Source organism: Camellia sinensis, chromosome 4, assembly GCF_055761805.1.
Source record: "Camellia sinensis isolate YWXY chromosome 4, ASM5576180v1, whole genome shotgun sequence".
Taxonomy (NCBI): domain Eukaryota; kingdom Viridiplantae; phylum Streptophyta; class Magnoliopsida; order Ericales; family Theaceae; genus Camellia; species Camellia sinensis.
In genome coordinates this window covers 97,240,913-97,313,001 of record NC_138964.1, presented here as the reverse complement: position 1 = coordinate 97,313,001, position 72,089 = coordinate 97,240,913, and the positions used below count along the sequence as shown (strand labels likewise).

General features: G+C 38.7%; 1 protein-coding gene across 1 annotated transcript; it reads left to right on the top strand.

Annotated features, from left to right (window-relative positions):
- Window positions 1–28,981: 28,981 nt before the first annotated feature.
- Window positions 28,982–36,008, top strand: LOC114318889 (casein kinase 1-like protein 2). Its single transcript, XM_028265862.2, has 15 exons — window positions 28,982–29,172; window positions 29,255–29,357; window positions 29,449–29,489; window positions 30,004–30,073; window positions 30,172–30,320; window positions 30,406–30,501; window positions 30,590–30,660; window positions 30,889–30,950; window positions 31,074–31,137; window positions 31,228–31,312; window positions 31,401–31,527; window positions 31,666–31,748; window positions 31,910–31,967; window positions 32,337–32,479; window positions 35,184–36,008. The coding sequence occupies exons 2-15, from the start codon at window positions 29,282–29,284 to the stop codon at window positions 35,463–35,465; spliced, it is 1,407 nt and encodes a 468-aa protein (XP_028121663.2). The 5' UTR covers window positions 28,982–29,172; window positions 29,255–29,281; the 3' UTR covers window positions 35,466–36,008.
- Window positions 36,009–72,089: the final 36,081 nt, after the last annotated feature.

Sequence of the window (72,089 nt, the reverse complement as noted above, 5' to 3'; positions counted from 1 at the left end):
GCTATATAGGTTCCAGACTGCAAAGCAAAAGAAAAGAGGGAAAATTGGGAGCATATGAGTTTGTTTCAACTTTAGAAAGTTCTGAGATTGCATTCCGGGTGTACCTCTTCAGGCCTTGTCAATGCTCCGAAGTATGAGTGTGCCTCTACCTCAAGTGCAAGCTCAAGCCTGCTTCAAAGCCAAAATGGCAATCAGAAGTGCTCTCCCTGAGTACCATTCCCCGCCAGAGTTATCTTGGCTGTGTTTGCAATGAGTTCCTAGGAGACCAACTACGACAATGGAAACTAGAGTTCCAATGGCTGATGCCTAGAACACAAAGGTTTGGAATTTCCGAGACCAAAGTCTGGTTTAAATACCTAGAGGTGTATTCTCGGTTTGAAATCTGTATGGCAGCCCCATTGATTGAGATAGCATGTGTATGCGCCTCAATTCTGGATACTGAACCAACCTAGTCTGTCACCCTGTTGGAGAATAGGGAAAGTTGTGAATATGATCAGGAAGGAAAACGGCATTTGTGGTTTGTACATGCAGAAGTTACCCCTTGTCAGCATTTCAGGACCTTTGTACTGTGAGTTGAAGGTAAGAGTTCGAAGAACATAAGGGGAGATCCCCATCCGAGTAGAGCGGTTCAGCGCCACTCGCCCCATAAGGTGCTTGCTAAAGCGCCGCTTTGTTTGATTATTGCGTTCCCTACGCATCATGCACTGCATTGCTTGTATCATATCATCACACTTATTGCATTTATTTGCATCTTGTGTTATCTCGAATCATTTATCCTTTTACGCTGAGCAGTGTTTAGGATCGTTGTCCCCCGGGGCTTTCTCAGGTTGTGTGCAACACGCTTCTGATTGTTTGTTTTCGGACCTCTTCTCACGATTTCAACGTGGTTAGAGTGTTCTTTTCTCACACGATTTCAGCATGTTTGGAATTTATCTCAAGACGCGTGAAGCGCGGCCCTAGGCGTGTTTTATCTCGGGATGCATAAAGCGCGAGCCCGAGCTTCTCACGATTTCAGTGTGGTTAGAGTGTTCTTTTCCTCACACGATTTTAGCGTGTTTGGAATTTATCTCAGGACGCGTGAAGCGCGGCCCTGGGCGTGTTTTATCTCAAGACGGGTGAAGCGCGAGCCCGAGCGGTTGTTTTCGGACCTCTTCTCACGATTTCCGTGTGGTTAGAGTGTTCATCCCTCACACGATTTCAGCATGTTTGGAATTTATTTCAGGACGTGTGAAGTGCAACCCTAGGTGTGTTTTATCTCGGGACGCGTGAAGCGCGAGCCCGAGCGGTTGTTTTCGGACCTCTTCTCACAATTTTAGCGTGGTTAGAGTGTTCTTTTGTGATAACCCCTATTTTGTATTATGCTAATTTATCCTCCTTATGCATATGATTATGTGTTTGATATGATTTTGAGTGCCATTTATACGAATAGATGTGGTTTTGAATTTCTATCTGTTCACCGTAGGAATATCTGTTTGATTATCTGCTTTGGAATTTAAATTGAAGGCCTTATCAGTCACGAAACTCGAAATCGATTACGCCATTGTGATTAGCGTAATTTTTAGAGCCTACGGTGAAATTTAATTGGAAATTGATTCGGATCAGATTAATTAGATTAATTTAATGGGTTAGTGCTCAACTATTTTAATACTAATGAAATTTGATCAAAGGAGCCTATTAATAGGTCAACTTGCGCTCACCCTCATTTGTTTGAGTTCCAAAATCTGAGCTTATACTCTAGTGAGAGAGAGAGAGAGAGAGAGAGAGAGAGAGACCGGCTATAGAGAGAGAAAGGGGGAGAATTGTGCAATTTTGGCTCAAGGCTTGGAGATTTGAAGTTTAACTCCAAAGAACTTGAGTGTTTGAAGCTCCTAGGTGAGTGATCAACCCCTAATTCATGAGTTGAACTTGTGATTTTGTGAATTCTAGTGATTTGGGAGCTCATGGCAATGATTTAGTCGAAAATGAAGCTAGAATATACATGTATGCATAGAATTATCATAAATGAGCAAGGATTATGTAATCTATCATGTAGTTTGTTAATCATGAAGAATTGAGTTGTAGGGCCATACATGCAAGCATGATTTGAATGAATTTCATGTGTTTAAGCATCATTTGACCCAATTGAAATGGAATTGGAGTTAAAAGATTGCATGCATGTTTGATTGTTGAAGATATGAAGCTCATATGGGATTTGAAAGCATAAGCCATGATTGTACAAGAATGTTGATTTATTTTTAAAAATTGAACCATGATTTTGAGTAATTAGCTTTATATTATTTGTGTACCCTTGAAATAGAATGTGTTTGCATGTTTTGAACCAAAATCATGAGCTTTTGAACCTTTGAATGTTGAAATTTCGGATCAAGAACATTTCTGGAAAACCTAGAATTTTTGGTGTCCGCTCGAGCATGGGAACCACCGCTCGAGCGGGAAATACGTGCTCCCAGAACTCTTTGCAGACATGGTGTCCGCTCGAGCGGGGAAGTTCACGCTCGAGCGGGCAGCTATGTAGACAGACCTTTAGCTCAAGTGCCCGAGTTCATGCTCGAGCGTGAATTTGATGCAACCAGTACTTTTGCAGACCTATTGGGCCCGCTCGAGCGGGTACCTTGTTTCTGAAAATTTTGTGTGATCGTTCTGTGTTTCGTTTTCCATTCTCTTTCACTTGCAAGCACTCTTAGGCATGCATTAAGCATTGTAATTGAGTTAAAGAGATAAGAATGAAGCCTAAAGAGGAATATGTGAATTAAAGAACGGATTGAATCGTTTGTGACCCATATGTGTTATATGATGTGTAGGGTCAAGCTTCAGGGCAAATCCACAAGCCGATCACTGTGAGTAATATCGATATTTTGAAGTTTGTCGATTGTCCAATTGCTTGTTTCTTTACAAGTTCGCCAGTTTGAATTATGGACAAATGTTTTGATATGAATGAATGGATGGGCAGAAGGCCGTTTTGACATGAATGGATGGGCGAAGGCCGTTTTGACATGAATGGATGGGCGAAGGCTGTTTTGACATGAATGAATGGGGCGAAGGCCGTTTTGACAGGAATGGATGGGCCGAAGGCCGTTTTGACAGGAATGGATGGGCCGAAGGCCGTTTTGACATGGATAAACGGGCCAGAGGCCAGTTTGACATGAATGAATGGGCCAAAGGCCAGTTCGACATGAATAACAGTTTGACACGAACGATAGTTTGACACGAATAACAGTTTGACATGAATAATAGTTTGACATGAATGATAGTTTGACATGAGTAATAGTTTAACCTGAAAGTATGAATGGGCCAAAGGCCAGTTTGATATGAATGATACGAATGGATTGAGCCCGAGGCTGTATGATGTGTTTGGAACCGCAGTTGCTTAACTTACATATATCTATGTATGTATGTATTAGTTAGAAATATAAATTGGGCCCAAGGTCGTTTGATGTATATTGTTCCAATGTATATTCCTTATTTGATATTATTCACTGGGCTTTCACTCACGCTCATTCATGTGTTTATAGGTGAGCCAAGAGGAGTCCAAACCCAACCCCAGTGAAGTCTGTATGGAACTAAGGTTTTGAAGAGTCAGCCCTTGCGTCTCACGCACGAGACACGTCTTCGCCCTTTTGCCATTCTATGTTATTTTGTCATTGTTGGTGAGGACTTTAGTGTATGTCTGTATATAGCTTTGTTTTGGCTGAATTAGATTTGAATGATCCTGTCTGTATAGAACTTTATGTTACTATACCTTATGTTGTGAGTTATTAACATATGCATGTGTGGAAAGTTATGATATGCATATAAGCACGGCTCTATGGACAAAGTTTTAAAATTGCTTCCATTTGGCCCCCGTTAACTCTGTTAAAATACGTTTGGTTTGGTTTGAGGTCGTAGGTAATCTCGTGATTACTGGCCGGTTATGTCCTTAACCCATGGGAGCGGGTTCGGGTCATGACATCTTTTCCTCACACGATTTCAGCGTGTTTGGAATTTATCTCAAGACGCGTGAAGCGCGGCCCTGGGCGTGTTTTATCTTGGGATGTATGAAGCGCGAGCCCGAGTGGTTGTTTTCGCACCTCTTCTCATGATTTCAGCATGGTTAGAGTGTTCCTTTCCTCTCACAATTTCAGCGTGTTTGGAGTTTTTCTCAAGATGCATGCGCACTCTTGAGCGGTTTGACCTCATCTCACAATTGCAACGTGGTTTGAGTGTTCCTTTCCTCATACAATTTCGGCATGTTTGGGATTTGTTTTTCCTCCTCTCACAATTCCAGCGTGGTTGGAGTATGTCACCCTTTTGCATCTATTGTACTATCTGTTAGATCTATTGCATTATATAATTGTATCGCTTGCATCCTTTCTATGTTAATCTTGGTTTGGCATGTGCTCATACATTTCCTTCGTTGAAGCATGGTTTTGAGATAATGTGTACGCGCCTATTCCACTAAGAGAATTATGGTCTGAGGGTGTCGGCACCTTTTTTGTGTTAGACGTGGTCTGTTTTATGTCCCTGCCTTTGTTAGGCAAAATGTGGTTTGGCCGTGTGCCTTATTTACTTCATCTATTGCATCCATTGCATCATATTTTGTTTTGTTGCATTCAGTATGTAGGATTATGATCTTTCCTCAGTAGATCATTCCTCACTCATATCATGCCACTCAATTACCTGCTACTTGTTTTCTTGCTGCGAAACACATAGTTCTGTCTGTGCACACACCTATCCCACCAGGAAAGTTGTGGTTTGAGGGTTTCGGCACCGTTTCTATGTTAAACGTGGTTTGGTTGTGCATCTCCATCCCTTTATGATATTTGTGTGGTTTTGTACTGCTAGGGGTTTGATTTTTCAAATTACATTGTATATCATGTGCATTGTTTCATTGCATTGCATATCGTTTGTATTGTTTTGTTGCATTGTGTATCATTTTACATTCTGCCCCTGAACTACGCTGGTTTGATTCCTTGCAAAGGGATACGTAGGCAGCCTGCGGGTTCAACCAACTGCATCTGTATTTTGTTTGTTTGTCCAAGTCTTCGGCCTTGTCAAAAATGGATCGTCTTTGGGCTTTGACATTCACTCACATCATTTCATAACTTCGAGCTTTTGCCAAAAGGGGGCAACTGTAGACACCCCATTTTTGACCGTCCGTAAGACTTAGGCGTTATTGATGGTTTACTTGGTGGTGAAAGGTGTGCAAGGTAAAGGTTCAATTTCTTCGGCAAAGAGAGAGTCAAATCCCAACTCCATACCCTTTTTGGACCAAAACAATCTTGATTAAAATATTTTAGACCTTGAAATGCTCTCTTTCAAAATGTTTTGGAAATAAAGTTCCTACGATGTTCCGACGCTCGTATTTCGTTAAATGTTATGCTTTTCGGTAAACCGAACAAGGACAAAGTGGAAATGAATGAAAGAGAGATGAAATCTTTGAAAAATCTTTCAAAACACCTTGTTTAGGGGTTTGGAGTTGAAGAAAAGAGGAAATGAGAGAAGAAAACTAGTTTGGGAGAAGTTCGGCATGAATTCGGATATGACCAAAATTGAGCAGCTTCACCAAAATAGGCATAACTTTTTGCACAATTGGAATTTTGATGCAAGGCTGCCACCATTTTAAAGCTTACTTCTGAGGCTTCAATTTGGACACTTGCTAGCCATTTTTTGGCCTTGCCAGCCACTTTTCTTCCCGACTAGCCACTTTTTTTGGTCTACCAGCCACATTTTTTGGTCTGCAGACCAAAAAAGTAGTCTGCAGCCATGCCACAACCTTCCTCTCTCTGTGCAGACCACCTTTCCCCCTTTGCTGACCACTTTTTGTCCCTGTAGACCACTTTTTGTGGTTGGCCAACCAGTGCAAGTAGCTGGCCGACCACTTCAATTGGTCGGCAGCTTTCCTGCACATTCTACAGATATTTTCCATGCCAGTTGTGCCAGCTGTTGGGCAAAGAAAGCATCCTCCATAGTGTATGGAGGGATTGATTCAAGCTTCAAGCTTGTTGAACAAGCTTGATGCATGTTTTTCTATAAAAGGGAGCCTCCTCCCTCTTGCTTTGGGTTGAGAAAAATTGCTTGGAGCTATACATATATCATCTATCTCTATATTGCTCTTGTCTCTTCATATTTTTGCTTGAAAGTGCCTTCTCTTCACACTTTTGCACACAAACAAATAGTGAAACACCTTCAATCTTGGACTGAGGTTCTTAGAGTGGAGGTTTGTTTGGAGCTCAAGGCTTGGTTTTTGCCTCCGAAGTTGCTGTCTCGCTTTGATTCTTCAAGGGTGAGTCACTAATCCTTTTAAAGCCTTGTTGTAGTTGCTTGCTAGGCCACCTTTGCATGCTTATTTTGGCTTAACTTTAAATGGAAAAAATTTCTGATTTTAAGTGCTTGAAATGTTTGTTTAAGGTCTCTTTGGTGTTGGGGGTGGTCTACCCCCTTTTGTGCCTTGTTTTGCCTTGTTTTGGGCCATCACTTTAGGCCTTTGTAATCACCTTTGTTTGGCCTTCCTACCACTAAAACTTAGAGGAATTTTAGTGGTGGAAACTTGGTTTTAAGGCCCCAAATAGGAGGGGGTTGTCCCCCCTTTTCTTCTCTTGTGTGCTTGTGTTGATGGCCCTCCAAAAGAGCATGTGTTTCTACTCCTTGGAGGCTTTGTTTAGGCTCATTTTTGTGACTTTCCAAACCTTCCATAACTCTGTTTTAGGCTGGTTTGGTTGTTGCTTGCATGCTTCTTATACTTGTAGTGTAAACCTACTTGTAGCCTTGCAAAGTAGCATGTCTTTCTAGCATGTATTAGCTCCATTTCAGCAGGTTTTTGGCCATCATTTGACATGTCATAACTCTAATTTGGGTTGGTTTGGTTGCCTCTTGCATGCTCCTTGCACTTGTAGTGCAATTTTAGTTCACTTGCCTAGCATATCTGTTGTTTTAGCCTTTTGATCTAACATGCGTATGCTCTACTCCAGCACATTTTTTGGCTTTGATTTAACATGCTTGAGGTCTGATTTAAGTGGTTTTGGTCATGTATGTTTGGTTTTGCATAGCTATAGTGTATTTGGCTTTGCTAGCCTTGCACTATGGGACCCCTAGCATGTCATATTTGAGCCTTTTGCATGGCATGGCATCATTTGGTAGGTAATTTTAGACCATAAACTTCTGCCATGCTCTCATGTTTATCACTCTTTCATTGTGTTTAAGAGTTATGCCCTTATGCCTTGTTTGTGAGCTAATTCGAGAGCCTATCTTTCTTGTCATCTTTGTTGCGAGTCTAGCATGTTTTTGCTACCATTTTGACCCACCTTAGGTCTGTTTTGAGTGTTTTAGGTCATTTGAGCATTTCATGGTATGGTTGTAGTGTAAAGCCCTTGACTAGCTTTGTATTTCAAGTCACTAGCATGCATTGCTTGAGCTATTTGCATGATTTAGCATCATTTGGTACATGATTTTAGTGCATGTAGTGTGGTCATGCCCTCACATTTTTCACTTTTTCAATACTTTGGAGGGTTGGTGCTTTATGCCTTAAATATGAGCCTATATGTATGCCATCTTGCTTAAGCTTTTGGGCGGCCATATCAGTGCATTTTTTGTGTTATTTTGACATGCCATAACTCTAATTTTTATTGGCAAAGTCATCTCATGCTTGGTTTTGGTAGGTGTAGTGTATTCCTCTTTATTGGCCTTGCCTACTCCATGCTTCAGGCCCTTCATGCTAGCATGTGTTAGCTCTAGTCCATGCATGTTTTAGCAACATTTTGGCATGCTCTAGGATTGTTTTGGGTTTTCTTGGCCATAAGCTTCATGTATTGCATAGCTATAGTGCAATCGACATTGCTAGCCTTGAGTTTTAAGGTATCTTGCATGCTTCATTTGTGACATGTGCATGATTTGGCATCATTTAACATGTTATTTCAGAGCATATAGCATGGCTATATTCTCACTTCTTTCATTCTTTGAATGCTTTTAAGGGTTATGCATTATTGCCTTGTTTGTGGCCTAACTTGTATGTATGCATGCCTAGGCTTTTGAGCTCCCATCTCAACATGCTTTGGTCTTTGTTTTGACCTAATTGAGCTTTGTCCTTGGCTGGTTCAGTCATTTGTGCCATGTATTACATGCCTCTTGTGTAGTCCCTCTTGGTGGCCTTGTGCCTTAGGCCTTCTTGCATGCTATACTTGTGTTGTTTGAATGGTTTGGCATCTTTTCATACATGATTTCAGTGCATATAGTGTTGTCACACTTTCATATTTGTCACTTCTTAATCATGTTTGAGGGTTGTGCTCGTATGCTTAGTTGATGAGCCATTGCATGTGCATGCATTTTCTTGCATTTCATGCCATCATTTCAGCATTTTGGCCATTGTTTTGGGCATGATTGAGGTCTGTCCATATTCGGTTTAAGTCCATTAAGCATGTTGTTTGAATGTTGTTGTTGGCATTGTGTTGCATGCTTGTTACATTGCATTATGTTTGCATGCTTGTTGCATTGCATGTATTTGGATTGGACGTCAATCCAAACATGAGGAACGAGGGGTGTTTCATACTTGAAGTGATGAAACGTGCCTCATTTCTCGGTCATCGACCCTCTTGATCATGCATGATAGAGGTTAAGGCCATTATGTGTTATCTGTGCATTCATTGACATTGATTTGTGCAAACTTGGCTTCTTGGTCATCGTGCATTACGATGCATGGTTGGTGGCCCGAGAGTCGAGAACTACACTCCCTTGAGCCTAAGAAATGATAGGGAGGGTGGTTGTGCACACATACCTTGCAAATACACTGTCGTGCCCTTTCTTGTTCTCTGTTGCAGCAAAATGGAGTTGTGCAGAATTTTCTGGTCGGCAGACCAGAAAAAGTAGTTGGCCGACCACTTTTTCTGGTATGCAGCATACTTGAGTGGTCTAAGGTGGTCTACAACACCAATAAGTGGTCGGCAGCCTTCCTGGAGGTCTCCATGATGGAGTAGAAGCTATCTGGAGCTTTGTGCAGTGTCCTGAGAACAATTGCAAACAGAGGCAAGTTGGGGGCATAGCGATGGATTTCCGAATGAGGCGATCGAACATGCATACACTTCTCGCCCCGAGGCTCCTCTTTCACTGCTTTCTTAGCTTCTTTGCTTAGTTAGCAAATGCTTTGGTTTTGTACTTAATTAGTTGATGCGCTTAGCTATTCAATTTGTGTTGTAATAACTAATTAGTTAACTAGGATTAGTTAATTAGTTTCGTTTTATAATAATTAGTTTAATTAGCTTAGATTAGCTAGTTAGCTTATTATTCGGACCCTCCATCGAGAGGGCACAACTGTTGTAATAAGCATGCGTGTGTGTGATGCATATCTTCCAACCCCCATTTCTTTCTCCCTTTTACTTATCAGCTTTTGATGGTTAGTTTTAGGGCATGTTTCAATTAGCATCCTTATGCTAGCATGTTTGCATTCATTCAATCGTCTTGCATGAATCGGGCTCGTCGCATCATACAAGCTGCATTGTATTTCAATACCAATTTGAATACATGTTATCAAGTTGCATTCACATGACATCTTAGAATAACCGAGCCTATCTTAGTTGCATTTTGTATGTGCTGCATTAGGCACTTAACATAGTTAGGATCATGCATTGATTTCTAACATAGCTTTTGTTTTGGCTTGGAGTACTAGGTAAGCTTTTATGCTTTAGCATACTTCATGAGATGTGTATGTTACCATGTTGGCATGCTTGCCATGAGGCTATTTGCTTAACTGATATAATTGCATGAATGCTTGTGGATGAAGGCTTCATTGCTTGAATTGGAACAATTCATCAAATGTACGTTTTAAGCCCACTTGAGAGTGGCAAATCATGTTTTCTAAGGCCACCCGAGGTGGCAAAACCGTGACTTAGCCTACTTGCAAGTAGCACCTTCAAACCATTTTCAAACAAACAAACATATGTGATGTTTTGTTCCAACTCGAGTGATTTAGTTTATACTTGTGTGTTGTGCGCATCACGTAGTAAGTTTGATTAATAACCGGAATAAGAACACATATGTTTTCAAAAACAACATATCATGTTAGTAGAGGCCGATCCTTTGATCGGGCGAGCGGGGGTGCTCATTTCAGGACCTTCCCCTCTCGTACCCAAGTTCCCGAGTCGAGGCAACTTTGGTGATGACGGACACGTGGCCTTAGGCACGAGTCAGGGTTTCCTAAATTTTTCCAAAATAAAATATTTATGTGGCGACTCTGAAATCTGGCAAAGCAGTCTATGTTTGGCGCTTTTTGATTCAAATCGATTTTCCAAAACGATTTGCCAGATTTGGACTCTTTGGTGATTTATCAGTCTCACATTGCACTTTGTGAGATTAGATTCAGAACCGTGACATGAGTCCGAACTGTGGTAGCTAGAACTACAATTCACGCCTTCGCGCGTAGAGCGGAGTTCGGGCGGTCTACAGAACCATAGTGTCTTAATCTATATTCTAGAATTCATGTGAGCCTTCACATTCGTATGTTCTAGTGTGAACATTCACATCATGTTTGTATTCAAAATAAAAGCTGAGGTTTGTGTTGTGTGATTTGATATGTCACAGTGGTAATGAATAAGGTGAAGATTCACAACACAATGATGAATTTCCATTTCAAATGAATGTGAATATTAACTCTGATTAATGATATGAACATTTGCATCATTTTTATACTAGGCACGTTACTAATTTCAAAAAATCAATGCTAAATTGAAATCCAACAATAGAAAACCAAAACCAATGGAAAAAACAAAATCAGAATTAGAAATCTAAAAACTCTCAATCTTTTCAAAAACAAAAAATCATCACCTACATCCTCCTATTCATCACCATCTTCACCATCTTTATCATCTTTATAGTCATCTTCATCGTTATCACTATTATCGACAACTTATACCAATCCAAAACATACCAAACCCATCTTCACATCATTTGTATACTGGACACATTACTAATAAAACAAGAAAAAAAGAAAAAATCATTGATAAATTAAAATCCAACAACAAAAAACCAAAACCAATGGCAGCAACATAATCAGAATCAAAAATCCAAAAAATCTAGTCTCACTAAAAAGAAAAAAATCACCACTCACATCCTCCTCTTCATCATCATCTTCATCATTATCACTATTATCAATAATCCTTGCAATTCCACCATTATACCAATTTAAATCAAACCAAACCCACGTCCCCTCTTTACAAAGAAAGCCCCATTATTGTATTAAAGACCTCACTCATCACAATCCCAACATTCATCACTCAGACTTTCAAAGAAAATCGTTCATACAGAGTAGAACCAGAACTAGAAACAAAACAACCTCGCCGAAGCTTGTCATAGCCTCCATCTCTACAAATTGCAACTGTCACACCACCATCGACTTCAACTAAATCAAACCTGATTCAACATCTAATGAATAAGAGAATAGGATCTCATAATCGTATCACATTCAATCCCCAGCAAACGGTGATCACACAAACTTACCTAAACCAAAAGAGCAAAATATGAAAAACGTGTATATTCTATTTTGTATGTAATACATACGAACAAAGTAAAATAAGGGAATAATAGTCTAAAAAATTAAAAATAAGGAAAAAAGGATTTCTTGTAATAGAATTCCTAGGGGTGTTCACAGGTCGATTTGACTCGATTTTCCCGGCCATCCGTCAATTGAGGTTTAGAAAATATGTCAACCGATATTGACCACTGTTGCTTCGAAACCATTGACTTCGGGTTGCATAAAAATCACTTGGGCTTTCAGTCGATAGTGTTTTCCATCATATTCTTCAACTGGATCAAAGATTAGGATTTCAGGAGAGGGATATCAAAGGCAGAATGAAAGGGGATGAAAAAGAGAAAAAGCAAAGGATGAGAAAGGAACACAACGATAATGCCACCATCTCACCACCATTGTCTTAGACAACATGTCAACACCAACATCACTACAATATTAGTGCATCCACGATCTCATCGACTCATGCTCAACTACTATGAATATGAGAAGAGATATTATAAATAGTAAGATGAAGAAAAGAGAGAGAGAGTCTGTTAGAATGAAGTAATGAGAGAGAAAAAGGGAAATAAGATATTTAATATTTGACGGAAGTAATCAGAGAGTTATCGATGCACAAAAGAGGAAAAGGCTTTATGTTGGTAATGATGTAGTTTATTTGGTGAATTCACATTTGTATGATCAAAGTAAATTAATGAGAAAAAATTATTCTTAACTAAGAGAAGAGCAAAGGACTTTTGTGTATGTAATAATACAATGTATTGGTGAAGTGAATCTCTCTGATCAAGAGAGTGGATTGATGGTAAGGCATTTCATATCAAAATAAATTGATGAGAAAGATTTATTAATTAAGAGAAGAGGAAAGGGTTTTTGTCTGTGTAATGTTGTAGTGTGTTGGTGAAGTAAATCTCTCTATTTGAGAGAGTGGACTGATGACAAAGCATTAATTATGATGTAAGTGATAAGTCATTAATAAATAAAATTATCAATAAAGCTTGGTAGCTCGAAAAGTTCAAGGCTCGATTTGCCTGAAATTCAAAATGATGTCAATTTGATTTTTTTTTCCCTTTCTTTAAATAGGGAGAAGAGAAAAGAGAGAAAATGGAGGAAGAGAGAAGAGGCAGGAGAGCAATGGTATGATGGCAATGGTGTGATGGTGTGATGGTGACGACGGGCTGTGTGTATGTATACACACAGAGCAATGGTGATGGCGATGGGCGACGGAGAGCAACAGTGATGGCGACGGCTCCCTCCTCTCCTTCTTCCTCTGCTCTTCTCTCTTCTCTTCTTTTTTTTTTTTTTTTGATTTTGATTTTGATTTTTGTAGATTTGGTGATTTGTGACATTTTTTTGAGTTTTTTATTTTGATTTTCATGTGGGTTTGTCAGTTGCTGTGGGTTTGATTTTTGATTTTTTTTTTTTTTTTTTGAGTTTGTCCGTTGAGTTTTGATTTTCAAGTGAGATTTTGAGTTGTTGAGTTTGCTGTGGGCTTGTCTCTTTGATTTTGATTTCATTTGCTAACTAAAAACATCATTGGTTGGTGCCAATCACCTTTTTGTTTTTGTTGATTTAGATTTAGGTTTTCATTTTCATTTCTTTGAAGAGCAGAGCAGAAAGGGGGAAGGAAGAAGAGGGGAAAAAAAAAATTCAAACGATGTCGTTTTGAAATTCGGGGCAGTCGAGCCCCAGTAAATTCGGGCTACATAGTGGGACTGTAAAATTATACCATGTGTAGAGTAGAGTGGAAATATATCTTCAGTTGGTTAGATTGTATTCGGGTGGAACATTCTGAATCTGACGACTAAACTATAGCTCAATTTTTTCATTGTTTAGCACCCGTTTCTGATAGTGAAAGGCAGCAAAACCGACCGTAGAGTGGTGGGTCAAACTGGGTTAGACTGTTTTGGCGGGTCGGATGGTTTTATGAACTGTCCTAACAAGTCTAAATGAATGAGATTAGATAGGTTACAAGAAAACTTCATGGACTTATTGGGCTACAAGTCCTCTAAAAGGGATTTATAAATAAATTCCCCAATCTAAATACATTTAAAAAATTTAATATTTGTGAAAAAAAAACTATATAAAATTCACCAAATACAAAAAAAGAAAAGAAAAGAAAAAAAAGCAACACATTTTCGTATTTTGTTGTATTTAGTAAATGTTTTAAAGATTTTTCTACAAATAATATATTTTTTAAGTATATCAAGATTAAGTGAATCTTAAAAAAAAAAAACAAAAAAGAAAAAATGATTAAAAATTAAAAAAAAAAATCACTAAAAATACTAGGGGTGTTCACGGGTTTGTTCGGTTCAGGTTTATCTGTAGCCCGCCAATCGAACCAACACTTTCGGGTTGAAATATCAAGCATCTGTTGACGACCGAACTGTGGATCGAAATCGATCGAATCAAAGACTTCAGATTGATGGTCGGATCAGTCGATTTTGAATATTTGGTAAGGTGGAGAAAAAATTGTGAAAAAATAAATTAAATCCAACCATAGATATATATATATATATATATATATATATATAAACCTATGACAGAAAGTAGATGAAAAAAATGCGAAAAATGGAAGAAGATAGACACATTCAACATGTCACAATCATCACCATTGTCATCACTAATCGCCATCGCCGTTCATTTACCCCACCGCCATCGCTCATTATAGCTGCAATCATCGCTATCACTCATCGTTGCTATTGTTAACTGTCTCGTCCGCCACAGCCACCATCACTTACGAAATAAATAGAGGAAAAAGAAATAGAAAGAGAAACAGATGAGGGAGAGAGAAGCAATGGAGAGGGGAGCTCATCTTCAAAACAAAAGAAGAAAAATATAGAAAAAAAGAAAGACCAGAGACGAAAGCGAAGATAGAGAAACATATTTCGTTTTTTTGTCATCCTAGGGTTTATGATAGAGACAATAAGAGGCATTGAATGTATAAAAAGTAGGAATAGTCTATGACAGAATGTGATAAGACTCTTTGTACTTCCAAGACAATATAGAAATATTATAGTAGTTAAATATTGAAATAGAGAGAGATAAACATTGGTTAGAGAAAAAATCTTTCTTGGGATAGAAAGAGACAGACATTGGTTAGTGGGAAAGACATACATCAATTAATGACAAAGAGATACATTTCAAATGCCTTATGACTTTTGAAGCTATTCTTTTAATAAAAGGTTAGTTGGTTCGGCTTAGGTGGTTCTATTTTTCTCAAACCCATTTCCAACTGTTAAAAAAATATTTAGGATTTTTTCAACCGCAGCCGACCATTCTCTGTGATGAAGTCGACCGTTTTGGCTCAGTTCGGCTCGGGCTGGGTGGTTTAGCTGAGTCAGTCAATAATTTGAACAGCCCTAAAAAATACAAATTGAAAACTCAGAAAACTGTTTTTGAAAATTCCAAACCAAATAGAGTGACCATAATATTGGAATTCATTTTTTGACAATAAGATAAGCCTAATAATATTCAACAATCCATCTACATGTTGAAATGATTTCATTTTCTTAGAGATAATATTCACAATTTTCATATCGTGTAGTGTATTCATTTTTAAAATTGAATCCTCATTCTAAAGTCAAAATTAGAGATTAAGTTATCAAATGATATGGTAGGGTTATTGGCTATTTTGACACTTCGAAGGTTAAAAATGTTATTTGAGCGGACCAGCAAGGATCTGAAAAATCCTTATAGATAATAAATGAGCCAAACTTATCAAAAGATTGTGTTAAATTTCTCTTAGCCTCAAGACTTTACTGTGTTGTGTTGAAAAGATGAACTAATGTTTGTAACTTGAATTCATAACAGAATGTGAGGGAGTGACTCAGCATAAATTGTAATTGATTAGTTGAATAAAAAATTACAAAATGTTACTTTTATCAAGGGCAACTTCAAAGCTTTAAACCGACCAAGTTTTGGAATTACAGAGTTAATCTACTCCTTTGAAATGCAAGTGTAGTGCATAAAAGTAAAGTGCTAAAATTTAAAGATAAATGAAATTGACAAAGACGTAGAGTCTGGATTTGGTCAAGGGCCTTCTAAGTGTTTGCTTTCATCTATTTATAGCCTTCTTATGGACCTTCGAAGCAATTGGGCTAATATCTTTCATCATGATCTCCTTTCTTTACGCTACTTCTTAGGGCCACTATCTTCTCTTTGTGTATGTGTAACTACTAGCAATTACTCTTTTGAAAACTTCTTACTCATGTGTTTCCCGCAGGTAGTTCAAGCACTTTATCAGTTGAAATCTTGTATTCGCAGCTCACGTGAGCAACTTCGAAAGTAAAGTTCTTCAATGACTTGTATTTTGCAAAATGCCTTTTGTCTGCCACATATCACCTTCGAATTGGATGGTTTGAATATGGAACCAACAATACCTCTACACCAGTGTAAGCATAATGGTTACACTAGTGGATTTGGCTCTTGGCGCTTCACTTCCTCCAAGATCACCAAGTCCTTAAAGGTAGCCTTCATTATCAATGATCTCTCTCTCCACAATCTTTCAGCTTACACTCTTGGATTTTTGTATTTAATGGAGCTTGAACTGAGAAATAAAACCATCAGCTTTCCATTGTTGAATTTCTTTCAAATCATCCTCATTCTAGAGTTCGAAGATTTGGCTAGTTTGGGCATGGAGCGTTCTGACCAATATGATGGGGTTGAAAATGATGTGAGGCCTACTAATGCTCATGCTACCATCAAATTCAAATATCGCCCTCTATGGATTTGAGTTCCTATCTTGAAGTTGTTAATCTAACAGTGGCCTTTGCTATGGCTCTTGTCTTGGAAGATTCTGTTGCTATGACACTTTATGTTTCTGGGCCTCCTTCTAATGCTTCGAAGCCAAAATCCTTGGCTTCTCATTGGGAGATTCCTTCTCCTCTCCTACCTACAATGATTTATGGTTGGGCTAGCTGGCTGTCTCATCTTCAAATACGAGTTTGTTCTCAACCACCACCTCGACAATGGAGCATATATTCATACAAACCTCAGCCTAACAATCGTAGTCTTGAAGATCTCTTTTTGTATTATTGGCATTTGGCCGCAAAGCCAGTTTCAGCTTTCATAGAATGGGTTCCTTACTTAGAGGTTACCAATGTGTTAAGTCCAACCTTGCTAGTTAAAAAAGTCGGTCTCAAGCCTTAAGAATGATGTGATTGTGTGAATGATAAGCAATACCTTGCGGGCTTTGAAATAGATGCATCTCTATTCCCTTTACCTTGTTATCCACAATGGTCTTTAGACCTTCGAAAAGTTGTTGAGAATTGTGAGGTGACAATTTATAACTTAGCTTGCCCAACTTGTGGTTATAATATTCTTAAGGCCAAAATTCTTTTGGCTGCTTTTAGCCAACTTTCCTTTGAAATTCTCTACGAGGAAATTCCTCACAATAATTTTCTCTAGGCATGTGACATTCGCACAAGGAGTTTTGCATTGCATTCTTCAACTCTTCCTGAAGTTGAAATATTTTTACATTTCTTGCCCTTGCACTTAAACTAGCACTTGATTGCCAAAGTTGAAGCTCAAGCTCTGGGAGAGTCTCATATTGCTTTCCTCTTTATGAAAGTTGAAGCTCAAAAGGTTCTTTATGAATTTGATGAATTCATGCAACATTCTTTACCAGACTTTGCCGATGACGGCCCCCTTCAAGAATACTTAGAATTCAAGGGGAAGGAACATGCGACATTTGAAAATAAAGCTCGCAAGTCAATTGTGAAGCTTCGAGCCTTTCAATATTGCCAAGTCAAAAAGTTAAGGCTACAAAAAGATGAGAAAAAGAAAGGAATCATATAAATTACTTTTGGATAAGATTTCATAACCGTGTAACCTTCCCCCTCCCTATTATCATGAAATTGAGCCGATTTCTATGTAATCCTTTGACTTTTAAATGAAATGAAGGTTATGATTTATTTATTTTGTTTTGGATTGTTTGTACTTTGAATTCATTGATTTTTAATTAAATCTTACACCAAACTATAATTCGAAGGTGCAAACAACTCAAATTCACTTATTTTCATAAGTTTTATGTTCAAATCAATGTTCTAGCAAGCTAATCTGGTGATTTTTTTACATAAAATCTTTATTCGAATATACCTTACACACTTTGGTCACAACTTATCTATGATTCAAAGCAATTCGAAACAAATCACAACTTTGAAAAATACTTTTTAATAGAGTTTCAAAGATTCCAATAGGCCAGCGATCTAAGGAAATCTATGCTTAACTCTTGGTGTTTCAAGATATTAGTGTTTGACAACAGATTTCCTTGAACATCGATGGGCCTTGATTTAAACACTTGGCATTTTTTTTAGAAGACTTATATTATTCTATTATGGACCTTGTTTGGGTTGATTTGACCCGTCTAGGGGAGAGAAACGTATAAATAGACACTCATTTTTTCTAAACATCACTTTCACTCTTCAACTCTTAGAGCATAAATTTTCTCTTCCCACTCTTACATTTAAACCCTAACTTCCATTTCAGCAATGGCATCTGGTTCTCATGTCATTCATGCCATTCTCCTTAGGGAAATAGTTCCTCTATCTCTTACGCTCCAAAGCATGGTTTTCGACTAGACCACTGAGGCGAGCTCACATGATAATTCCCTTGTTGCTTGCCTCTTTATCCTTCAAGGCGCTGATGGGGACCTCGTTTTGGGTCTTGCTTTCAAGGGAGCTCTTCCAGTTGGAATAGAGAATTTATACCCTCGCCTTAAAGATCACCAACTACTTTATGAACGCTGTCTCCCATGGAGTTCTTGGATAGGGGCCAAACCCCTTTGAATGTGGCTGTTTGTCAATGATAAGTAGGTTGCTTGGTATGACAGATTTGTTGCAACCTGTGAGGAGCCCAAGTTGGAATCCTAGTGTCACGACCCAAATCTGCCCCTATGGGTTAAGGCCATAACCGGCCAGTAATCATGAGATTACCTACGGCCTCAAACCAAATAAGACAAGACTCATCAGAGTAAAAGGGGCTAAACGGAAGCAAATTTAAAACTTTGTCCATAGAGCCGTGCTTATATGCACACCATAACATTCCATATGTACATATGTTAATAACTCACAATAGAAAGTGTAATGACATAAGATTCTATACAGACAGGATCATCCAAACTAAGTCAACCCATGAAAGCCATATACAGACGTATTCAAAACTTCGCCAACCTGATAAAATGTAAATACATAACAAAAGGGCGAAGATGGGTCTCGTGCATGAGACACAAGGGCTGACTCTCTCAAAACCTTAGTTATTCCATACAGACTTCACTGAGGCTAGGTCTGGACTTCTCTTGGCTCACCCACAAACACATGAATGAGCGTGAGCGAAAGCCCAGTGAATAATATCAAATCAAATACAGAAGTTACATAACAATGTAGAACATGTTCCAAACGGCCTTGGGCCCAATTCATATTTCTATTTAACAGATATATAACTATACGAAATTCAAATCAAGTGACTGTAGTTCCAAACATTCTGGCCTTTGGCCCATTCAGATTTCCATTCATGTCAAAACGGCCTTCGGCCCATTCATTTATGTCAAAACAGCCTTCGACCCATTCATTTCTATCAAAATGGCTTTCGGCCCATTCGCTTACATCAAAACGACTTTCGGCCCATACATTCGTGTCAAAACGGCCTTCGGCCCACTCATTCATGTCAAAACGACCTTAGGTCCATTCATACATGTCCAAACGACCTTCGGTCCACTCATTTCTATCAAAACGACCTTCGGTCCACTCATTTTTGTCAAAACGACCTTCGGTCCATTCGTTTATGTCAAAACGGCCTTCGGCCCATATATTTGTGTCAAAACGGCCTTCGGACCACTCATTTATGTCAAAATGACCTTAGGTCCATTTATTTCTATCAAAACGACCTTAGGTTCATTTATTCATATCGAAACAACCTTCGGTCCATTCATTCGTTCAAGTCAGACTTTTGTCCACAATCCCAATTAGCAACTCATAAAGCTTATAAGGAATAAACAGTTGAACATTGCTAAGCTTTCAAATATCGGTATTACTCAGAGTGATCGGCTTGTGGATTTGCCCTGGAGCTTGACCCTACACATTTAATGAACACAAAAGGGTCACTTACAGTTCAATCCGTTCTTTAGTTCACATATTCCTTTTTAGGCTTTATTCTTATCTCGTTAACTCATTTACAATGCTCAATGCATGCCTAAGAGTGCTTACAAGTGAAAGAGGACAGAAAACAGAACACAAAATGCAATTTCAGAATTTCACAAAATAAGGTCCCAGCTCGAGCGTGGACTTCCCCACTCGAGCGGACCCTTAAGGCCTGCAAAAATACTGGTTACATCAAAATCACGCTCGAGCGTGAACTCTGCCGCTCGAGCGGATGGCCTATCTACATAGCTTCTCGCTCGAACGTCAACTTCCCTGCTCGAGCGGGAACCATGTCTACAAAAAGTGCTGGGAGCACGATTTTCCCGCTCAAGCGGCACTTCACCCGCTCGAGCGGACATCAAAAATCTGGGTTTTCCAGATTGAGTTCTTGAGCTCCAATTCGACATTCCAATCTCATTTCCTGCATAATATGGCTCCAACTTCACATATATTTGCACTAACATGATATAAACACCAAAACACAACATCATGGAGCCCAATTTCATGAATTAACCACATGCATGTCCCAAATTGGCACTAAACTCAACTCCAACACACATTCATGCATTCAAAGCTCCCATCTTCATAAATTGTACATGCATGTGATGAATTAGCCACATTCTCAACTTAGATAACACAAATGGTGATCATTCTCATGGAACACAACAAAAACATGCTTGATTATGCAAAATCATGGTGATCCTACACATGCATGTGCACATTAGCTTCAAATTCATCAATTATAGCACAACTCTTGTTCTTGATCACCAATTAATCTTTAATTCACAAAATCACAAGTTAAGTCTCATGAATTCAAAGATCAGAGCTTACCTAGAGGCTCAATTCTTCTAATTATGGCAATTTCTTGAGTTTAATCCCTCTATTCTTCACAATTTGAGCCAAACACCCAACTCTCCTCTTTCCCTCTCTCTAGCTGACCCCCTCCTCCTTCTCTCGAGTTAGATTCAGTCAAAATAAACTAAAGAGGGAAGTTTGAGTGTATAAAGCCTTTACAACAAAACCCACTAAGGCCAATATGATAGTAATAAAGTAGTTGGGTTCTAATTCATCAATTTAATCAATTTAATCTGGCCCGAATAAATTTTCAATTAAATTTCACCGTAGATGCTAAAAATTATGCCAATCACAATGGCGTAATCAATTTCGGGTTCTATGGTCGATAAGGCCTCCAATTTAATTTCCAAAGCAGGTTATTCAAACAGATATTCCTACGGTGAACATATAGAACTTCGAAATCACATATATTCACAAAATGGCACATAAAATCATATTAAACACATCATCATACTCATATTAAGGACCAATTAGTATGCTACAGAACAGGGGTATTACACCTGGACTTTCTTCGTCAATTAAAGTATTCCATTCCTGAAAACCCTTATCTCATTACTACTGCCTTGTGCTTTTGGAACATTGCCTTAAATTATTTTCAACTTAGATGTGGCATGATGGCTTGCACTGCCTTTGAAATGTGCCACCTATATAGCCTATACCTTGCTAGGGAATTTTTTGCCTCTGATTTTGTTGGGGAGACCATACCGAGTCTGTAGACACCCCATTTTTGACCGACCTTAAGGCTCAGACATCACCGATTGAGCGCTCGGTGACGTTGCATATCGTGCTCGTTCAGAAGTCTCAGAGTCGCGGCCGTGAGCCCTGCCTCCGGATTTCCGAACCCTCTTCTGTGCCTTGTCTCGGTTTGCGAACCAGACTCAGTTTTCTCTGTTTCTTTTCCTGAGGGGAGGGAGAGGTCCCGCAGACCATCTCTCAGTGGCCGTGGGCTACATTTGGTGGCCGTAGGCCATTTTGCCCATTTCGGAGCCCGGTTTCTGATTTTTCGGGACCGTTGGCCGTGTGCCTCGGTTCGGGACCGCTTAACCATCTCCGTTTGCTCTAAATTTTGGCATGCATCTTATTTTCTCCCTTTTGAGGGACACTGGGGTCTGAGAAACCCACTTCGTGGCCGAATGCCATTTTCGGTGCTTAACAGCCCATTTTCGGGACCCCGAACTGCGTGTTTTGGCCCCCGAGCATTCATTTTGCATTGGTTTTCGTTCATTTTTGGCAGGTGCCTCTGTTTTGTCACCAGGAAGGTCACTGGAGGGTGGGAGGCCAGCAATTATCTTGGCAACCAGTTATATTCCATTTTCGCCCTCCGACACCCGTTTTTCTCACTTCCGAGCCAATGTTGAACACCTTGGGGCCACTTTCTTCAACCACAAACCACGTATTTGTGTTTTACACACATGGGAGGACCCTAAAAGTTTATGGCCGGCCAGAAATTCCATTTGACCCCTTTGAACCCCTCCTTCCGAGCCAATGTTGAACACCCTTGGGCCACTTTCTTGAACTTTGAACCACATATTTGTGATGTACACACTTGGGAGGATCCTAAAAGTTGGTGGCCGGCCACTAATGTCACCTGACCCTTTTGACCCCCCCTAGAAGTGGCTTGTTCTCTCTCCTGTTTTAGAATTTCCAAATTCGAACCACAGGGTTGTGATGAGGGGACCTGGGAGGCCACCTTTTTGTGGTGGCCGGCCACTAAATGAATTTGACCTTTTTGACCCCTAGCCGGCCGGCTAGGGGGGGTGGCCGGCCGGCCACCTGCAAGCCCAAAAGGTGGCCGGCCATGATCCTCTCAAATCACACTTTACAGCTGTATAGCTGTTTCCCCCAGAAAATATCCCAATCCGGGGGATATTTTGTGGGGGAAAACTTGCCTAATTTTCCCCCACCTTTGCCCCTCCTCTACTCCCCCTTTTTTGTCCATATAATCAGCAGGCAACATAGAGTTAAGGGGTTAGAAAATTTGCTCTTCAAGCTTGAATACAAGAATCCCTCTTCATCTCTCTCATTTCCTTGAAAAACTTCCAAGTCCTACACCACCATTCCTTCTACACCACCGCCCCCCACCCTTCCATCCTCCATTCCAGAAGATTGAAGGTGTTCTCCAAGGCCTAAGGAGCCACAAACTCAAGCCAAGAGGCAACCAAAGTCAAGTCTTCAAGGGTAAGTTCACTTTCCCTCTTTTCTAGCTCATTTTTGCAACATTTCTTAGCCTCTCTTTCTTGTATATTTGAGCTCCGACCAAAACTGAAAAGGGCATTTTTTTGAGCCCTTTTTCACTTTTTCTTAAGGGCTCAACCCTGTTTGAGCCCCCCATCTTGCACTTGCTTCAATGTCTTCCTTAAATGCTATTTTCTTGCATGCTTTGGCAGCCTATTGTGCTTCGGTTTTTGGCCTTTTTACAGTACTAAAAATAGTCTTATTTTGGCCCATTCTTCATATTTAATTAAGGGTCTTTGGCCGTTTGTGGAATATTTTGTAGACTTTGTGTTATAGCCACCTTTGAGCCTCATTTTGCATTGCATTTCTAGCATGTTTGTATACTGTTTTGGGGTTTTTACAGTTCTGTAAATATGCATATTTTTGGTCCCTCTTCAATGTTGTAGAAGGGAATTTTTCAGTTTGGGCTGTGCATATACCACTTGCCTCTTTGGCCACCTTTTGGCCTATTTTCTTGCATAAGAGCTTAGCCATATCTATATTTGTTTTTAGGGTTTTTACAGTTCTGTAAATATGCATATTTTTGGTCCCTCTTCAATGTTGTAGAAGGGAATTTTTCAGTTTGGGCTTTGCATATACCACTTGTTTCATTGCCCTCTCTTGGCCCCTATTTTTGCATGCCATTGTTGCCCTATCCTTGTTTGCTGTTTGGCCATGATTTGTACTGGTAAAATGCTTATTTTGGGGCTGCCTTGCTTCTGTATTTTCATTCCATGTACCAATTATGCATGCTTCATATAGCTATAGTTCATTCTATGTGCCTAATTTTGCATTTCGGGAGAGATTCCATGCATCGGGTGTGTTTTCGCCTCATTTCGGGGCTATTTTCCCCCACATTTCATTGCTGAAAATCCATTAACATGTTTGCATGTCATTTTCATGCCATTGCATTGCATATGCCATTGCCTCGGTTTGCATGCCCGTGTGCACGCATTTCGAGGCACTTCATTTTCATCCACCGGCCTCTTTATGTGAGTGTGGCTGAGGCTCTCTCATGTTAGTATAAGTCCATGTTGCATTCTATATGCCATTTCCATTCCATTGCATTGCATATGCCATTGCCTCGGTTTGCGTGCCTGTGTGCACGCATTTCGAGGCACTTCATTTTCATCCACCGGCCTCTTTATGTGAGTGTGGCTGAGGCTCTCTCATGTTAGTATAAGTCCATGTTGCATTCTATATGCCATTTCCATGCCATTGCCTCGGTTTGCGTGCCCGTGTGCACGCATTTCGAGGCATCTCATTTTTACAGCAAAGTGCATACTAGGTTGTATCTTAGATCGCATTCTGTCATTTTCTCGGTTTGCGTGCCCGTGTGCACGCATTTCGAGGCATGTCATTCCATAGCATTGTGTATGTTAGGATTGTATCTTAGTTGCATTTCATGCATGTCATGCATATTGCATCGTGTTCGGAATAGGAGTTAGCCCGGGCACGGGAAACGAGGTGCATTTCGTACTCCGAGTGACGGAATGTGTCTCAATTCTCCAGTCACCGACACTCCGGATCATCCATGATGGAGTTAGGTCTTGTTGTGTTTTCATGTGCATTCATTCTATATTGAGTTGTGCAATTCGACTCCTCGGTCATCATGCCTCGGTATGCGTGATTGGTGGCGCGAGGATCGAGGCATGCATATATTTGTGAAAATACATTGCTATGCCCCTTTCCTGCTCTCTGTTGCAGCAAAATAAAGAATCAGCAACTTTTCGGGACTTGGCACGCGTTTCAAGAATAGCTGCTAAACAGAGGCTAATTGGGGCATCCCGGTGGATTTCCGCGCAAGACAACCCGGACATGCATCATCCATCAGAAGCAAGGCAGTCCCTGGCTTGCACGCCAGTTTTACAGTTTTCTTAGTTAATTCGTTAATTAATTAGGAATTTGTACATTATTTGGACTGTAATATTCTTTTATTCGGGGCTGTATATTTATTCGGACCCTCTGCGCGAGGGCAATACTGTAATAAGTGTGCGTGAGTGTGATGTATGTCTTCTAACCCCACGTCTTTCTTCCCTTTTATTTATCTGCTTATGATGGTTAGATTAGGGCATATTTCAATTAGCATATAGTATGACAGCAAGTTTGCATCATTCATCTGTATTGCATGCACCGGGCTCGGCGCACCATACTAACTGCATTGTATTTCAATTCTAAAGTTGAATACTTGTTAGCTGTAGCATTCCATATGCCATGTTTAGAATAGCCGAGCCTGCTATAGTTTGCATTTTTGCGTGTGTTGCATTAGGCATTTCTGTATACTTAGGATTCATGCATGATTTCTAATAAGTTTCTGTTTTGGCTTGGAGTACTCGGTAAGCTTTATGCTTTAGCATCCTTGCATGCGTGTGAGTGACTGCCATGAATAGCATGCTTACCATGAAGCTATGTGCTTATATGATATAACTGCCTGAATACCTGTGGGTGAAGGTTGGGTTACTTGGATTGGAATAAATCATCAACTGTTTGTTTTAAGCCCACTAGATAGTGGCAAAACCATCTTTTCTAAGCCCACCCGAGGGTGGCAAAATCTGCATTTTAAGCCTACTTGCGAGTAGCAAACCATCTTTCAAAAACAAACATGAAATGTTTTATTCCAATTCAGGTGACCCAGTCTATACTTGTATGCTGTGCGCATCACATAGTAACCTAGGCTAATAACCGGAATAAGAACACACAATGTTTTCAAAAATAGATATCATGGTTAGTAGAGGCCGATCTTTGATCGGGCGAGCGGGGGTGCTCACGAAGTGACCTTCCCTAATCGTACCCAAGTTCCCGAGCCGAGGCAACTTTGGTGATGACGGACACGTGGCCTTTGGTACCGAGTCAGGGTTTCCTAAATTTCCCATTAAAAAACATTTAGGTGGCGACTCTGTATCTGGCAAAGCAGTCCATGTTTGGCACTTCTTTAAAAAAAAATCTGTTTTTCTCAAAACGATTTGCCGGATTTGGACTCTTTGGTTCAGACTTAGAACCGTGACTACAAATCGAGTCCGAGCTGTAGCGAGGTCCCCCGCGGGCTGGTTACAGTTTCTCAAAAATTTTCTTTTAACAACCCTTCTTACTCCACATTTCAAGGTAAAAGCAATAAAGAGAATGGTTTTGTTAGTGACAAAGATCTTTTTGCTTTTATTATTTATTGGTTATACAAATTTGTCAAGTGCACAACATCACAAAAGCTTATCACATAATTCATTCATTTGGCCAAGGCACTCACCTTAGGAAAACTTGTTTCTTTTGCTCCCTTCCTCCTTGGCCATATTTATACGGCTTGTTATTCTTTTTGTGAGAGTCCCATGGACCCCAACCTAGGTGGTTCATTCTGGATCCTACAATTGTGGTTTTTTTTTTTTTTTATAGTTTCCAAACTTTTGAACTACCCTCCTCAGCTATCATGAGAATGTAAACCCTACCATCAATGGAAAGCTTTATGCTAGAGCAAACATTTGGAATTCTTCATTTAAATACTTTTTCCGATATTTCCTTACACTTCCCTAAACCCAAATTCAGAATTCTTTACACATTTTACTCTTCCTATGGGCCTCAATGGCTCAGGGCTTTATTGGCAGGTAAAGAATGTAATGATAGGGCTACAAAGAGTGTTGGGTATCCATTCTCACTATAAGGGAGCTTTTTATTAGGATTCTAAACCCCAAGGCTTACAAATGCATAGCTGAATCCTACTGCGCTGCCTAGTTTGCTAGATAGTTTGGATTAATTCAACTTATTTCTATTCTTTACTACGCATCCACTAACCCCAAGTTGTATGCTAGAGACCTGAAGGCTTCTCAATTCATAATTGAGGAATTTGCAAAACTTTTGTGTGAGGATTCGGCCCAATTCACCTTGGCCCATTTCAAACCAAACCCTGTGGTTTTTCCTTGGTTCTTGCATTGGTGGAAGACCAACATGGATATCCAATTTACTCTGCCTTTACGTCAAATGTTCTAAGCTCAGCTCGACCTATATTACTTGAAACGTGGGTCGTTTTGGTATGTTGAATAGGAACGGGAACGTGGCACACTACATGCTCCAAAATGTGGTAGGATAGGGGTAGACTTGTATATATTACACTTAAGAATTTAAGGTAATTCTAGAGTAATTTGTTTTAACTATTAGACATCTAATAATATATATATACATAGATAAGATTTTAATTCATTATATTTTATTTTTTTCCCTAATGTAGCATTTAAGGAAATATAATGGAAAACTCTTGAGATTGTTTTGGATCGCTAAATTTATTATTTTGGAATAAAATTACACAATGTTTCGGAATGTGTATATCAATACGTAATTTGCTAGGGTATTAGCGTTTTCTAATAACATAAAGCCCAACCCTAAGATCGAGCCTCTATATTTGCTTATGTCTGGTTGAAAAAATAATTATAAGTCCTAAACCCACTCATCAGACTATGTTAAAAAAAGAATTTAAAACATTTCATAATTAAATTCAATCACATATTATATTTTTTAAATAAATATACTGATATCATTATAAATTGAAAGATTTTTTTAAATAAATTCAATCATACATTATCACAAATATGAGTTTTAATAAAATTAATAAAGATAAAATTTAGATCCTACAAATGTGATTCATGGGAGATGAGCTTTGTTAAACGAAGTGCGAATGGCATAGCTCACTGTTTGGCGCAACATGCAATGAGAGGTGTTTTGACTTGGGAACAATATCGTCCAAAGTGGCTTTCTAGTGTCTTAGAGAAGGATTAAGAGGGACATTAACTTTTTTCAGTTATGATACATAGCTCTAATATTCGAACTTTAAATAGAACTAGTAAGGTGGAAGAGAGAGAATAAAGAGCGATAGAGAGAGGAGTGTGGGTCTCACCTTCACATGGACACTCTTTACATCATTAGAGTTGCATTAGAACTCTCAAATATTATTAAACTTTTTTATATCTATATACTCTTCTATCATTTTGGAAAAATGCACACACACACACACATATTATAATTAATTAATTAATTAATTTAATAGCGAGTCGGGTCAGCCAAGTTAAAAATATAAATCTCAAATGCAGCTCATTAATATATTGGGTTAAAAATGTTAGTTTAGCTCGATCTTATGATTAATACAACCTTCTCAAATCCTAAAAAAATAAGGCTAGGCTAGACATGCCAATAGGTTGATACCCGCTCCTGGCTTTCAGTGAGCAGTATGAGAGGAGGGCACTCTGGCATCGGCTTGATAAGGAGGAGTTTCTGGCGTTGGCTCCATCTTCTCTACTAGTTTGTTTGAGAGAGATGAGAGGAGATAGAGAGGGCTTAGAGAGAATGAGTTTGCTGGTTGAGAGAAAAAAAGGAGAGATAGAGGATTTGTTTGAGATAAACTTTGGGGCTGATAAACGTGGGGGTGTTTTTTTTTTTTGTGTGTGTGTGTGTGTGTGTGTGTTGGAACGGTGCCATGTCATTCGGGCCATACAAGAGTAGCGGAGGTTTTTGTGTGAATAAATAAATTACTGTATTTGATTTTAATTTTTTGAATTCAATTTCTTGAAAAACGAATTTTTTATTTTTCATATTTTATTTTGTTTTTAGTTAATATATTTCAAATTTTAAGTAATTTTATTCTTTATTTTTTTAGATACACTTTATTTAAGGCCAAGTTTGGGAACTTGTAAAAAAGTAAAAAAGTCAAAAAGTTACTCAAAAAGTTAAAAAGTTAACACTATTCACCAAAATTCAATAATTACGGCTGCACAACTCCCAATTCGAATTTTTCCCTACAAATCAATTTTTATAATTTTTTATTACACATTTTTTTATAAAAAGTTAAAAAGTTAACTCAAACATCCATATTTTTAACCTCAATTTTTTACTCCAAAAAGACAAAAAATACACTTATTTAGAACACCCCAAACAACCCCTAAATGTATCTAAAAAGTAAAAATATTTATAAAAATCAATAAATACACAAGAATATAAAAAATATGTTGAATTTTCATAATTTTTTAAATATTTTTATATTTAGTAAATTTTTTAAATTTTTTTTCACAAAAAACAAAAAATAAAAAATTTAATTTAAAAAAAAATAAATTCAAAAAACTCAAACCAAATAATAAAATATCATGAAAATTATCTCCTTTATATTTGGAGGGTCAATCAAGTCTTCTCTTATTTGGAGGGTCAATCAAGTCTTCTCTTAAATTTGAAATGAATGGGGATAAATCAACACGACGCCGTTCAGAAGTTAAAAAAAAAAAAAAAAAAAAAGGTGCGTGTGTGTGAAAAGTCTGCTTCGATTGGATCAAACCGCGCTTGGAGTGGTGATATATTATCTATCATGATGCCTGCTTACCTTTTCTTCTCTCTCTCTCTATCCGTAACTTTTCAACCTAAAACTCCATTAAACTCCAAGATAGAGAGACCGCTTCTCTAAACCCTAGTTGTCTGATCCTTGATTTCTGATCCTTGGATTCGGCTGTTCGCTCAAGGGTTTGGTCCATTGTATTATTATTTTTAATTTTTAATTATTTTTGTATAAAAATTTGGGAATTGATAGCTAGGGTTTCGTCAGGTGGTTGATTTTGAGAGCTTTTCGTTGATGGAGCCTCGCGTCGGTAATAAGTTCCGGCTCGGTCGGAAGATCGGTAGCGGCTCATTCGGAGAGATCTATCTAGGTTCGTTCGTCCCGATTCTGTTTTTCTGGGTTTGGTGAAACTGTGTTTAATTTTGTTTCTAAATTTTATTCTCGTTATTACAATTTTTCAGGTACCAATATTCAGACAAGCGAAGAAGTTGCTATCAAGCTTGTAAGTGCTTCGATTTTATCTCATAATTTCGCATGTTTCTTTGTTTCTTCACATCGTAATTGTGGTCCGTGTTTGTGCTTTAAAATATTGAATTTCTCTTCCATTGCAATTGGCTTATATATTTTTATTATGGATTTGCTAATTTCAAATTGGAAATCTGTGTGTTTTTGGCATGTTTTTTTCTCCCAATCTGTTAGGTACCAAAACATTATAACTTCACTGAATGAATAATAGCAACTTTGGGCACACATCAAAGGTTTATCAGTTAATGGGCACCCACATTTAATACTATTATCACATTACCCAACTTTAATTGGCTTTTATTGTGCAAGATCACATTTTTATGATATAGCTTAAATGTAGATTACTACTATCACTAATGTTGATGATGTATGCAATTTCATTGGTAGTATATTATTTGATTGAATTTATCTCTGGTTTGATTTATTATTATTTTAATAATGCAGTGAATACCCTAAAATTAACAATTGTTTGGTACTGTTTCTTATATCAGGAAAATGTTAAGACAAAGCATCCTCAGTTGCTGTATGAATCCAAGTTGTATAAAATTTTAACGGGAGGAAGTAATGAACTTCCCTAAATCCCCAAATTCTTTCCTTCACTAACTGTTGATGTAATGCTTAAAATTTGTTATTAACCCGCCACTGAATGAATATGGCAGCTGGAATTCCAAATGTGAGATGGTTTGGAGTTGAAGGAGACTATAATGTTCTTGTGATGGATTTACTGGGGCCTAGTCTGGAAGACTTATTTAACTTCTGTAGTAGGAAGCTGTCGTTAAAGACTGTTCTTATGCTTGCAGATCAGATGGTAAGATTTCTTTTATTGCACCAAGTTTTTATAGCAATAAACAAAATTTTGTGTAATTTCCATCTGGAAACCATATTCATTTCAGATCAATCGGGTTGAATTTGTTCATTCCAAGTCATTCCTGCATCGAGATATTAAGCCAGACAATTTCCTTATGGGTTTAGGGAGGCGAGCAAATCAGGTTTTGTATTGAAATATTGTTTCCTCTTGTTAGTTATTGGTTCCGTGATCGGCATAAGTTCATTAGTTTGTCATTCAATTGTAAACAGGTTTACGTAATTGACTTTGGTCTGGCGAAGAAGTACAGAGACTCCTCAACCCATCAACACATTCCTTATAGGTAACCTTTTCTGAACTGTTGATGTGTTACATTGGCTCAGATCCTACCTGATACGTCTAGCATCATGATGTACCTGCATTTTTTTCTTCCTCCTAGGCTTTTTATATTATTGCCCTTGTTGGATTCAGTTTAGATAGAATTTAACTATTAGTATATTAGTTTAGTTAAAAGTTAGCTGTTATTATTGTTATTTTCTTTTTAAATATGATGTCATTATATAAAATGCAGAGAAAATAAGAATTTGACGGGTACGGCAAGATATGCAAGCATGAATACTCACCTTGGCATTGGTACGCTTATTGACATTTTAATTTAGATGTCATATTCTTTGTTAACAAACATGACTTTTATGATTAAGCATTGATCTTGAGGCTGGTGGTCTTCCCTCACCATGTTGCTTTTAAACTGCATAGAACAAAGCCGGAGGGATGATTTAGAATCACTTGGATATGTTCTTATGTACTTCTTAAGAGGAAGGTAAACATTCCTGCCCATCTTTGATTTTTTTTTTTTTTTTTTTGTTCTTCTATCGGGTAATTGCTTAGTTATGTCCATATATATTTGTAGTCTCCCTTGGCAAGGTCTAAAAGCAGGAAATAAGAAACAAAAGTATGAGAAGATCAGTGAAAAGAAAGTTTCTACCTCAATTGAGGTAATTCTTGTTTTACTGGTGTTCATATGCCTAAGATATTGGTTCTGCATTGTAAAAGTTACCCGATAGTTCACTGCTGTTTTATTAGGCCTTGTGTCGGGGTTATCCCACAGAATTTGCATCATACTTCCATTATTGTCGATCGCTGAGGTTTGACGACAAACCAGATTATGCTTATCTGAAGAGAATCTTTCGAGATCTTTTTATTCGGGAAGGTATGAGTTTTGTTCTTTTCAATATATAGTTCTTAGATTTGCAAGGTGCCATATGTCAGTAGTTGTGTTCTCGATATCAAACTGTCTTCTAACTAATAGTGTGTAATACTGTGAAGTGTGTCTTTCTTCTTGCTGCAGGCTTTCAGTTTGATTATGTATTCGATTGGACTATTTTGAAATATCAGCAATCACAGCTTGCCAATCCACCCTCTCGTGCTCTTGTAAGTGACATACTACAATTGAGTTTTGTTTTTTCCCTTATTTTTTAGATTGCCAATTAATTAGCAACAAGTTAAAAAATGGAGATTGAAAGCTATACCAAATATTTCCATCAGGCAAACCCTAATGTTGTCTTTATGTACTAAATTGATCTGTTGGACAGGCTGCTGGAACAAGTTCTGGGATGCCGCCTGCAGTTGCCAACATTGATAGACAAGCAGGTAGTTATGCATTTTCTGCCCCGGATTTGGGCAAGACTTTCTTGGAGATACTATATTTCTTATTCTACATTCAATTGTTTTTAGTTTTGTACTTGAAGAACACTTCACTGTTTCTTTTACCTTTCTTATTCTACCTTCAATTGTTTTTAGTTTTGTACTTGAAGCATACTTCACTGTTTCTTTACATGTCATTTTGGTCTGTGTTGCATGGATATTTTGATCTTGCACCAATTTTGGTAATAATTTGTGATTGAGTTCATTTGGGGCCTTTGCATTTCTTCGTAATGAAGTTTTGATTTTATTCCATAAATTTGGTTTGTGTTTTATGTAGTTAAAGCTTAATATGCTTATACAATGAATGTGTTGTAGGAGGTGAAGATGGTAGGGTTATTGGTTGGTCTTCAGCAAATCTCTCTCGTAGTAGAAACACCGGACTACCTGTAAATGCGGGAAGCTTGTCTAAACAAAAAAGTCCGGTTCCAAATGAGTCATCATCAACCAAAGACCCTATGGTGAGTTCAATTATTTTGTTTTTGTTTTGAAAAATGCTTGGGACTCCCTTTTTTTGGTGACCCCCACAGTCCCCTTTGGATCTCAACCACTCATGCATGTGTGGGGCCCACACCATCATTGGTTGAGATCCAAAGGGGGTAGTGGGGGTCCCCGAAAATGGGGGTCTCAATCATTGTTGTTTTGTTTTTATTTTATCGAAAGCAGTTTCTGTGGAATTACCTGGGATGGTCCATACACTATTTTTATTACCAGTGTGGTTACAGTTTGACTTCTGCTTAAAATATATGCATGTCATTACTTGGATATCAGAGATACTATTAACAAACATTTTCCAATCCATCCTGTTTGAATTAAATAATCATTGTTGGGGTGTACGCAAAATGAGTTGGTTTAGGTGTGTTGAGTCCAACCTAGTCAGAAAGATTGTTTCATTTAGGCCTGAAACTTTGTAAGACAAAATGACCGACTTAGTAGACTTTATAGTCTTAAAAATTCAAGTGTATTTGTGCATTTTATAATGCTTTGATATAATAATGATTTTTTTTTAAATATTAACAGGGTTAAGTGTGAAACCAGCCCACAAACCCATATACGTATTTATCCTTAATATTGTTGTCATTCTACAGTTACTTTGTACTGGAACCATTGAAATGAGGATACAGTTTTTGCTCCCACTGGTCCAATTGACTTGGGTGGACTAGAGCCAATGTTTGATGCTTTAGGGAACCCATTTGAAGTTTGATCTATTGGGTGAAGCTTTGGAAAGAATTAGTGAGAGTTGATTTTGGTTAACTTTCAAACAGTCGATATCTTTCTGTAAAATTGCTTTGGTTGTATATGGATATTGCACACGTAAAGACACAGTAGGGGATTTTAGCTTAGTGCAATGGCAAAAGATTAGGTGTAAGCATGATAATTTGATGCGAGTCTTCGGGCAGTCGCTTTGAGCAAATAAGGCATAAACTTGGGTTTAACTTGCAATTAATGAGAACCAGCATTGGGGGATGCCTTGCACATAAATGGAAGAAGGACCTTGTTTACTTGACTGTTTAAACTTCGATTATTGCCTTAAGTTAAGAGGACTCATGAATTAACCCAAAGCATTTTCTAGTAGTGTGTTTGTTTTGCGTCATGGAAAATGGTAACATGAGACAATATCACAATAATGATTTCTACAATTTCAAAGTCTAGAACTCATTTTCTGCGGTGTTGATTTGGTTTACAACTCCTGAATTATTGCAAAACGGGAGTAGGGATCATTCTTAATTCAATTCTATTTTGGGACTGATACAGAGGTATTATTTAATATTGTAGTTTGACTAGGTTTATTATATTCATGTTCTGGGTGTTCTTTATTGTTTATTTATAGTTATTTGCATAGTTGTCATTTTTGTTCCCTCATACCTTCCTGTTATCCGTAGACTATTGTAAATACCTTCTTCACTTCTTTTTTTCTCACCCAACTCCCTTGCAATAGGGATTCTGAAGTTCTTTGCCATCTCTCTTGCTCTCATGTTTTTCTATGGGTGTTCCCATGTTGGAAGGTAGCTAATCTAAGAAACAAGAAACGGATCTATGGTTGCCCCTTCTATGTGTTTTTAATGGTATAGCTGTGAAATTGTCTTTGGGTTAACAGCTCACATGTGCTCAATGATGTTCTACAGTTCGAAATTTCATTTATAGCCCAATAAGTGGCAGTAGTGGCTTGACCAAGGCAATTCTGGTGCTAGTCCAAGGCCCTGCACAAAAGAGGGCCTCATTTTTTTTTTTTTAATACCTTGATATACACTGTATATGTCAAATAAAAAAAAAAAAATGGGTAAAAAGAAAATTTAAAAAATAGTGAAATTAGGCAAAAGATCTCACATTAAATTATTTTCATATCTATCAAAACAAACTACCTTATCATTATTATACCTCTAATCAATAACATTATACTCTGCTCTCATCAAAATAAAAGAGGGCAAAAGAAACTGAAATGTTATAAATTAAATTGTTAATACTTAGAAAAGTTCTTTGTCATTATACAAACAAATGTTGTTCATGATTGTACATCTGTCTTGGCGGAAACAAAAGACCCTAATCAATAACATTGTACTCTGCTCTCAGCAAAATAAAAAAGGGAAAAAGAAACTGAAATGTTATAAAATAAATAATTAATTACTTAGAAAAATTCTGTCATTATACAAACAAAAGTTGTTCATGATTGTACATCTGTCTTGGTGAAAACAAAAAACCCTAATCATTATATCTCTTTCTCAAAAATAGAACCAGCCACAAAAGTTCTTACAACACATGATTGCATGATTAGTTTTAAGGGTGATTCTATGTGTATAGTATTGTTGCATTAGCTACGGTCAATTCAAAAATATAAATTGTATTTCTTCCTATGAATGATGTGTTATCAAAATGTGAATATAAAAATTCAATTAGTAGTTTTGCATTTAAATAAATTTTAAATAAAAAATTACAATGTAAAAATTTATGAAGGGCCTCAATTAGATATTTTGCCTTAGGCCTTAGAAAGGCTTGAGTCGCCTCTAATAAGGTGGAAATTTCACTCATTGAATCTGGTTGAAAGTATTATCTAATGCATAGGAACATACTCCTGCAATTTTCCTGGAATTATGATAGTGGTGCCTTTTCTTTTCTTTTTTTGTTTTTGTTTTTGTTGGGGTTTCTTGAAATATTGCGTGGGTGCAGTTATCTGGCTCTAATTTTTTGCGATCAAGTGGATCTACAAGGCGACCTGCAGTCTCCAGTAGTCGTGACCCCGCGATGGTTGGAAGTGAAGCTGATCCCTCCCATGTCCGTTCGACAGATGTGAGCCCAGGACCTGTACGGAAAATTTCTAGTGCAGCACAAAGTTCCTCAGTTTTATCAACAGCAGATCAGAAACGCACTGCTTCTAGTAGAAACACCAGTAATGTAAAGAACTTTGAATCTACACTCAAGGGTATTGAAGGCCTGCATTTTAATAGTTGACAGAGAGAGGCTCTTGCATTATTAGCGGTGCTACGTGGTTCACAACACCCTCTCTCCCACTGTAAATCTTAAAACGGTGTTACTTCATCATGCACTTGGGAGTGCAATTCTGTTTGTGTATTGTTTTTGAGGAAAGCTGCTAAGCTGAAATTTGAAGGTAGTTCAAGTTGGGGAGCGTCACCCGCACAAATAAAAATAGATCGTTAAGAGTAGCGCGGGGGGGGGGGGGGGCCAACTGAAACCCACTCAGGATAGGCTGTCTTTGTCAATACATTATTGAGAAATTTTCTCTTTTTTTTTCAATTTTTTGTTTTTTTGTTGTTGTTGTGTTGGTAACGGATCCGGTGCTCCTCGGCCGTCTGTTTTTATCTTTCTTTTATTTTTATGTTGTTTTCAATGCTCACGGTTCTATCAACAATCGTAAGCTATGTTGTATTGGGTTATAGACACTACTAAACTGTAATTAGACCATTGTGTGGAGTTTTCTGGCTCATTTTGATTGCCAAAAGGCTTGGAAATTAATATTACCAAGCTGAAGATAAATTGTCTTGCGTGTACTGTTATAGCATCTTGAAATCTTTTTTGACCAGGATAGCTCTGCTTAAAAAAGGGTAATTGTATTATTGGTTTTGCTCAATACAAGGTTGTACTGGTTATTTATTTATTGAATAATGCTATACAAATAAAAAATACATAATTTTCATATATAATGATGTGGTTCGTTTTGATTCTTTCATTTCAAAACAAAATACCATTGAAGATGAATTTATTTATAATAATGGCATTGTAACATAATTATTATCAAGTTTTTTGCATGATTTTTATTTTATTTTTGGTTTTTTTTGAAGGACATAATTTTCTTTCTTTCCTTTCTTTTGTTTTTTGAATTTGGTTAGATACATTTATTTGTCTTCAAACACGAACATGTCAATAATTGTAAAATCATTTTAAAATTATGACAAATTGAATTTGGTCTCCCACTAGTTTTCATATAGTTTGATCATCTCAATTGCATAATAGACAAGAGGTATCATTTCATTTTACTAGGAAATACATCATAAAAACTCAAAATCTTCTCTTGCAGCACCTTATGATCAGAGGCCAACCGAAGAGATATAGCATTTTGTGATTAGTATGAAATAAGGCCTACAAGAGCATTAAATACATAAATTTTTTAATATTTGAATTTGGTGATATGCCAATTCCCAAGTGGTTCTCAAAATTTATGCAGTACGGAAAATTTGTATCCAAAAGAGATCATGTCTCCAATGCACTCCCCCTACGTGCATGTTCTTGGAGACTTTACAATATACATCATTTTTTCCAAGTGTAACATATGTAATTTATAATATTTTATATTTTTAATAATATTTTATGTTATAACCAAGTAGTTTTAGTCATATTAAAAGAATCACAATAGATCATAATCAAATATCAATTAAGTCATAATTAAAGATCACTTTGGTCATCACTAAAATAACAATTACAGTAAGTCATAATTAACAATATAATATATATATATATATATATATATATATATATATAACTCTAGACCTTACCACCCCAATAAGGCAGAACTATATCACTTGATTCATAACCAAAATTTTAAGTAATTTTTAAAAATCTTTTAGATGTGGGCATCTTATAAGAATGTCAACCCAAGACCTAGAGATAATGAACACACATTTATGAAGGATCGGTAGGTTCTCTAGTGGATGGGTTTCCTTTTTTTTTTTCTTTTTGATCAGATCACACACAGGAAAAACGAGATGATGTGTAGCCCTTCTTCACTCTGCCAAGAGAAACTAAGCCTGCGTTTGGTTGTGTTTTGTAAATGTGATTTGAGAGTATGAGTTTTATTTTAAGTTTGTGTGTTGTAGAATTATGATTTGAGTGTAGAAAATTTGTTTGGTAAAGAGTTTTGGAAAAGAGGTTTGATTTGAGTGGGGAATTGTTAATGTGACATTTGATATGTGATACAAAAATTTACAACTCATAACTAAACATACAACTCAAAATTATTTTAAAACACAAAAAATTTAAAAAAATTCAGAAAATATTTTTCCCGAGTATGTAAATCAATTGCCAAAAAAAAAAATCTGGAATTCAGAGGACATCCGGGTGGACGTCCCCAAGGACATCCGGGTGGTCTTCCGGGTGGACTTCCTCAGGAAAAATTTTGACAAAAAACGAGGCCTGTGCATCAGAGTTCTCTACAGAGAGTGTGGAAAATTGATTTCAAAACCATAACCAAACATCATACTCAAATACACGTGTAGATAATTGATTACAAATCACAACCAAACAGAGCCTAAAATGTCAACGATCACCCCCGACTAGGATAGGTTGGGGAGACCCTTTGACGATCAAGTTAGAATATTGTTTGGCCATAGATGATTTGTATTTAAAAGAGGGTTCTTAGATTACCTCTGGTCTGTCCCCTTTACTTCACCTGCTCCTCTTTTTATAGTTTTCCTCACTTGAATCCCATCCGTTGAATCAATGTTTGATCTGAGGGTTCTGCCTGTACCTAACTCTGGTCGAGCAAGTGGCCAAATTGCTTTTGCCTTTGATCGTTGGACCATCCTCTTATGGACAACTTATATTATGTCAGATGCTAGTGGCCAACTTGCCAAAGCGCTGTATTCGTCGAATCAAGTTGATTGGACGTGTCGTCTGATATTTCCATCATTGGATGAAACTTAATCTGACGCTTCTCTTTCATTCTATGTATCCTTCTTCTAGAAGGATATTTATATGCTTGACTGTCTCCTACGCTCGTAGTCACGTGCCAGCTTGCTGCTAGTCACTTCTAATAGGCTCTTTAAGAAGCTCATTTGGCCTCCTTCTTTTGGGCCCACCGCCTAATTGATTTGGGCTTGGGCCAATATTTTATTCCTTCACAATTACCTGGGAAGGTTGTAAAAGACAATAATCTGATCAGATGATTGGTTGAATCACTTCTTGTTTATGACATGCGTCCTTTGATTTTGACTTTAATGATGACATTTGACATATTGTCCTTTTTATGCGTTGTTTTGTTTTTGACACATTAACACTTTATTTGATTGGAGGATTTGAGAAGGAATTTAGAAATGAAAAGAGAAAAAAAAAAAGTGCGTAAAATTAAGTGAAATTAAGATATATTTTATTCCTATTTCATCTGCCTTTTTCATTTCGCTTTCCAAATCCCTCCTCAAATCCATCAACCAAACGAAACACATATATATGAGGAAGCATCCCTTGCTCTCCATCACTTTGCTTGCACTCCCTTCAGAGACCCAAGCGTGTCTTTTTCTCTCTTCATCTTTTGAGGTTTTCTATGTACTCTTCTCTATAAGTTCTTCTTCTCTCTTTCTCTTGTGATTTGTTTTTGTCGTTACTCTTTCTTTTTTCTATTCGCCATGAATCGTCGTAGGCATTTATTTGATTATGAAGAGAATATTTAGGAGTTTCGAACTCTTCATAACATCCCTGATGACATCATCGTTCATCTTCCTATTGACGATGATGATGTCATTGAAGTGTCGAAGGAGCGGATTCTGTGGCCATTAATTGACATTGTTGAGGGAGGAGTCCATTTCCCTCTACACCCTCTACTCAAGGAGGTACTGCACTTCTATGGCGTACCTATTGAAGAATGATTCAAAGTCTGACTTGGTCTTTTCAGGTTGTTAGTAGTGTCCATATTTTACTGAGTTTGTTTAGTCAATTGGGTAGTTGTTGCTGATATTATGCTAGTGGCTGTAGTGGTCTAAGTTAGTGCCTTAGTGGTACATAAAAATCTGTTTGGTTGTTTTGGTTGTAAGCCTATATATAGGCACATTTGCTTCAGTATTTAAATTTGAATGAGAGGACTCAACAGTTCAGTTTTTATATATTTCTTTGCCTCTGTTTTCTTGTTTTTTGCCTCTGTTTTCAGTGTTATTCTTTTTTATCTCCAACAAATTTGGTATCAGAGCTTTGTTGAGAGAGTGAGAAGACAGGGTAAACACGTGAGTTGAGTGAAACACCTGAGAGGAAAAACCAATGGCCAGCAACGGCAATGCAATGAGTGCTGCACAACCACTCATCCCTGTCTTTAAGGGAGAAGGCTATGGATTCTGGAGTATCCGAATGATGACCCTATTCAAATCTCAAGATCTTTGGGATTTGGTAGAACAAGGCTACGCAGATCCTGATGAAGAAACAAGATTGAAGGAGAATAAGAAGAAAGATTCGAAGGCGTTGGTGATTATTCAGCAGGCTGTTCATGACAGCATCTTCTCACGAATTGCAGCGGCAAGCACATCGAAGCAAGCTTGGTCAACTCTGCAGAAGGAGTTTCAAGGTGATTCAAAAGTTATCGTGGTGAAATTTCAATCACTACGGCGTGACTTTGAAACCTTGTACATGAAGAATGGAGAATCAATTGCTGATTTTTTGTCTCGGGTCATGACAATAGTCAGTCAAATGCGATCGTACGGCGAGAAGATTTCTGATGAAACGGTTGTTGCAAAGGTACTGAGAAGCTTGACTCCAAAGTTTGATCACGTTGTGGCTGCCATAGAAGAATCTAAGGATTTGTCAGTTTTTTCCTTTGATGAACTGATGGGGTCCTTGCAAGCACATGAGACAAGAATTAATCGATCACTTGAAAAGAATGAAGAAAAGGCATTTCAAGTGAAGGACATAGTCACCAAAGCTGCAGAAGGTGATAGTTCGACAAGCAGAGGCCGTGGAAGAGGAGGATTCCGTGGTCGTGGTCGTGGTCGTAGGTATGGTCATGGTAACGGGAGAGGCAGAGTCATTTCGATGGGCAACGGCAGTCCGGTGAGCAAAGAAACTACAAGAATGGTGTTCAATGCTATCATTGTAAGAGGTATGGTCATATAAAAGCTGATTGTTGGTACAAAGACCAGCAAGTGAATTATGCAGCAGAAAATGAAGAAAGTAGTAAGCTTTTTATGACTCATTTTGATCCTAACAATGCGTCAAGCGATGTGTGGTTCATAGACAGCGGCTGTTCGAATCATATGACGGGGATGAAATCCTTGTTCAAAGAGCTTGATGAGACGCAGAAGTTGAAGGTGCAGCTGGGAAATGCCAAAGAAATGCAAGTTGAAGGGAAAGGTACAGTGAGCATTAAAACTACCCATGGTAACATAAAGCTCTTGCATAATGTTCAATTTGTACCTGATTTGGGATATAATTTGCTAAGTGTTGGGCAATTAATGGCTGCTGGATATTCCATCTCATTTGATAATGATGCATGTGTTATTAGAGACAAGCACTCAGGCCATACGTTGATCAATATCAACATGACTCAAAACAAAATGTTCCCATTGGAAGTTTCAAGCATGGAGAATTTTGTCTTTGCCGCTAGTGGAAAAGATGACTCGAAGCTATGGCATTTGCGATACGGGCATCTCCACATCAAGGGTCTGAAATTGCTAAAAGAAAAAGGTATGGTTTTTGGACTACCGAAAATTGGTTCCATTGAATTATGTGAAGGGTGCATCTATGGGAAACAAACTAGAAAGTCATTTCCAGTTGGAAAGGCCTGGAGAGCTTCAACGTGTCTCGAATTAATTCATGCTGATTTATGTGGGCCTATGCAAACTAAATCTTTTGGTGGAAGTCGTTATTTCTTGCTATTTACTGATGATTATAGTCGCATGAGTTGGGTTTATTTTTTGGAAAACAAATCCGAAGCCTTTGAGAAATTTAAACACTTCAAAACTAAAGTTGAAAAGCAAAGTGGTTTTTGCATCAAAGTTCTTCGCACTGATAGAGGTGGAGAATTTTTATCCAAAGATTTTGATCTTTTTTGTGAAGAAAATGGCATTCAAAGGGAGTTGACAACTCCTTACACTCCAGAACAAAATGGCGTCGCCGAGCGGAAGAATCGAACTGTTGTGGAGATGGCAAGAAGCATGTTACAAGCAAAGGGACTTTCGAACGGTTTTTGGGCTGAAGCTGTGGCAACATCAATTTATTTATTGAATCTTTCTCCCACAAGGGCAGTCATGAATCGAACTCCGGTTGAAGCTTGGTGTGGCACAAAACCATCTGTAAGTCACTTACGAGTTTTTGGGTGTATTGCTTATGCTTTGGTAAATTCTCAATTTCGTCATAAACTTGATGAAAAATCTGAAAAATGTATTTTCATTGGTTACTGTACACAATCCAAAGCATATAGATTATATAACCCTCTTAGTGGCAAGTTTTTAATTAGAAGGGATGTAGTATTTGATGAAAATGCAAGTTGGGATTGGCGTGGAAGTGATGAGAAAATGCAACAACAGGTTCCTATGTCCATTGGAATCTCTCCAAATGAAAGTCAAGTGCCAATTCCTACAAGTTCATCCGGTTCCTCTATGGCATCACCAAGTTCACCAAGGAGAGACTTTTCGCCCACTCTTGAAGAGTCTTCGGATGAAACACCACCCAGAAAGTTTAGATCCTTGAGAGACATTTATGAGTCTTGCCAATTTGCTCTTACTGTTTTAGATCCTATGACTTATGGAGAAGCAGCTACAAAAGAAGAATGGCAAAGAGCAATGGTGGAAGAATTGGCAGCAATTGAAAAGAACAGAACATGGGAGATGATGGACTTGCCGGAAGGCAAAAATGTAATTGGTTTGAAGTGGGTATTTAAGACAAAATTTGGTGCAGATGGAAGTATACAAAAGCACAAAGCTCGGCTTGTGGCGAAGGGATACGCACAGCAACATGGCATTGATTTCGAAGAAACTTTTTCTCCAGTAGCTCGGTTTGAAACTGTGAGAATTATTTTCGCATTGGCTGCACAATTACAATGGCCTGTTTATCAACTTGATGTGAAGTCAGCCTTTCTAAATGGAGATCTACAAGAGGAAGTTTATGTAACTCAACCAGAAGGTTTCATGATTGAAAGCAAAGAGACAAAGGTGTACAAGTTGAGAAAGGCGTTGTACGGATTAAAGCAGGCTCCTCGGGCATGGTATAGGAAAATTGATGGATACTTTCAGCAAAATGGATTCTTGAGAAGTGAGAATGAGCCCACTCTCTACGTGAAGAAGGAAGGTAAAAATGATTTCATCATTATTTGTCTTTATGTTGATGATATCATTTATACAAGCTCCTCTAATTCTCTTGTGGCTGAGTTTAAATCACGTATGATGCATGAGTTTGAAATGTCTGATATGGGTTTGCTGCATTATTTTCTTGGCCTTGAGGTCCAACAAGCAGAAGATGGGATTTTTATTTCCCAAAGAAAATATGCCAAGGATCTTCTTAATAAATTTGGCATGCTTAATTGTAAACCAGCAACTACACCTATGAATATCAATGAAAAATTACAGTGTGAAGATGGGGCAGAAATGGCTGATGCTAGAAGGTTCAGAAGCTTGGTTGGTGGTTTAATTTATCTAACCCACACTTGACCCGATATTGCATTTTCTGTTGGTATGATTTCCAGGTTTATGCAACATCCTTCAAAGCTTCATTTTGGAGCAACGAAGCGGGTCTTGCGTTACATCGCTGGAACTATGGATTATGGAATTTGGTACTCAAAAGTTTTTAATTTCAAATTATGTGGGTTCACGGACAGCGATTGGGCAAGTTCTTTGGATGATAGGCGGAGTATTTCAGCAAATGTTTTTACTCTTGGATCAGGAGTAATCACATGGAGCTCAAAGAAGCAAGCCACAGTAGCATTGTCGTCCTCAGAAGCTGAGGACGTTGCAGCCACTTCAGCAGCTTGTCAAGCCATATGGTTAAGAAGAATGTTGGCTGAACTTCAACAAAGGGAAGAGGGAGCAACGGAGATCTTTTGTGACAACAAGGCAACCATCTTTATGACAAAAAATCCAGCATTTCATAGCAGAACAAAACATATAGATATGCGTCTCCATTTCATTCGTGATTTGGTTGCGAAAGAGGAGGTAACTTTGAAGTACTGTACCACTCATGAGCAGCTGGCTGATATACTGACGAAGTCTTTGTCAAAAGAAAAGTTTTTCTACTTCAGAGCTTTCCTTGGCGTTTGCAACTTTGAATCAAGGGGGAGTGTTGAAGAATGATTCAAAGTCTGACATGGTCTTTTCAGGTTGTTAGTAGTGTCCATATTTTACTGAGTTTGTTTAGTCAATTGGGTAGTTGTTGCTGATATTATGCTAGTGGCTGTAGTGGTCTAAGTTAGTGCCTTAGTGGTACATAAAAATCTGTTTGGTTGTTTTGGTTGTAAGCCTATATATAGGCACATTTGCTTCAGTATTTAAATTTGAATGAGAGGACTCAACAGTTCAGTTTTTATATATTTCTTTGCCTCTGTTTTCTTGTTTTTTGCCTCTGTTTTCAGTGTTATTCTTTTTTATCTCCAACAGTACCCCCATCTCAACTTGCCTCAAATTTCTTTAGGATAGTCATGAGGTAATTTCCCTAAACAATATTTTGGGAGTGAACCTAGGTCTTGATGAGATTAGATACTACTACAATTTTGTCCCAACCACCAGAGAGAGCGAAATTCTATTTCAAACCCAAATCGGCGAAACGATAGTTAGTTCAAATGATTTCTACTTCTGGCAAGGGTGTCAATGATATAATTGTGATAATGGAGGGCAACTGGGAGTTTTCCCTTGGAGCGGATAGGATTCGACCTATCTCCAAGGTCATAAGTCTACCAGGTCGATGCCTTGTTTTTCTTGTTTATGAATTTATTTTTTATGGGATTTGTACTGATATTCTTGCTCTGTTTATCTTCCCCCAGCGTTAGAGGTTTTTTCTCACCCTAGTGAGTGAGAATATCAGGTCTACGTTCTTCTCTTTCAACAAGTCTGGGCATATAAAGGACCTTCCCGCGCAACAAGGCTAAGGTCTGCCGCTCACGTGCTTCTTTCTTACATCCCATACTATGGCACTGTGGTCTCAACCCATAGTATCCCCCTTAGCGATGATGATGGCTTTGATTTCTACGTTCTTTTTCATTTTCGGGAGAACATTGAAAAGCTAGCAGCCAAAGATGAGCAACCCCAAGAAGAATCATCTGATTCTGAAACCAGAGTCTTCGATAACATGCCACTGAAGAACTTCCTAGAGATCGTTGCTGCTCGGAAGTGCCAAAAAGAAGGTGAGTTGGCTTTCGTTTCGCAGACAGCTTTTGGTTCAACCACATTTGATCGACTTCAGCAATCGCCGCTCATGTTGGTTGATGATGCTCATCCTTCCCATGCCACTGCTGTTGCTGGGAGCTTTGCTCCCCTCATTTCTGAGCAGAGGTCTGGAAAGTGCCAATCTGATCAGTCAGCAGAGGTATACAAGAAGAGCCGATCTAACCCTTCTCTTATTGCTACTGTTGTGTCTTCTGCTATCACTGCCTTTGAAGTGGTTTCCGTCGAATCCCCGATCATTCTCATGCCATATCTGAAGATTGACAGCTTACAAATGCTGATACTACTATGGGGAGTGCCGCAGTGGCCACTGCTATTGTTCGCAGCTCTGTTCTCCTAGTTGATGCTAGTCGCCTAGGTGAACAATCGGATGCAACAATCTTTTCTCAAGCCCTGCATTTCTCTTTGGTGGTAAATACCTTCCTTTGCTTTTTTCATTTTTCTTTCCTAGAAATGTTTATTATTGCTAATTTCATGTTCTTTTCGTAGGGTCTCTTTTCTTCTCACGAGGTTATGCAACGCCATGACAGGCTGATCAAGGCTGTTGACAAGCTGAAGCTCACCAAGTACAAACATGGTGAGAAAATGAAGGAGCTAGAACTTAGGCTGGCTGCTTTTGAGGGAAAGACGGCAGAGCTAGAGAAGAAGCTTCAAACGATGGACGTCATGCTAAAGTCAGAGATATCCATTTTGAAAGAGGAGAGATAGAAGTTCTCTACGGACCTTGACGCGTCCAAGACATCATTTGAAGCTGCTATTAAGGCTACGAAGAAGGGTAGCTGCAACGAGGCTACGACCAATTATAAAGAACAGTTCATCAAACTAGAGAACATTCTCTTCAAGGACAGATGGATGGCCGCACTTCGTCCAGCTCGGGTTCCAGAGAGGTCTAACCTGATGAATAATATGCCTTACCCTTGCCCTGAAGCTCTAGAGAAGCCCAATGAGGAAGCTGCTAGAAGAGTTGATAAGGAGAACCCCTATGCTGCAAACTGAAAGAAAACTTCTGTTTTTTTTCTTTTTTTAAGTGTTGTTTTTAGAGATTTTTATTTATAATATGGATTTATTTATCGTTCTATATTCTAATTTTTGTCTATTTCTTTTAATGTGGCCTTTTTATAAAAGGGAAAATTATCTTAGGTTTATTCATTGCTTTTATGCAAGAGATCAGCAGCATCATCGACGAACTGCCCTTTGGATAGGTTCTTCGTAAAAAATATTGTAGGCACGTTCCTTGCTCTAAGAAAGATGTGGGCAACATCTTTTCCGCTGATAGGTCTTTCATGAAAAACCATCGTAGATTTGTTCCTTGCTTTAAGCAAGAGGTCAACAGTATCTCTGCCGATGTACTGTCTCGTGGACGAATTGTTCGTACAAACCCATTTGTAGGTTTTTTTCTTGCTCTAAGTAAGAGATCGGCAGCATCCCTGCCAATGTACTGTCCTTTATAAAAGTTTTTCATAGAAAACCATTCGTAGGTTCGTTTCCTGCTTTAAACAAAAGATCGACTGCATCCCTGCCGATGTACAGACAAATTTTTTGCAAAAAACCATTTGTAGGTTCCTTACTATAAACAAGAGACTGGTAGCATCCCCATCGATGTACTATCTCATGGATAGGTTTTTCATAGAAAACCATTCATAGGCTTGTTCCTTTCTCTAAGCAAGAGATCAGGAGCATCCCTGCCGATGTATTGTCGCTTAGACAGATTTTTGTAAAAAATCATTCATAGGCTTGTTTCTTGCTCTAAGAAAAAGATCAGCAACATCTGTGCCAATGTATTGTCCCTTAGACAGGTTTTTAGTAGAAAACCATTTGCTCTAAGCAAGAGATTGACAACTTCCTTGCCGATGTATTGTCCATTAGACAAGTTTTTTGTAGAAACCCATTTATAGGCCTTGCTCTGAGCAAGAAATCAACAGCATCCCTGCCAATGTATTGTCTCTTTTCAGAGTTTGTTTCTGGGGCTCTGCTTAATGCGCTCATGTTAGGTAGGCATGTGTCGGTTATTCTGAACGTTCATCAGTACTTTGCATTAAATGCGAGGGCACGTTATTCAAATGAAGCGACATGTGCGTCTGAATATTGTGTTGTTTCCCCTTCTCTTGCATAGATAGGAGTTCAAATCATTCCGTTGATATTTGCAATATCTTATTGACAACATTTTCCACTAAAACATCCTTGGACGCCGACACTTGTTCTTGTTTCAGCATTGAAAAACATCTCACAAGCCTTTTGTTCATCACTTGCTTACTGAAAGTGCTCCTATCCTCCTACCTTTCATTTTTTTTTTTTAATTTTTAGTCTTGCGAAAATGGGCAAATATATTTACTTACTTAGTAGCGCTAAAGGCTTAGCTCATCTTCGAACCGTTGGTGATATCCCAGCCAACATAGTCGTAGAAGCTCCTTACCCTAATAATAACTTCTTGGTTCCTTCAGATAATAGGGTTCCATGGCTGGTTTCAGCCATTGTAGATGGTGGAGTTAGGTTTTCCCTTCATCCCTTTTTACGTGAGATTCTTTTTTATTATGGAGTCCTGCCATTTCCTCGCAATACAACTCTTTTTCCAAGTCGTCAATGGGATGCTTTCCTTGAACAACCTGCTGAACATCAACTTAGGTTTGAAGGACCTCCAATATTGCTACAGTCTTTATTAATCCCAAACTGGGGCATTCTTTAGCTTCCAAGAATCCAAATCGGGATCGATCGCTTGTTTAGGCACTATCATTTCGGAGAGTTGGGAGTTTGCGTCCCCTCTTTTTGCAAACAGTGTTGCCACTATGCCCCGAACGCTGGGTGCAGGTGATTAATTCTTGTGAAAAATCTATTTTGTTACTTCGATTGTACCAAGTCTAACTAGTTTTCTTTGTTCTGTATAACTTACTAGCTGATCAATACTGAGTGCCACAATGAATCGTGGGGCGTGAATCTACTAGCTCTACAAACTGTATGGAGGTTCAGAGGTGCTGCCTTCCGATCAGCCGAAGTGCTGATAAATTAGTTTCTTTTTCGGGTTGCCCTTGTTCCAGTTCTTCTTCTCTCTCTTGCCCTCGCTCTTGCTGTTAAGGTTTCCGAAGTGTCTCAAGAGGAGGACCATTATTACCCCTTCTTTTAGGAGAATTTGACTAGCCTATTGGCAGCAATCAAACTCAAGGGGCCATTAAGTCGTCAGATTCTTTGCTTCGGCTATGGTAGGGCAGCACCATATTACTAGGCAATCTAATTTTCCCCATGTAATAATCCAAGAAGTGGATGAGGGAGGGTTATGCAAATCGGAGGACTCGTCAATGAAGATGTACCTCGGACGTCAAGTCGATGCCGTCTTCTATCAAGCGAAAAGCAAACAGAAGCTTGACTGAGAGCCCTATTGAATATATCTTTCTACCAATGATAGGGGGACACTCATTGAATACGAGGGATTTTGTCTTGCTTTGGCAATAGCCTGACGCATGCGCATCCCTAAAGACATCCATCGTCTGGAAGGGCAACCTGACCAATAGATATTTAGCCAAGGCATGTCATAATCTTTTGTGCTCAAGCTCGAATGTGTGTCCATTCAGGCAATGAAACCAGTTCACGGAGGCTGGACTTGTTAGGATCAAACACACCCAGACAATTATCTCACACACACAGAGAACACAATATTTACGTGGTTCGGCCCAATGCCTACATCCGCGGACAGAAATGAGAATTTTCACTAAAATGGAGCAAAAATACAAATACAGAGGAGGAGATGAAACTCACTCAACTCACAGCTCTCACTCTCCAATTTTTGATGATACAAACCCCTCCTCACTCATCTCAATTTATAACCAAGAGAGGAGGAGTAGGTGAAGTGCTAGCCATAATTGGCCAAGGTGGTGCCACCCTCACTATCTTCCTTTAGTGAGTTGGTGTTGCCCTCCACCACCTTCTTTTACCACATGGTGCCACCCACACCATGTGGATGGTGGGCTCCTTACCATGTGGGTAGTGGATGGAGCCAACAATTCTCTCCCTCCACGCCCACATGGACAACTGACTTCTCACTTGAAGTCCATCCCGATCAGATGCTTGCAAACTTCCAGTTTGTCTCTGGTGACACCCTTGGTCATCATGTCAGAAGGATTCTTATCTGTGTGGATCTTGATCAGTTCCAATAACTGCTTGTCCATCACTTCACGTATCCAATGATACCGAACATCAATGTGCTTTGTGCGAGAATGGTACATTGAATTCTTGCTCAGGTCTATGGCACTCTGGCTATCACAATGTACCGTGAACTTTTCTTGCCTTAATCCCAACTCTTGGAGAAACCGCTTCAACCACAACATCTCTTTCCCAGCTTCCGCTGCGGCAATATACTCTGCCTCTGTTGTGGATAAAGCAACACATTTCTATAGCTTGGACTGCCAAGACACAGCTCCCCCTGCGAAAGTGAACAGAAATCCTGATATAGATTTCCTACCATCAAGATCGCCTGCCATATCTGAATCAGTATAGCCTTCCAAGACTGGTTTAGCATCTCTAAAGCACAAACACATTTTTGCTGTGCCCTTGAGGTATCTCAGAATCCACTTGACGGCTTCCCAATGCTCTTTTCCTGGATTGGAAAGGAATCTACTTACAACTCCAACCGCATGAGCAATATCTGGTCGGGTGGACACCATTGCATACATCAAACTCCCTACAGCGGATGAGTAGGGAATCGCCTCCATCTCTTGTCTTTCCTTCGTAGAGGAGGGACAAGAATTCTTGCTCAGCTTGAAATGATTAGCCAGCGGAGTACTGACTGGCTTGGCATCTTTCATGTTGAACTTCTCAATCACTCGTTCAACGTACTTCTCCTGTGACAGCCACAACTTCTTGGCTTTCTTGTCACGCACAATATTCATGCCCAAAATTTGCTGTGCAGGGCCTAGGTCCTTCATGTCAAAGGACTGTAATAACTCCTTCTTCAGTGATCTGATTGTTGTGGCATCTTGTCCAACGATCAACATGTCATCAACATAGAGCAGAAGTATGATAAAGTTTCCACCGGGAAATGTCCTAACATAAACACACTGGTCTGCAGCAGTTCTCTTGTACTCATGACCTACCATGAATGAGTCAAACTTCTTGTACCACTGTCTCGGCGCTTGTTTGAGGCCGTAAAGACTCTTCTTCAATCTGCAGACTAAGTTTTGTTTCCCTTTGACTTCAAAACCTTCTGGCTGCTCCATGTAAATTTCTTCCTTCAGATCACCATGGAGAAATGCTGTCTTCACATCCATTTGTTCAAGTTCCAAATTCAAACTAGCTGCTAGTCCCAAAACTACTAGAATGGATGTCATTTTCACAACTGGCGAGAAGATTTCATCAAAATCAATACCTTTCTTCAGCCCAAAACCTTTGACAACCAATCGAGCCTTATACTTGACTAGCTTTCCGCTGCCATCTTTCTTCAACTTGAACACCCATTTGTTCTGCAATGCTTTTCGACCCTGGGGAAGTTTCACCAAATCATAAGTCTGATTCTTCTGCAAGGATTGCATCTCTTCTTGCATAGCTTGCTGCCATCTACTCTTCTCCTTATGATTTTGAGCTTCTTGAAAACTTTCTGGCTCCCCCTCATCGGTAAGCAAAATATACTCAGAAGTAGGGTATTTGGTTGACGGCTTAAATTCTCTTGTTGATCTTCGTAACTGTGGACCAACAATCTCTGGTAGAGGGGGTTGTGGCTCCCCCTGCTCAACACCCTCTGCTTCTGGATCTTCTTCTTCTAGAAATCCATCCTGCAACTCTACATCATTGACTGCATGTTGCGGTAACTCTTTTTCATCAGTGGCATACTGTGATGGTGCAGGGTTTGGAATAATTTCTGAAACATCATCAACTTTGGGTTTGGCTGGTTGCCCAAAGTCTTCAAAGGTCTGGCCTTCTTGAAACACCACATCTCGGCTTCGAATGACCTTTTTGTGTTTCAGATCCCACAATCTGTATCCAAATTCTTCATCTCCATAGCCAATAAAGATGCATGGAGTGGCTTTGTCATCCAGCTTCTGTCTGTGCTCCTTGGATACATGTGCAAATGCTTTGCACCCAAACACTCTCAAGTGAGAGTAAGAGATCTCCCTTCCAGACCATACTTCTTCTGGAATCTGAAAATTCAGTGGAACTGATGGCGATCTGTTGATCAAATAGCAAGCAACACGAACAGCTTCTCCTCAAAATGGCTTTGGTAGCTTTGCCATTTTGAGCATACATCTGACCTTCTCCACAATGGTTCGGTTCATTCTCTCGGCTATACCATTGTGTTGTGGGGTTCCAGGAACAGTCTTCTCATGCCGGATGCCGTGAGTAGCACAGCAGGCTTTAAATTCCTTTGACGTGTACTCGCCTCCATTGTCTGTTCGGAGACATTTCAGCTTCTTTCCAGTCTCCCTTTCCACCATAGCATGGAATGTCTGAAAATGCTGGAACACCTCAGCTTTGGTCTTTAAGACATAAACCCATACCTTCCGTGATGCATCATCAATGAACGTCAGAAAGTATTTTCTACCACCCAAAGATTCCACTTCAATGGGACCGCAAACATCAGAGTATACTTTGCTCAACAACTCTGATTGTCTTCTAGATGATGAATGGAAAGCGACTCTATGATGCTTCCCAAACAAGCAGTTGTCACAAGGATTTAATTTTGCATCTTTGGCAAAGGGAATAAGTGACTTCTTTGCCAAAATCTGTAACCCTTTCTCACTCATGTGACCCAGCCTTTTGTGTCACAAATTTGGTGACGTCTCATCTTCTGCTGCGTTGAGGCTATTTGAATTCACCTCCACATGAGTCTTGTATAGTGTGCCAATTTCCTGTCCTTTGGCTACCACGAGAGATCCCTTTTTCAACTTCCATATGCCTTTGCCAAAGTAGTTCTCATAGCCTTGTCGATCTAAGGCTATCCCTGAAATAAGATTCAGGCGTAAATCGGGAACATACCTGACATCTTTCAACACCATCGTGCACCCAACTTTGGTTTGGATATGAACATCACCAATTCCCACAATTTTTGAAAAACTGGAGTTACCCATTTTCACTGTACCAAAATCTCCAGCTTGGTATGTACTGAAGAACTCCTTCTGGGATGTAGCGTGGTAGGAAGCTGCTGTATCTACCACCCACTCGGTGTCATTGTCTGACATATGGAGGCATTCTTCTTCTTCAACAGAGAATAATGCAATATCCTCTGAGACAGAAACTGCAGTGGTCCCATCTTCGGTCTTTGGCTGTCTATTGCCTTGTTGTTGTTCTCCCTTCAAGGCATAGCAATACTTCTTTATGTGACCCTCCTGGCCACAATGGTAACATTTGAACTTTGGCCAGCTCGTACCTTCTCTGGATTTCCCTCTGTCTTGAGATCTTCCTCGGCTGTGTCCTCTACTTTTGCTTCTTCCCCTGCCCCTGCCTCTACCTCTGCTTTTATTTTCTGTGACGAGGGCATGGGATTGATCTCCACCCATTTCTTTCTTTCTTGCCTCTTCACTAAATAAAGCATCTATAACCATGCTCATGGTCAGTTTCCCTTCTGGGGCAGAGTTGCTGAGAGACACCACCAATGTCTCCCAACTGTCTGGCAAAGAACTGAGCAGCAATAGGGCCTGCATCTCATCATCTAACTCCATTTGGACAATTGTTAGTTGGTTCACCAAATTTTGAAACTCACTGGTATGTTCAGCAACAGAGATACCGCCTTTCAACTTCAAATTCACAAGTCTTCTCATCAGGAGGGCTTTGTTCCGAGCAGTCTTCGACTGGTACATGCCTTCTAACTTTGTCCAGAGAGCATAGGCATCAGTCTCCTGGGCGACATGGTGGAAGACACTGTGATCAATCCATTGTCTGATCTGGCCAATGGTCTTTCGGTTCTTCCGCTTCCAGTCTTCGTCTTTTTCCGTTGGTGGTTTAACTCCATTAAGCTCAATGGGGTCAAACAAATCTCGGCAATACAAGACATCTTCCATTCTGGGCTTCCAAATGGCATAATTGGAAGCATTTAACTTTATCATGGAACTTGAAGTCGACGTTGGTTCCTCCATCATACAAAAAAGATCTCTGTTTGAAAAACAGGCTTTGCTGTGAAGTCCGGCCTGCTCAAATTAGCCGAAAAACACTTCGGATTGCCAAAATAAAAACTGTAAATTTTTGAAAACTTATTTGCAAAATTTGACCGTACGGATGTGTCCGGAATACTCCAAATAGTCGGAAACCACTATTGGATCACCCAAAACAGACTCCAAATGGCTTCGATCTAGCCAAAACATTTTGTACGCCTCAGATCTGCGGCTGCACCATAGCCGCGTCGCATCGGATTTTTCTTTAGAGTGATGACGTGGTGAGGACGTGTCTGCCACGCGGCGATGACGTGTCTGCCACGTGGCGATGATTGGATGATGACGTGACGACCATGTGGCAGCCCCTGGCTGACAACTGTGCCACGTGGTGATGACGTGGCGAGATGACGTGGCGCGTGTGTTGATGGCGCGTGTATGGCACGCGCTGTTCCCTCAGTCGTCGTCCTCCTTGCGCCGCCCGTGGGGCGCGTGGGTGAGATTGGGATCACGCGCCGGGTGCCTACACGGCGCGTGTGGGCGCGTGACGCGACTAGGACTCACGCGCCAACTTCCAGGGGCGCGTGAGGGCGCGTCCGGCCTCCGTTGGGTGTCTGCTTTATATTTCTGGACTCCTCTCGTCGAGCCCTTGCTTCTAGTATGCTCAAAATCTGATTTCGAGCAATACGATTTCTGGGCAGTTTCGAAACAACACTCTATTTTTCTGAAAAACGTACAACTTGGCTCTGATACCACTTTGTTAGGATCAAACACACCCAGACAATTATCTCACACACACAGAGAACACAATATTTACGTGGTTCAGCCCAATGCCTACATCCACGGACAGAAATGAGAATTTTCACTAAAATGGAGCAAAAATACAAATACAGAGGAGGAGATGAAACTCACTCAACTCACAGCTCTCACTCTCCAATTTCTGATGATACAAACCCCTCCTCACTCATCTCAATTTATAACCAAGAGAGGAGGAGTAGGTGAAGTGCTAGCCATAATTGGCCAAGGTGGTGCCACCCTCACTATCTTCCTTTAGTGAGTTGGTGTTGCCCTCCACCACCTTCTTTTACCACATGGTGCCACCCACACAATGTGGATGGTGGGCTCCTTACCATGTGGGTAGTGGATGGAGCCAACAAGACTTAGACTAACTAGGGATAGGGATCGTCATGATGAGGAAAGACGGCAGATCGAAGAGTAGAGGAAGTTAATGGCAGAAGAGAGGAAGTAGATGGAAGAGGAGAGAAAGAAGATCAAAGAGAATCTTGCTCAAGCTGATGCAATAGTGACTTCGACAAAATCTGGTCAGATTATAGTGGGAGAAAACTTTAAAGTTGCTACTTGACGGTTTGATTTGCTCAGAAAGGAGCATGAAGTACTCAAGGCCACTTTGGAAGAAGAGCGAGCTCGGCACGCGACTAATATAATATATATATATATATATATTGAATCCAACTAGAATGAAGCCAACACTCTCTACCTCGACCAATTAAATAAACTGAAGAATTTTTTCTTCCGAGATGGGTGGAGGGCTGCCATGAAGAGTGCTAGAATAATCGAGTCTTCTCCATTGTAAACTCAAATTCCTTTTCCAAATCTAGATGTTCCCATTCCAGCTGACAAGAAAATCTATAAAAGCTTCTTCTTCTTTTTTTTTTTTTTTTTGATTGGGCATCCTCTTTTTGTTTTTGTGGACTACCAATCATAATTCATTGTAAATTTTAATGGAATGAAAGAATATGATTTTCAGGTGAAACCTTGTATTTATTCATTATGCTTTTAGTCTAAGCATTATTACACCATAATTACAAGGTTTAGTGATAATACTTTTTTAGGTGCATAGCATTCTAAGGCCTAGGAAGCATATTTCCTTGATGGTTGACAATCTTATAAGCTCTCTCTCTAGCCAAATCCATAACCTGATATAGTCCATCCTAATTTGGCCCAAGTTTCCCATCGACTGTTCTATGGTCAACTGGCAAGATCTTCTTGAAAACCAGGGTCGTCTATCGAATATATCCAATGCCGAATTTTTTTTATCGTACGCCTGAGCTATCTCTTGCTAGTACTGTGTCAAGTGAAAAGAAGCTTGCTCCATTTTTCTTCAGTCAAATCCAGTTCCTTCAGGATCAAGCTTTCATTCACTTCAATTTCAACCAGATTGGCTCTTCCTAAAGGGAGTTCAGTTTCAAGTGGGATAACGATTTCTATTCCATAGGTAAGAGAGAACGGGGTCTCGCCCGTTACCCACCTTGGGGTAGTTCTACAAGCCTAGAATATTGTTGTGAGTTTTTCAGCCACCTTTCTTTAGCGGCCTCCAATCTCTTTTTAATCCCATTGAAGATAGTCTTGTTTGATGCCTCTGCGTATTCATTGCTCTGTGGATAGGCTAGAGTGGAGTAGGCTTTGATTCCATACTGTTAGCATAACTCCCAATATAGGCTACAATCGAATTGTGTATTGTTGTCAGATATGAGGGCTCTTGGAACATTGAATATGGTGATAATGTTTCTCCATACGAACCTTTTGATGTCTACATCTTTGATATTGGCCAGTGGTTCTGCCTCTATCCACTTTGTGAAGTAATTCGTGGCTACGATCAACCACCTTTTACTGCTAAGTGCCCTAGGTATAGGTTCGATCAGATCCATCCCTCATTGTGCGAATGGCTAGGGGCTTGAGACTGGATTGAGCTCTTCAAATGGCTAGCGTATGATTAGTGCATACCTCTGACAGGCTTCACATCATTGGACAAATTGATGAGCATCTTTTTGCATATACGACCACCAATAGCCTTGTGTAAAAGCCCAATGTGCTAGGGATCTTTCCTCTACATATGCTCTACATGATCCCTCAAGAATTTCTTCTAATAACCCCTCTACTTCCCTCAGATGGACACACTTGAGATAGGGGCCAAAATACGATCTTCTAAATAGTTGGCTTTCCATGTTCAACTAGAAACGTGTGGCCTACCGCCGAAGCCAATGTGCTTCCTTTTCATCGGCTAGTAGTATTCTTCGGACAGATAATTCACTATAGGGGTTATCTAACTTTCTCCTAGCTGGATAATCATCACTTCAGCTGATATGATGTTAGATGTGATAATAATACCAATCTCTATTTTTTGGCTTCTTGTTTGATCAATGGCTGAGGCCAAGTTAGCCAATGCATTGGCATGGTTGTTCTGATTCCAACTTACTTGTTAAATGTAAAATGAGAATAACTAGTCTGCTACTGCCTTGGTCGCAACCAAGTATTTTGCCATTCTCTCGTTGCAAGCGAGATACTCTCCAATCATTTTCTTTGCAACCAGTTGCGAATCACAGAGTACATGGATGAATTCTTCCCCTAGTGTTCTTGTAGTTGTAAGCTGGTTGATGTGAGCCTCATATTCGGATTCATTGTTAATGGCCGAAAAATCCAGTCGAGTAGAGAATTCCAAGAACTCTTCATCGAGTGTTATCAACGCGAAACCTATCCTTGCTCCTTTATTGTTTGAGGCTCTATCGCACTGCAAAATCCATGGTGCCTTTGATGGATGACAACTTTTACTTCCGCTTCTTCTTTGGGTGAAAATTATGCTATGAAATTTGTAAAGACATGTCCTTTGATGGCGGTCCTTGGCCTATATTGAATGTTGTATTGTCTAAGCTCGACTACATACTTCGAGATTCTTCCCGTCAACTCTAGTTTGTGAAAAATCATCTTAAGCAGGTGCTCAGTGTAAACAATGATGGAATGAGCTAGGAAATAATGCATCAATTTTTTGAAGGTGACCATAAGTGCCAAAATAAGCTTCTTAAGGGGAAAGCATCTTATTTTTGCGTCAAACAAAGTCTTCCTTATGTAGAACACAGGGAATTTCTCTTTCTCCTGCTCTCTAACGAGTGATGCACTTATGATATGATTGGAAACAGCCAAATAGACATAAAACTTTTCTCCTGGCTCAGGACTAGTGAGTAAGGGAGGTTTTGCCAGGTATTCCTTCAGTTCTTGTAGTGCTCGATCATACTTTGGAGTCCATGAGAACTACGCATTCTTCCTTACTAGCTAAAAGAAGGGTCAACAGCGATTCAAAGAGTAGCTAATGAATATGTTGAGTGCGATTGCCATCCTTGTAAGCGCTTCGATTCCCTTGACTAATGTAAGAAGGCTTATGTGAAGCAAGGCCCCAGTTTTCTCGGGACTCGCCTCTATCCCTCGCTAAGTGACGATATATTCGAGAAACTTTCCTAAGCCAATCCCAAAAGCATATTTTGCGACATTTAGTTTCATCTTAAATCTTTAGAGGATCTCGAATGCTTCTTGAAGATCAGTAAAATTATCCTCGCTCCGTTGTGATTTGATTACCACTCGAGATTATGTCCGATCAGATCATAGAAGATTTTCATAACCAAACGTTGGTACATTGCCCCTGCATTTTTCAATTCGAATGTCATCACCTTATAGTAGAACAATCCCATAGGGGTGATGAAGGCCGTTTTCTCCTGATCATTTGGATGCATTGCTATTTGATGATAGCCTCAATGTCATGACCTAAACCCGCTATGGATTACAGTCATAACCGGCTAGTAATCATGAGTTTACCTACAGCCTCAGTCAAAAATTAAATCATATTTAATAATAGGGGGCCAAATTGCGGAAGTAGGACTTGCAAAGATTGTCCAATGAGCTGTGCATACATGACTTAACCAAAAAATTTTCTCATATATGTAATAACTCACACTATACAAATATCCATAATACGTATTACATAAGTCCAAGATCATTCAAAAGTCAACATTAACAAAAACCAAGATCATACACAAACTTGGTCACATGTGACCACAAAAGAAACAAAAGAAAACCAAAAGCCTCTTGCATGAGGCGACCTTGGTTGACTCCTCAAAAATTAATTTCTCATGAATCATTGGGGCTGGACATCCTGCTGCTCACCTGCATACATATAAATAAAGAGTGAGCTAACGCCCAATGAATAATATCAGAGTAAAGGAGTTCATGAATGAGATTCATTAAATCAAAATCTATGTATTATATCCATATACAAAATGACCTCGGGTCCAATTCATATACAAAATGACCTTGGGTCCAATTCATACGTACGAAATGACCTTGGGTCCATTACGTGCAAAACAACCTTGGGTCCATTACGTGCAAAACGACCTTAGGTCCAATTTGTATACAAAACGACCTTGGGTCCATTACGTGTAAAATGACCTTAGGTCCAACATTTCATATTCATAATCGTGCACACATTTGGATCCATGATTATGTTCACATTTGCATTTGTATTCAAAACGACCTTAGGTCTAATCAATTCTTTATTCAAAATGGCCTTTGGCCCATTTAACAGTCATACAAAACAGCCTTAGGCCCAATTTTTATCCTCATCAAATAAACCGAACGGCCTTGGACCCATTTCATATTCACACATAAATCACTTCACATTTTTCATTGCGGATCAAGCATATGGAATACTCATTCATAGGGCCAATTCAGAAGTCTAGAAACTTACCACATAGGTAATATTTAGAAAATAATGAATACACAAAAATAATGCATACTTACAGTGTTTCGGTGCTTGATTCGTCCTTACACTTGACCTTACATAATTCATAACACATTGGGCCATAATACAATTCAATCTGTTCTTTAGTTTACTAAAATTTCTTAGGCTTTTTTCGTGCCCTTTAATTCATTTAGGGTGCTCAATGTGTGCCTAAGAATGCTTAGAAATGGAAGAGAATGGAAATTGGAAAATAAAATAGCTTTTCAAAAGTTTCTAAAAGAGGGCACTTCGCTCGAGCGATCTGTAAAACTTTATAAACGTACTGGTTGCATGATTTTTTCGCTCGAGTGAGACTTCTGTTGCTCGAGCGATAAGCCGTGCAAAACAGGGTGCACTCGAGCGCAAAGGTTGTCGCTCGATCTACCGTGTAATTCGCTATAAAACTTATGAGAGCTTATTTTTACACTCAAGTGACACTTTTTTCGCTTAAGCGGACAGGTCGAATTCTGCAATTTCCAGAATTTTGTTTAAAGTTCAAAACTTGTTTCCAAAGGCTCAAAGCTTGCAAGTTGATACCAAAAACATGAAAAAACATTGTATAACATGAAAACATAGGTAATTTGGAACCAATTGTCCAAAATCATGGCCCACTTCCAAAATCATTTCAAATTCTTCTTGTCAATTTCAAAACTCATGCAACCAAGCTCCATAACTTCATGGATTATGCATGCATGTGAAATATAATTCCATTTCAAATGGTACAAATGATGCTCAAAATCATGAAGCTCAACAAAATTATGCATGCATGTGTGATTTGGCACCCAATTCTTCATGTTAAGCTTGTATCCTACATTAATTCACCAATTCTTCTTGAATACACATGATTATGGACTTAAGCTCATGAATTAAAGTTCAAATACTCACTTGGATCCTTCAATCCTTCCAACTCTAGCAAATTCTTGAGTCTAGCTTCCTCAATCTTCAATTTCTAAGTCAATTCTTCAAGAATTTTGGCCTCTCTCTCTCTCTCTCTCTCTCTCACTCTCTCTCTCTCTCTAAATCAAGTGTTCTCTCTCTACAACTCTCTCTTGACACATTTTTGAGCTCAAAAATATGAGTTAGCCCCTTAATTAGCATATATATACAAGCTTCCTTAATCTTTTTGGCTAATCAAAGCTTAGGTCTAATCAAATAAACTTAATTAAATCAAATTTATCTAATTATTTTGATCTAAATCAATTTTTAATTAAATTTCACCATAAGATCTAAAAATAATTATGCTAATCAAAATGGTACAACCAATTTTGGTTTCTGACACCCCTACGACCCTCAATTTCAATTTATTATATAGCATACAGAACAAATTTTCCTACGGTAGACAGATATGAATTCAAAACCACACATAATCACATAATTAGCATCCAAATTCACATCAAGCACATAACCACAAGTGTAATTAACAATTAATAGTATATCACAGAATGGGGTTATCACACTCGGTATGCAGAAAGCTCATCCTTTGGTGCCCTAACGTAGCATCTACCAGTTGGTCAATATTCGACAAATGAAAGTTATCTTTTGGACATGCTCTATTTAAGCTGGTGAAGTCTACACATACTCTCCATTTTCCATTATTCCTCTTTACAACGACGGTATTGGACAACCATTTAGAATATTGGATTTCTCGGATGGCGTTGGTTTCCAATAACCTTGTTACTTATTTCTTGATAGTTTCCATGTGTTGCGGTGCCGATCTCTTGCTTTCCTGTATTATTGGCCTAAAATATGGGTCCACATTCAGTTTTTGGCAGGCCTCTTCTAGGTCAATTCCTTTCATCTTGTATGTGGTCTACGCGAACACGTTCCTAAATTGTAGTAGAAAATGGATCAATTGGTCTCTCTCCTTCGAGCAAAGGCTTTTCCTTATAAGGAAGAACTTTTCTTCATCTGTTGGATCAATTGGTACTTTCTTAAATTTTTCTGCACTTGTCATGGAAGGCTTCATGCTGACTTGTTCCTTGTGCTTTTCGTGTGTTCGGACATCTTGGATTCTATTATTGAAGGAAGACACCGCCATGCATTGTTTGGCAGATATTTGATCGCCCTTATCTCCTATTAGGAATCATATAACCTAATGAAAGGTGGACGAAACTGCTTTCATTTTGTGGAGCCATGCCCTCCTCATTATCACGTTGTGTGGGGAAGGGATGTTCACCACTTGAAATTCTACCTGTTGAGTCACTGTTCTTGCCCTTATTAGTACGAAGATTTTTCCTAAAGGAAAAATCGAGCTGGAATTAAAGCTAAATAGTGGTGAGTCAGATCCACCAGTATCCTTTTAATGGTGAATTCTCTAATTTGTAAGGTCACCACCAAGGCATCACTATGTGGATGATGAATCCATGACAAGTCCTCATCTGAAAATGAGATCCTATTCTCAGATGACTGCATCCTCTTTATGGAGCCTTCTGACAGGGCCATTACATCCCCTAGATGTGTCGACCTTCTGATTTTCTCCCCTTACTTGATTTATCTGCTTTTTCAAGGGAATCGAGTATATTATGTTAATAGTTGCTGATGGTTGGGCATTTTCGTCATTCTCTCTGTGCTTCCCCTTGTTGTCTATGGAATGATCAATGTATGTTCTTAGATGCCTACTCTATACTAACTCTATGAGGCCCTTGACCCGATTCTACGTTTATTTGCAATTTTAACCCTAGAATAAAAAATGCATCCTGGACGAAACTATGCAAATCCTAATTAACCCCGGTAGCTTAGAAATCATTTCTAACATTCTGATATTAATTAATAAACGCCCTAATTATAGATTGATCACTCAAAACCCTAGTTTCCGATTTCTATCATTTTCATTTGGTTATTCATCTATTAATTCAAACCAAATTTTTTTCCTAACACTATTTTAATTAGTACTTGAAATAGATATTCTAACTAATCCCAAGCCCTCACACTTCATTTTAATTATATTTTGACCCCAAATCATTCTTTATATATATATATATATATAAGTACAACACAACCCTCTCTTTTATTTTCTCATTCAAATACATGATCTTAGAGGTTTAATGTATCATTTTCAGATGTGTATTCATAGTTTTCTTGTGTTTGAATAAAATAATTAAAGCCATGTTTCTTTCCTTACTTTTATTTTCACTTAATGGAAGCAAATTTATCTTTTTCTATCCAATTCTCACATTATTTCCAAAAGCATACCTTCATTCTAAAAATATGAGTTATTTATATACTATTTAGCATGTTTTCATCATAAGGGAACTAGAAAATTACTCATGGTTTCCCTCTTTTTCTATTACTCTTCTAATTTCGTGCTTTGTGTAAAAAAGACCGGTATTTTCAGCCCACTTAAACAAATTTCATAAAAATACATAAAAATCTTCTTGACCTCAATTTTATATAAAAACTTTCCTTAAAGTGTTATCTTCAAGAAAAAATTGGTTTATTGAAAAATAATTAGTGGTTTCAGAGAAAATCTGATTTTCATAACAGTCGATGAATTTGGACAGCGCTAGAGTATTTCTTTAATAACTAAAAATCTATGAAAGCTATCCCATTTTTGAAAGATGATCTACAAAGTAGATAAAATTCTCAACAAACCATAAAAGGTCGAGTCCGAGAAAAAAAATCTGGAAATGTCTCATAGATTGTGATCTTTAAAGTGATCTAATCTGAAAATTTATATTTGTTGATGATTTCATGCTTTTAATTTCATGAATGTGCTTCTTATCACTTGTTTGGGTTTTAGTATGATTTTTACATTGGTATATCTATATTCCTTTACCATGATTCTTTGATGATGCTCATACTTGTATGAAAATTATTGTCTCAATAGCTTGTTCTAACCTTAACTTAAAACATCTAACTCAAGGGGAAACTAAATGGAATGATATTGGGGTTTCGATCACTTGAATACTGATGAGATGATAATGGATTGATAGGACGTGTTCCCTAACTGAAGGTTAAGTCTTGTGCAAGTGGTTGTTTTGGAACTTTTGAATGGATTGGTTGTATTCAAGCCCTAGACACTTATGACGAATAAGGTTGGATGAGGTTATATATTTTTACCATCTCTTTTGAGGTCCTCAGTTGGCACTACGCAACATGTAACCGTTGTAGGTTTCCTGGGTAAGGTCTGCAAAGCAGCCAAAAAAAAGGGGCATACCGAATAATCCGAGTCTAATTCTTGTGGCTAGGAGGATGAAATCGCTTTGGGAGATTTCTAGATTACTAATACCTAACTTTGTAACCCTTTGCTTGTTTACGTGATTATCATGCTATATTGTTTATTGTAAATATGATTGTGTATTAGATTGGAAAAAAGAGATGGGGTGTGTGTGCGTTTACTGGACATTCAATGCTCATGGCGTTTCATTCCAGGTATTGAAAACGATTAGTCGGTTGAAGGCGAAGCTAAAGCATTTGAATATGGCTACCCTAGAAGAATTAGAAACTAGTTTTGTTAAGTCCCATTTTGTAATCCTATTTGGAATTGTAATGTTTAAACTCTTGATGTAATTAAGACTTATCTCTTGTAACTATTATTTTACTTATATATATATATATATATATCTTTTTCCTTTCGCCAAATTATGTAGACCTTGTGTTAATATCATGTTAAGATCTATCAAAAAGATAGTTTAGCTATCTAAGGATTAGATTTTGAAGGGAGGCTATTTTGACTCCTTCGATCTTTCTTGGGATATTACTTGGTTATTGACCAAAAGACTCATTAGTGACGTTTTCTACACTTATAACCTTAGAAAAACCTTGTATTTACTTGTTAATACATTCTTTGATGTTCCCCATTTTTTGGGGCGTCATAACTTGGTATCAAAGCTTAGGTTCAACCCTTACCCATGCATTTTGGCCTGCGATTAGAGACTACCTTGACTCGACTATATTATATTATTATAACATTATCTATTCTATTAACTAAAAGACAAAAAAAAAAAATTGAAATTTTCTTGACATCCCTTAGGACATTTGTTTAGATTCCTAGCATAATAACTTTGATTCGTGAGAATAAGTTTCACATTTCGAATTGTTACGCGTTTCAACTCTAAATGATTTGACGATCACTACAAGGGGAAACGGTTTAAACTCTGAATAGGGCATCGTCATATTTCTACGAGTCTTACATCGATTGTTATATCCCTGCCTCATATGTAAAATCTCTGCTTGATGTCATTCACCTTCAAGATTAAGTAATTATCTTTTAGTCTTATTTTGACAACTTTGAGCCCTGATGAGGATTCTTATAAATAGTTCCATTATTCTTCCCTCTGTGATGAATGGACTACGATTCTAGATTTTAGAATCGCCACTTAAATATTTTTGGAAAATTTAAAAAACCCGTGACTCGTGCCAAAGGCCACATGTATGTCATCACCAAAGTGTCAAGGCTCGGGAACTTAGGTATGAGAGGGGAAGGTCATGAACTGAGCACCCCACTCACTTGATCAAAGATCGGCCTCTACTGATCATGATGCGATTTTTATGTATAACATATGTTCTTGTTCCGTTTATTATGTTATCCTTACTATGTGATGCACATAAGTATAGACTATCTCGCCTAATTTAAAATATTTTGATTTCATGTTTGTTTTGAAAAGTGTTTGAATATGTTCTACTTGAAAAAGTGATCTCATATGTGCATTAATCAAATCATCCCAATTTAAGAGAAAAAGCCTTTATCCACTGGCATTCAAACTGGTATATCAACTAAGCACTTAGCCTCATAGTAAACATGCTTGATATGGCAACACGAACATACATGCAATATGCTAAAGTGAAAACGCTCACCTAGTACTCAACCAAGGCAAGCCAAAATAAAAGAAAAATAGTCAGAAAATGCATGATTCTAATGATGCAAATGTCTAATGCAACACATACAAAATGCAATTAATAGGCTCGGCTACTAGCATGGCATGCGAGTCAATTCAAGGCATGCGATAAAGCACGTATTTGAGTAAGGGATAATTGACATTGGTTTGTATGATGAGCCGAACCCTTATGCATGCAAGACGAATGGATGCAAGCCATGAAAAATGCTAATTAAAACATGTTATACAACCATAGTAAATGGATAGATAAAAAGAAGAAAGAAATGGGAGTTGGAAGACATACACACATTATTCAAGACATGGAAAATGCTAATTAAAACATGATGCTATATAACCATAGTAAGCGGATAAATAAAATGGAGAAAGAAATGGAGGTTGGAAGACATACACACATTATTATGTATTTATCCTCGCGCATGAGGGTCCAAATGTCCCAGTGTTTGAATTAACTACTTATTACAAATCCAAATGAATAATGAATGAAGGACTATCTAATTGATTACAACAATAATAGTACAATAATCCATTTAAAATAAACCAATGATCGCGGACACATAAATGACAATGTTCCTCAGAAACTGCTCCGTCTGCTTCGCTAGGAAACTGCCATGTGTTCACCCTCAGCCACTGCTCTGTATTTCTCAAAAACTGCTCTATGTACTACACATTGGAACCTGGCTGGACCTAAATGAAGCACGGTCAGACCCAAACAGATTTGACCTTGTCCTAATTTTTGGCAGAAAAACTGTTTTGTGCACTGAGGTGAAAACAGTGCAGATAGAGTGCTTCTAAGCAATGTTTGACCTTTTTGCTCTTCTCTATCATAGAGAAACTGAAGAGAAAAGCGGATTCGGTTCCCAAACCATCAATGGTCGTAAGTTGGTTGCATGATGATTTCAGACACGATAGGACAAAATATTAATGAATGCAATAAAGGACAAACAACACCTCCTTCCTATCATGAAATTAATTCAAGAAGGGAGCTAGACACGTCTCAAGAATCATCAAACATCATGAATGAGCATGTGACGAGTCTAGAAGCGATGGATTTGGTATAACGTCCGACCGAATCCAACCCATTTTATTAGTCCTTTTTATGTTGGTTTCAATCGATTTTAAGCCGATTTTATTAGTCTTTTTTTATCGTACCTTTCCATTACTTAATCATTTTGTCCAAAAGTAAGTGTTATGTCCACTAAGTGCAAAAGCAATAACGATGAACAAGTATCGACTTAACCCAAGAAATGAGCCTTTCAAGCCCTTTTCTTCGGGGAAATTACAAAGGAGGAATCAAACTCATTTACAAGCGATAATGGATTCCATGTCAAACCCAAAATGAGTGATAATGACTAGTCAAACTCAAAAGAGTGATAATGAGATAGCCAAACCCATAATGAGCTATAAGGACTCTAAACCGAAACTTGATAACAAGTTAAGACCTTCCTTTGTGATTTCCAAGGGCCTAACTAGAAAGCTAGTCCCTTAGAAGTAAATACACCGGTGATAAAGAGGAATGACAAACAAAAGGTTGTGTTTAGCATAAGAGAGATGCGATGCCTTGGCAACGAACCTACGAAGAGATTAAACCATTAAGTATGGAAGGTCTTTTTCTTATGCTTGAATGACAACCCTTTGTTAAACACAATGCTTTAATATATATAAAAAAAAAAATAAAGAATGGAGGGAGGTTGCAGAGATGATTATGCAAAGTTGATTATTACAAAAGTGGGACTCTTTACATGAAAACTAGGTAATGAAAGCTATCAACTCAAATGACTTGATGTCTAAGGCCTAAACAAATGAAGCCATGAGGACTTACAACACAACGAGCATAATATTTAAAGCATAAACTATTTAAATGAATTAAACTACCCCTAAACAGCCCTTAAAATGTAAAAAAATAGTACCCAAAACCATGCTTGAAAGCACAAAAGATAGCAAAAAACGAAAAGATACAAAGCTAGTAAGCAAAAACTAAGGTGGGGTGGCTAACCCCTCCACTTTTGGGACTTCTAAACCATATTTTTCAGCCCTTTAAAACTCTGAAAATTAGTATGTAAACCAAAGAAAAGAGTGGGAAAACAAGGGGTATGAGCTATGGGATAAGGTTCAAGAAAGGGCGATAAGCCCCTCCACCTTTGGTAGCTCTTTAACCCCAAGTTTTAGCACTTGGAATTGATCTAAAACAATATGAAAATACAAGAAAAAGATAGAAATGAAAGTAAGGGAGAAGGTGGCAAGCTTATACCTCTTGAAGAGAGAAAGCTTTTGTTGTAAACCAAACTTGATCCTAAGGCACTCTCAAGTTTGAATTATGGTTCCCAAGTCTCAACCAAGGCTCCAAGTCTAAGCTCTAATGGTGTATATGGTGTATAGATATAGTTCAAAGGTGATAGGATAGCACAAAGATGACTTGCAAAGGAAGAAGGAGCTCTCAAATGTGTTTTAAGCTCTTTGAAAATTTTCTAACCCTCAAAACAAAATCATGAGCTCGTATTTATAGAATTTGAGACAAATAGGTCACAAATATCTTCAAAAATAGACAGTTGGTGGATTCCCACCCAGAACAATGTTTATTGCACAAAAGGCACGGTCGGGTTCTAATGGCCACAGACGGGCCCAAATGAGGCACGACCGGGCCCCAATGTGGTTCCCTTGTTTCTCTGTTTTAGGTTCCAAGCAGGTTGGCACAATATTCAAAAATAGTTTTCTGAGGTAAAAACACCTTAGATATGGAAGGTTAAGATTATTTAGAGCTTGAATTCGAATTCCTTCTTTAAACCACTTATCTAATGTAACCTTCATCATCGAGTACTCAAAATAAAGCACGTAAGTCTTGTGAGCAATAAAAAATGAGGTGTCTACAACCGTACTCGAGCCAATGACTACACCAAAACAAGCAATAATACACGAGTCCACAAGAAACAACGCAATAAGAATGTAGTATTAGAAAATTGAAACCCTAAGAACGAACTAGTACCTGCGGTTGAAATCCTAAACCCTATCAGGAATCAAATTTTGGAGGAGTTAGGACATTTAAGAGGAAACTGATAGAACTCGTCTCTTCTCGAAGTTTAGGAAGTAAAATCCTCCCAAATTTACTAGAGTGTTGGATCTGAAGGTGGCAGAGAATTGGATCTAGCAGATTGAAAGGATGCTCGATACAATGGGAATAGTTGAGTACGCTGATAAGATTGCTTTAGCAGTTTACCAACTGGAAGGGGAAGCAAATCATTGGTGGACTCTAATTAGGGAATCTAGGGACATCACAATAATGACGTGGGCACAATTTAGAAATATATTTTTAAGGAAGTACTTCCCGAACACGATCAGACAGGAAATGATCTGAGAATTCCAAAAGTTAGAACATGGCATGATGACAGTGACCCAATATATGGCAAAATTCGAAGAATTGGCCTGGTATGCAACTTGATGTGTAGCAGATGACGAGGAGAAGACGCGAAAGTTTGAGAGGGATTTAGACCCTCTAATTAAAGGAAAAGTTTTTCCATTACGACTTTTTACGTTTACAAATGTAGTTGACATATCATTGGATTCAAAATAAGAGAAGGCAGATTCCAAGAGGATTTAGAGCTTGAGGAAAGAGAGTCAACTTCATGTAGGACCAGAAAGTAACAATCGATAGAATACAACACAAAAATCATACTCTAGGGCCCTAATTGTGGAAAGGAAAAAGAATAATACGGAAATACATCAAGTCCAACAATCTAGGGATGACTATAGGAATCATGCCGCATTAGTGCCTTATGTGAAAGGAACGCAGCGACAACAGAGGCATCGGTAAGAATGGAGGAATATGATTAATGACTAAATAAGAAAGTGTTATGAGTGTGGCCAACCAAGACATTTTAAGAATGAATGCCTCAACTTGTTCAATCAAGATATCAGGGAGAAGGAACAAGAGCAAAAGGGATTGGATGACAGAAGCCATGAATGAACAAAGAGAAGGAGGCAACAAGAGGCTTGGACTAAATAATAATTAGAGGCCAACCGGTGGAGTTTTCGCAGCACAAGAAAAAGGAAACAAAGATGTCACCGCGCAGCATCTAGAGGACGAACAATACGTTGCATATAAACCTTGGGGAACCACAATGCGAGCCATGACTAACTTAGGAAAATGTAATTAGGATAACAGCTAGAACCCTTCTAAAAGAACTTTTTGTAATTGTAGACACCCCATTTTTTACGGTCCTCAAGACTTGGACGTCATCACTTGTGCATTTGATGATTGTGTTTTTTTGTGTTCGTTTGGGTGCCCGAAGTCCTCAGTGAAACGCCCTGTCTTTGAGCCTTTAGACCTTGTCCTTTCTGTGCCTTGTTTTGGATCAAAACTTGGTGCCTGGAACTTGTGGTGACCTGTCGGCCACCACTAGAGGCTGTTGGCCATGGCTTGTGCTTGTCGGCCATTAGTGTGGCTGGTCGGCCACCATTCTTTCTTTCCAGATATTTTAGATATTTGTTGACAGATGTGTCAGCTATTAGCACATTGAATTGCATCTCCCTACACGTGTATGGTGGGATGTTCTAAGCTCAAGGCATGTTTTTCTATATATAGGGGGGTTCCTCCCCCATTTTTGAGGGTTAGAAAATTCAGAGCAAAAACCTTTCTATCTCTAGATTTGTCTCTCCCTCTCTCTCTCTAACAATTTTGTGCCTAAGTGCTTGTTTTCTCTACACTTTTGCATACACATCCTAAATCAAATCCTTTTAACTTTGAGCTGAGGTTACTTGAGGCCCTCTTTGAGCTCTTGAATGTGGTCTTAGCATGGTTTTGTGCCTAGAATTGTCCTTTGCTTCAAGATATAGTTTACTTGCCTTGTTTACTTTATTTTGCAAGCTTGTTTTACCATCTTTTCTTACTGTTTTGGGGCTGGTTTTACACTGAGAAAAGCTCTATTTTTGTGGCTTAAAAGTGGCGGTTTGACCCTTTTATAGTTAGGGGGTGGTTCACTCTCCTTGCTTATTAGTTTGTAAAGTTTTTGTGCCTTTATTCATCACTTTAAAGCCAATTTTTTTGGGCCTTTTAACCACTGAATTTCAGAGTTTTTTCAGTGGCAAAACACCTCTTTTGAGGTCCAAATTTGGAGGGGTTAGCCTCCCCTCTTTGTGTCTTGTTTGCATGCCTAGTTAGCTTCACATGTTAGCATGTTTTACTCTCTTAACTTAGCTCAAGTCCAGCATGTTCTAGCCTCTGAAATAACCTATTTTAGCTCTGTTTTTGGCTGGTTAGTTCATTTGAGTCTTGTTTTGCATAGTTGTAGTGTAACCCATTTCACTAGCTTAGCGTTTTAAAGCTTTAACCATCATTGGTTTGAGTTAGTTGCATGTTTTAGTGCTTTTATCACTTATTTCTAGCACTTAATCAATCTCTACAATCCCCCTCAATTCTTCACTTTTGATTTTCTTTGAAAGTGGTTTCAAACCACTTGTTTGCCTAAGCGTGAAATAGAGGTGCAACACCTAATGGTTTAATCCCTTGGAGGGTTCATTATCAACAATGTAATGCCTTTTTCATGCCCAAAGAAACTTGTGGTTTGAGCCCTCCTTCTATTAGAGGACACTCACCAATGGACAAATGGAATAATGAATGATTTGGTAATTAAAATGAGTAAACAAAATTGGAAAGTAAAAGAGGCAAGATAAGCATTCATTGTGTTGCATTGCATGTGTTCAAATCGGACGTTAATTTGAACACAAGGAAAATGGGACATTTCATACTCAAAAGTGATGAAATGTGCCATTCTCCTAGGTCTCCATTGCCCTTGATCATGCATGATAGGGTGATGGACATTTTAGCCTTGTTGTGCATTTATTGAACTTGTACAATTGGTTTCACAAGCCATCATGCAATGAATTTGCTTGATTGATGGTTTGTGAAGCAAAGCTTGTCCCTTCCTTGATTTTCCCATGAAAAGGAGAGACAAAGTGTGCAAACAACCCTTGAGAAATACACTATTTTGCTTTGTTTTGCTCTCTGTTGCAGCATGGAAGTTTAAACCAGCAATGACCGACAGCCATCACCAGTGGTCGACCGGCCACCAATGGTAGCCGATCGGCCCCTTGTTGGCCATCAATGAAAAGTGAGCAGTTTGTTGGTGAGGTGGAACAGAGGTGTTCTGGAAGTGGGCAGCATTGTTAGTGCTCAAGTGTGTAAACAGAGGCTTATAGCAGCAAAACAGCGGCTTTTCGGGTGAAGAGTCGAGCATGCTTGCATCCCTCGCTTCCCAGAATTAGCTAATTAGTTTAATTAGCATTAAATCAAGTACGTGTTGTAATTAATAAGTTGTAGCTAATTAAGAGTTGTAAATAATTAGTTAGTTTAACTAGTTATTTGATTTCGTTTTACAATTAGATAGCTTAGAATAGTTAATTAATTCGAGTTTTATAATAATTAGTTAGCTTAATTAGCATAGCTAGTTGGTTAGCTTATTCATTCGGACCCTCTTTTGCGAGGGCGTAATGTTGTAATAAGTATGCGTGCGTGTGTGTATGTCTTCTAACCCCACGTCTTTATCCATTTCATTTAATCGCTTTTGATGGTTAAATTAGGGACATGTCTCAATTAGCATATCGAATGCTTGCATCCATTCATTTGTCTTGCATGCACCGAGGCTCAGCACATCATTCAAACTGCATTTCAATTTCAATATCTTCATTGAATATGTATTTAATCGCATGTTGTTCAAATCGATTCATATGCCATATTAGTAGACGAGCCTATTAATTGCATTCTTCGCATGCGTTGCATTAGATATCTTGTATAGTTAGGATCATGCATCTTCCTAACTAGTTTCTGTTTTGGCTTAGAGTACACGTTGAGTTTTTACGCTTTAGCATACTTGCATAAGTGTAGATGTTACCATGATTAGCATGCTTGCCATGAGGCTGTGTGCTTATTTTCTAAACTGCTTGAATGCTTGTGGATGAAGGCTTGTTGTTTAAATTGGAACAATTCAACAAATGTAAGTTTTAAGCCCACTATGTTTGGTGGCAAATTCGCAAACCTTTAAGCCCACTTGAGGTGCCAACTTCAAACCATTTTCGAAAACAAACATGAGTTTATTTGTTCCAAGTCTTGAATACTAGTCTATATTTGCTTGTGTGTATCACATAGTAAAGCTAGTTTAATAACTAGAATAAGAACACATAATTTTCATAAAAAATCATACCATGATTAGTAGAGGCCGATCTTTGATCGGGTGAGCGGAGGTACTCAATTCATGACCTTCTCCTCTCGTACCTAAGTTTCCGAGCCGAGAAAATTTTGGTGATGACGGACACGTGGCCTTCGGCACGAGTTAGGGTTTCCTAAATTTCCCCAAAACAAAAAATATTTAGGTAGTGACTTTGTATCTAGAAAAACAGTCTAATTTTGGCATTATTTGATTTAAAATCGATTTTCCAAAAAGATTTGCCGGATTTGGACTCTTTGGTGTTTATCAGTTTCACATTGCACTTGTGAGATTAGATTCAGAACCGCGGGAGTTCGAACTGTGAGGCCTTTTCCTTTCAAACCTTCCGAAAGGGGCTGCGGAAAAAGGCGAGTCCACAATTTCTGGCGACTCTGTTGGGGACTTAGAGAACTTGACTCGAACTCATAATATGTTATTTTATTTATACTTATGTGTTTCTTTGCATTTGCATTTGCATTTGGTGCGCCTAAGTCACAATGTTTGCCATCTGCTATTCTTGAACGGTTTGCCGGAGGCTCGCTTGGAAAAGCTTACCAAAAGGTTGACCGGTTGCGGGCTCTGCCACGATGGGAACACAACCCTTGGATCTGGACTACCGCTGTACCATTTGATCCTCTTTTCACTTCTCAGTGTTAGGTGTGAGAGGTATATTAGGTAGTCTTGCTGAGTTACCCTTTTTGACCAATTGACCTAGTTGCATATCGAAAGCCATAGAAACTGTTCCAAACTAGGATAGGTTGCTTACCCAAATGCAGGAATTATATGAAGCCACTTGTTTCGCGTAGTGAATCCCTAGCCCCTGGCAAAATT

What these genes read in the sequence shown, in the direction of transcription:
- LOC114318889 (XM_028265862.2), top strand. Translation starts at nt 29,282, where the DNA reads ATGGAGCCTCGCGTCGGTAATAAGTTCCGGCTCGGTCGGAAGATCGGT. An exon ending in CATCAACACATTCCTTATAG is followed by an intron (nt 30,661 to 30,888) that starts GTAACCTTTTCT and finishes TATAAAATGCAG; the next exon opens with AGAAAATAAGAATTTGACGG. An exon ending in GAATACTCACCTTGGCATTG is followed by an intron (nt 30,951 to 31,073) that starts GTACGCTTATTG and finishes TAAACTGCATAG; the next exon opens with AACAAAGCCGGAGGGATGAT.